This window comes from Miniopterus natalensis, chromosome 2, assembly GCF_054644295.1.
Source record: "Miniopterus natalensis isolate mMinNat1 chromosome 2, mMinNat1.hap1, whole genome shotgun sequence".
Classification (NCBI taxonomy): Eukaryota; Metazoa; Chordata; class Mammalia; order Chiroptera; family Miniopteridae; genus Miniopterus; species Miniopterus natalensis.
Genome location: NC_142082.1, coordinates 47424077 through 47496165, shown reverse-complemented (window position 1 = coordinate 47496165; position 72089 = coordinate 47424077).

The following is a 72089-nucleotide window of genomic DNA, read 5'->3' as shown; positions in this document are numbered from 1 at the left end:
TGATGTGTGTTATCTTTAAAACCATAGAAGTTAACTCTAGTGATCTTAAAGAAATACAGTAGATAATAAGTATTTAATTGCTGCATGAATGTTTTATTTTTTTTAAACTCTTGGTGTTTATTTTTATTTTTTTATTTTTTTAATATATCTTTATTGATTTCAGAGAGAGGAAAGGAGAGGGAGAGAGAGAGATAGAAACATCAATGATGAGAGAGTCATTGATCGAGCCCGCAACCCAGGCCTGTGCCCTGACCGGGAATCGAACCCTGATCTCCTGGATCCCAGGTTGACCAACTCGATCACTGAGCCACGCCGGGCCGGGCGGCATGAATGTTTAAATCAAGTCTTTTTCCAGCCAAGAAAAAGGTCAGAGGGATAGAGAAGGATTCCAAATGCCAGTTTAAATACTCTTCCTTGTCTAGGACATTATGTATACATTGCTGTCTTATCAAATCAATGATGAAAATGCTTTTTATAAACATTCCCAGATATTTTTTAAACAATTGAGAGATTAGTCTCCCAACTGGATTTTACAGACTGTTTTACAGCTTGTGTTAATTGAATCTGTCAGAGTATATATGTATGTCTAATGATAAAAATCTTTTTAATTCTGAAACACAATAAAATGCATTGCAACTATTGCTCTTCCGTAATACATGTTAAAATGTATGAGTTGTATATGAGATTGTTACTTAATACATTAAATCATGTTAGTTTTAAGAGAGAGACTTTCGTGTAGCATGTTTTATATTTTTTCTTGTACATGAGCTTTGTTTAATAGCATAAGAAATAAAATTAATCCAGAATTAGATTTATTATTCTATGTTTTTCATCTTGCTCCCTAAAGTTAAATAAGATAAGTGCTTGACTTTAAAAAGTACACATCACAACCCAATGATGACGAAATTTTTTAGGGGATAACTTTATAGATTCTGAACCAGTTTACATTACCACCAGTTAATTAAAGATAATCAGCCTTTGTTTTAACCATTCTTCTGAGTATGTAAATGGCATTCACTGAGGATTGGATTTGCAAATCACTGATTATTAACAAGGTTGTGTTAATTTTGTCATTTGAACATCTCTGAGCTCTTCAAATTTTCATCTGAGTTATTTTTTCCCTTTGATTTATGGAATTCTTTGTCAACTATGCTTTTGCAAACAACTTCTAACTGTGCTCTGTGACTTCACTCTTTTGGTGGTGTCTTTTCAAGTTTCCAATGTTAAGGTTACATTTAGAAATGTTTCCTGTAGTTTAAAGCCAAATGCCACCTATTATGATTTTCTCCATAAAGGACATAAAGTATTTTTTTGAATTGTAAATTCTAAGATATGTATTTATTTAATTTTGTTTGTTTTTTCATATTTATCTTTCACAAATAAATCCACAGTTATTCTGGACTGATCGCTTTGTATGGTGAAAAGATATAGTTATCCAATCATTATATTTTTAACATGGTTATCCAATTAGCACAGCAGCATTTATTTAAAAAACTCTCTTTTCCCCAGAATTACTCTTTTTATTAACCAAGTATTCACACATCTGTAGATTGTTTCCGGACTCTGTCTTTTACCCATTGATCGATTTGCCTATTCTTGAACGAACATCATATAACCTTAAGTACTGTAACTTTTTAAAATTGTGACCTTTGATGATGTTTTATTCTACTTTTTCAAAGACCTTTTTCTATAAATGGCCTTTAGTAACTTCACATGAATTTTATGAATATGTTTTTAATTTCTAAATATAAAAAAAATTAAGCTGGGGTCTTTTTCTTCAATGACATTGAATCTTTAGAACAATTTAACCTATTTTCATGAGTCTTCTGTAGCATGGCTAAGGTATATAATCATTTATTTAGGTCTTTTAAAATGTATCTCAATAATGGGTTATAGTTTTCCAATTAGAGGCTTTGTAGATCTTTTGTTAGATTTAATTTTATGTAGTTGTTATTATTGGGGCCCAACAAAGCTACCTCAAACTATCTCATGATGGCATATTATAGGATACTTTGTTAAAGTTACTTGACCAGCAGCCAGTGACAAAAGAGCAATGGACCCTCCCTTGTCTCCTTGAATGTAAGAAGTAAAACCCCCATGTGGAAGTTTTCCTTTCCAAGTCTGAAGACACCCTTTTAGGACTAGAGTTAAACTACTCAGAGAGGAAAGGTCTGTGTAATGAAATAATTTTTCTTTTTTTTTAATTTATTGGGGTGACATTGGTTAATCAAATTATATAGGTTTCAAGTATGCAGTTCTATGATGTATCACCTTTGTATTGCATTGTGTTTATCACCCAAATTTTATTGCCTTTTATCTAATTTCTTACTTTGTTTAAATTCCTCATTCATTAATGTCCAAAGCACTAACTTTCTTTTCTGTTAATTTCTCACAAATGCACTGTGCTTTTGTGTGTGTTTTCCTGTAAGTATAAAAAGGTTTGATCATTTCTTTGAGTCTCATTTTGTGATTTGAGCATAGTATTGTGGTTCTCCCAAGGGAATGTATTAAATTGGATTTTCACCTGTAAATCTAGTCTTGTGTCAATTTTATTATTTTATTATTAGTTTAGCTGTAAGAACTGAAGAAAGTTAGAGGCGAGGAATTCTCACCCTCTCTGACAGTTTATTAAAAATATATTTTGACTACATTAAATTATATCTTTTTAAAAAATAAATAAAATGCTATTGTCTAACTAAAGTATATATATAGAAAGATGGTTATCTTGACCTTATATCAAGTAAACTTACAGATCTCACTTATTAACTTTTAGAATTTATTTACAACTAATTTTGGATATTACTTCTATAAAAACATTTTGCATAAAATAATGATAATTTTATATTTCTCTTCCAAAACTATAAATTTTATTTAATTTTAATGCTTTAATGCACTACTTAATCCCACCAACGCAATGCTGAATTAAAGTAACTATAATAGGCATTCTGATCTTGTATTGATAAAGGAATATTTTCAATAAATCTCCATTAAACATGGTTTTGCAAATGACACTGTAAATACCATTTATCGTATTAAAGATCATTTTCCTGCTTTTAACTTGTCAAGAGCAGTTTATCACAGATTTTGGAGTTTTTCAAATGTCTTTTCATTTATTGAGACAATCAGATACTTTTCTCATTTTTATTGTGTGAGTGAGATTTAATAATGATTTTCAAATAAAGCTCAGGTCTTACCTTCCTACAGGGTCATTTGCATTTTTGTATGATTTTATATGTGTTCTATGAAATTTTCAAGTTTTGTTTGTTCATTTGTTTGACTTTTAGTTTTTTGCACCAATATAAATAAGAATAGCCTTTAATTTTGGGGTCTTATGTCTGTCAGTTACTTATGTCATGAAGGATATGGTGGTCTCATGAAATGTGTAGGAAAATAGCCCATTTTCTTCTATCTTCTGCTTACACTGGTAAAGTGAAGATCTTTCTGTCTTAAATTTTTGGTAAAGTTTACAAACGATCCTCTCTGATCATGTACTTTACTTTGTGGAAAGAATTTAAAATTCAAACTCAGTTTTTCTAATTTTAATTAAAAAATAATTTATCTTTATTTTCACTTCAGTTCTATAAGCTGTATTCTAAGAGTTTTCTAAAATTTTTACAAGTATTTGTAAAGCTGTTCATAATATACATTTATTGTGACTTACAATCTAAAAGATCTCTTTCTGATTTGATTGTCTATACCTGTCTTTTTTCTTATAGTCTCACTAAGAGTTCATCAATTTTTTAACAATATTAAAGAATTAACTTTTGTCTGTGCTTGTCATCTATTATATGCTATTCTTACATCTCATTGTTATTTTCTGTCTTTTCTTATCTTTTGTATTTCATTTGCTGTTCTTTTCCTAATACTATGAGATGAATTCTTAGGTAGTTTTTCAGTTTTTCTCCTTTTAACATACATATATAACACAATAAAACTGACCTCATCTTAAATTACCTTCATTAACATTTATTTTAAAATATTTTCTATGTTTCTAATTTTTCATTGATATGAATTATTTAAAAATATATAGCTTCATTTTCAAACATGTAGAGCTTTTTAAAATATTATTTTATTAGTAATAATTTATAATTTTATAATTAATTGTATTGTGGCCAGAAAACACAATAATTATGAAATCAACCCTTTAAGATTTGATGAAACTTGATTTGTAGCACCAATTCAGGGGAGAAAAAGAATATATATATTCTTTTAGTCTGTAGTTGTAAGTAATGTTCTGTACATCTAATTATGTGAGACAGAATAAAATTTTGAACCTTGCTATGGGTGGGCAGACAATAAAGGGGATCATGTCATAATGGGAGGCAAAATATGCCTTCATTTCTAGAGACTCCCCAGTGGTGAGGATCATTAAGAGTTACCCCTCATATTTACAGAGTCTAAAGAGAGGCACAAATGGAATTGTAATGAGTGAAAGTTGACCAAAGAAAGGAGACTGAATTTTATTTTTGTTGGTTATGTCTATTTGTTGTGCTAATGATTGATTAATAAAATAAGCTGACATAATTTTTGAATATTGCTGTTACTATGTTTTGTTCCTTGGAGCCCGAGGAAATAATTGCTGTTATGCAACATGAGAGTTTGGCAAATTAGCCTGTTTGCTACAATAGGAATATTGTTTCTTCATTTCTACCCTCCAACTTTTGAACTGCATTTTATTTCAGATTAATTTGCACAAATTAATTTACATTTAAAATTATGGCTGCAAAAAAGACCTGTAAATGCTGTGTTAGCCATGTAGGCTCTGAGTTAGAAGCAGAGCCTACACTCTCAAAGACGAGTGAAGTTGATGCTTATTACCAGTTTACCTTTTTCACTCCAGTGTAGGGTAAATTAAAAAGGTCAATGAAATGGGGGGCCGCAGTGATTTAAAAGAAAAACAAAACCAATTTTCTGCTCTCTACATTTCAGAACATCAAGTTTGAAGAGTAAATACCAAAATCTTCTGTGGCTGTGGCAGTCAAGGCTGGGGCAAAGTAATAGAAATATTCATATACAACACCAAAAACAGCTGCATTGCAGTAAGTCAAACCAACAGACAATTTCTTATTTGCAACCACCCAGTCAAGGAGACCATGAAGCAATTCCTCACTATTTTGAAGTAAAATGACTTTGAGCTATACCATTGAGCATCTATTTCCACCTCTCTACATATTGAAAAGTTTAGCAAATTAACTTACATACCTAAAAACTCTAATGGCAAATATCTTGGAATTTAGTTAGACACACTCAGAATTGAACTAAAAGGCAATAAAAATCTTTATCTACCAACATCCAGTCTTCAGCTTTCTGGGGATCAAAATTATAAAATATATGATTGTCTAACCACTAGGCTATATACCTGAAACTGGTACAAAATAATATTAAATGTAAACTGTAACTGAAAAATTTGTTAAAAAAGAAAGTTGTTTATGTCATTTTTAAAAAAGCAATTAATTGTGGGTTCAAGTTCACAAAAAACTCTCTGAGACTAAGATCCATACTTTTAGTGCCTATGTTTCATTCTATGCATTTTCTTGTTTCAGGTTTTATATTCGACACTTTAATCCTTTTTGAGTTAATTTTTGTATGTGGTTTAAACAAACCCATAGACAGACAACAGCATGGTGGTACTAAAGGGGAAGGAGGGAGGGAAGGCTGGAGGAGGAAGAGGGCGTCACATACATGGGGACAGAAGGAGACTAGACTTCTGGTGGGGAGCACATAATGGAACATGCAGATGATGTATTACAAAATTGTGCACTTGAGACATATAATGTTTTTAACCAGTGTGTTAGTGCAATAATTTTAACAAATGAATAAAAAAAAATCCATGGATCTTGTGGACACCTGAATTGCAAAAACAAAAACAATGATGGAGGGGGGGAGATACAGAATTAGTGCTTATTTACCAGTTATGTAGGTGAAAATAGTAGTGATGCCAGTTTCTTGGGCTTAGTTTACTGATTCAAGGGTAGTCAACTCATTGTTCTGAGTGTGGCATGAGTTATAGATCCCTAATGTGTTAGTTTGCTATTATGCAATAAGTCATTCTAAGAAGTGATGCAAAACTCTGCTATCCAAGTATTTTCAATAAATTTTAAGAACTACACTTTCTTTATTAAATCTCTTTCAAATTAAAGTGGAAAACATTATTTTCTTAAGAGTGAATCTAGAATCCTCAATCCTCAATGAATCTCCTTTAACAGATTTATTTATTTATTTATTTATTTTAAATGAATGTCATACGTTTGGAGATATAGAATGCAAATTACAAGATGCACAGCTCTGAGAAAACCCATAATGTTAAAAGTGTACATTTTTGTTAAATCTAAGTTGTACTGTGTTAACATTCTCTAGAACCAGTGTTTTGGAAACACACTATAAGAAAGGCAACATTAAGCGGTTTATTTTATGAAAAAAGCACTTAAGGGATTCATGAACATCCAGCAGAATAAATCATGTGTTCCTTTCATTAAAACTTTAGAAGTGGGATTTTATTTTCATATAGATGAAAGTTATTGGAATATTAAAATACCACCACCTGATTTAAGTGCATGCTTTCCCTCAGGCTCCTCCTATTAATTTTTTATTGGTTTCTAACTATCAAGAAATTGGGATACAGTTAATATCTGACCTGAGGAAACAATAAGCCCACACAAAATGAAATAAAATATTAATAAATTGAAATTAAAAACAACATAAAAATTTAGGTTTTATATCAGTATCTCCACAACTCCACCGAGAAAAACAAATCATTATAGGCAATCAAACTTGTCCCATTATGTAAGAATATTTAACAATATTTTCCTATAGACAATAGGATTCCTCCTCAAGGTCTTAATAGTATATCAATTTTCTAAATGTTGCTCTGGAAAACTAGATAATATGGGGTAATTTAGGAATACTTTTATCAGGTACTTAGAATCATATCAGCTACTTATGGTGCCAGAGATATATATATTTTTTACTTCTATAGTTTTATTTCATTAAAAACAATAACATTATAGTTTTATTTTTGCAAGTTTTAATACAACAAAGGAAAAATGCAATATAAGGGAAAAAATCTATTTCAAAACCAAAATTTTATTGCCTTTATAGAACATTTGATATAATTATCTCCTGAGGTGGATAAAGGATGGCTGTAAATTAGTTGACATATCTCCCATCAAGATATGAATTTGTGACCTTACTCCTTGAAATCTGGGTGGTCATGGTAACTACTCTTACCAATAGAATATGGCAAAAGTGATGCCATGACACTTTTCTGTCCCAAGTCTTAGAACTAGCCGCTTTCATCTACTCCCTGTTTTAAAATCTACTCTTAGAACCAAGTTACCACGCTGTGAGAAATTACAAGGACGCTGGAGACACCTACATAGAGAAAAACAGAAGCACCTCCCCAAGAGACTTGTGTAATCCCTGGCCAAGGCCATCACTATCTTGCCAGCCATGTGAGTATGCCAGTTTGGAAGTGGATCCACAGTGGGGCTGATCTAGTTGACATATGTAGAGTAGATTTGAGACTTTCCCACTAAGTCAGACCTAACCTGAAGATTTATGAGTAGGTACAAATTTGTTGTTTTAAGCCACAATATTTTGGGGTAATCTCATGTGCAGGAGAAAGCCAAAACAAAATCTTGTGCCTGCAAATAGAAAATTGCTATAATAAAACAAAACACATGTCATTGTTGCAAGTTGAACCTGCATGTTTAACTAGAAAACTATTAAAAATTGGAAGGAATTCTTGGTGAAGACTTGAAAGACGTTGAGTAAATATAAGAAAGGCTGGATTAAATAAAGTATGTGAAGAAAAAAATGAGCTAAATATGGAACTGTTAAATTCTTGCACAGGCTATATGTGATATTCAAAAGAGCCTTAATTTGCCACTAATGAAAATAAAGCTACATTTGTTTCAGTCTCTCCAGTAAGTTAAGAAACAGCTTCAAGGTAATGATGAAATAAAGAAACCTGCAAGGAAAATATCCCTTAAAATTAGCATGCTAGACATGGCTATCAGTCTTATAAATAATTCAGAACTTAAGGATATATCTGATATGATTTCTAAGAATCCTATTACACCTTTCCAGTTTAAAGATGGAGCTTTTAAAAATCTTAAAATTCAAACATGGGAGACTTACAGAGAAAAATGTAGAGAAGGGTCTTTTTGCAAAACTACTTTGTGGAAAAAGAATGATTACTCAGAGGAAGAAATCTAAAGAAGAATATGTGACAGAAAAACATGTTTAGCCCAGAAAGCCTAAAATATTTGTCATCTGGCACTTTGTTAAAAATGTTTGCTGATGTCTGAATTAGATTTTTTAAAAATATTACATTTACTCATCAGGTTAGAATAAATTATGGTGAAATAATAAACAACCTTTAACCTTAACCTTAGTAGTTTAGTGAAGTTTAGATGGAAAAAATGTCCTAGTCAAGATTTGAGGACTGTAGCCTTGGCAGGAGAAGTGAGACTTAATAAATACATAAAAAATGCATGTTCTACACAAGACCAAAGGGAACTAGGAATACATGTCCAGTGGGATTTCAGAAATGCTCTGTACCAGGACTTCCCATTTTTTAGATGTGTGCGGCTTTTCCCCGTTTAAACAGGTCTATTGTGACATATCTATGGCTGAGCTATATTTGATATGTGGGAATAGGAAGAAAATAACCTTTCTCCTTAATTTATAGTTGATACATTTGAGGAGTATCCTAGAATAACCATGTACAGAATAGCCTGGATCTGATTAGGTAACAACATACTGGACCTTGAACCTAAGCCTGATGCTATTAATGGAAAGGTCTAAGGATCTTGAGAGGAGGTGAGTGTATGTCGTATATTGTAGAATGTAAGAAGAGAGAGAGTCCAGAGGGCCAATTTTGGAAGCATGATAGTCACAAGTTCACTGACACTCCAGCCATCAAGGTGTAAGCCACCACTACGTGTCCCCAGATCTGCCTGGGCTCTGTAACTGCTATGACCAATAAAATATAGTGGAAATAATGTATCAGTTCCTCACCCAAACCTTGAGTCTTCTCCTTTCTGTGTCTTTGAATATTTACCCTTAGAGCACAATTTCCAAGCTGTGTAAAACTGAAACAGCCTTGTGGACAATACCTTGTGGAGATACTCTGAGGCCTCTGGATGACAGCCTGGATAAGTGTTCACCATCAGTCAATTCTAACTTGTCAGCCACATGAGTAATCCCTATTGTGGTATATCATCCGGGCTTACCTTTGAATTGTCTATATCAAATCACCATTGCACCACATTCCTCAAACTGTATTAACAGAATGCTACCTTCCAATTACTTGTATTTATAGCATTCCTTCTTTGCCAATGTAATTAGTGTTAACAAGAATTAACTATGAAGCATATTTTAATTTGTAAATGTTTTTCAAATAAAATGAGTTTTATGTATTTTTATGCAGAAAATACTTGTTTCACAGAAACATTTATATGTAGATATATTTATCATTTGTTGGCATTATTTTTTATTTTGAAGGCCTGGATATGCTCACAATTTTTCTAGCATTATTATATAACATACACACACACACATATATATAACATGTTATTATATAATGTCTACTGTAGGAAACCAAAGAATTTGGCATCTTAAGCACACATGAAAAGAGATATATCTTTATATCCTTTAAAGAGATAAAGCACATATGAAAATATATCTTATAGCTTTCTATCTTATAAAGAGATAAGTTATGAGCTCTCTTAAAACCCATTCAGTTTTGGTTATAAGATAAATATGTTTTAGAGTCTCCTCTACAACACTGTGCTTATATTGAACAATATTGTATTCTGCACTTAAAAATTTGTGAAGAGGATTTTTCTCATGTAAGTATCTTTACCACAAAAGAAATCTAATTCAACTCTTACCTATTGCAAGGAATCTTTCTTTACTAATTTAGTACAATTTCTGAGATTATGTAATACTTATATGTTACTCAAATGGTTTAATTTGATACATTAGTAGAAATTTGCTTGTTAAGGAACTTATTTCATATTTCTACTTTTTATATTCTTCAGATTTTTAACCTTGAAGATATGGCAATATTGTCTTTTTTACTTCATTTATAAGTAAATATATATTAATCAAAATTTAATAATCACAAAGAGAAAAATACATTTGAAATATTAAAAAGCCACTTTATTTTTTGGAAAACTTCAGTTAAGGAAATATATTCAAAGACTCAATGAAGAAGTTTATCAATGTTGGGGCGACAAAATGTTCTAAAATTTATTAAGATGATGCACAACTCTATAGATATACTAAAAATCATCTAGTTTTGCACTGTAAATATGTCCATTGTATAATATGTGTTATTTTTAAAAATGCATGTATGTTTCTCTGGCAGGTGGCAGAAGAGAAAGTAAGAGACAATGTAGCATGAGGGGGATTTGACAGACTACCCCTGGCTGGAAGATGGTACATGAGAATGAATGTAAGTAGCCTCTAGGAGCAAAGAATGGACTCTGATTGGGAGCCAGGAAAGAAATAAGGACCTGAATTTAACCACCTTGCTCTGACACAACTGACGATGACTGTGTCAATCACTTGAATGAGCTTAAAAAGAGGATTCTTTCCTATACCCTCCAGATAAGACCCCATCCTGTCCAAAACCTTGATTTTGGACTTGAGACACCCTCATCAGAGACCCATTTGAGGTTGCTTTAATTTGTAAATTACAGAACTGTGAGACTAAAACAAATTGCTGAAGTGTGGGAATTTGTTATGTAGCAAAAGAATATTGTCTAAACAAAAAACATTGTCTGATCCCAGATTATAGTAATTATTTGCATAATCATCTAAGTTTAAGAGCCAACATACTAAGGGATGTTAATATTATTGGATTGCACAAATCAGGAAGAAAATTAAACATCTAAGCTAATTCCCAAACATAATTGTTACCAATGTTTTGTATGTACCATAGGAAGAATCCATTATGATAATCTTTTGGTCTTTTTCCTCTGAAAATAAAAGGAAGGCTTCAATTTTGAAAGGGTAAAGCTAACATTACTAATAGAGAATCAAAAGCAAGATGTGATGAGGAAATATAGTATATCCAACTGCTTCATATTAGTTAAAAGGGTTTTGCTTGGGTAAATCATGAACTAAAAATTCTGAGAAAATATAAAACTGAGATTGTTGAACTTTATCAAGAACCTGAATCAAAAAAATCAGGACATTGCTTGGAAATGAAAAGAAAAACACATTTTATGTGCTTAAATTAGTTCCTGGAAACATTGATAAATCCTTGAAATCAACCCTGGAGAGATTTTAGAACAAAAAGATAAAAAGGTGTCACTAGAGTTATTAAAGAGACTGAGGCCTTTATATTCTGTTAATAACTAGTTGTTTCATATAAAATATCTAGGATATTATTGCTTTGTTAAGTGGAGATTATGTTGTTTGTCTCAAATATCTATTGTGAGGTTAAAGCTAAATGTATATTTTTATAAAATTTCTCTAATTATACAACATATAAAAGCAATTAATGTGAATATTATATAATAACTGGAAAACAAAATGAACACAAGACTTCAAAGTCAGTTAAATAGGAGAAAATGATGTATTCAAGATATCTGATTAGCTTATTTACCAGACTATGGTAAATGCACTGTGTCTGGACATTAAGGCCTTCAGTAGACAATACAGAGAAAATGGACCAAATGCATAAATAATATTTGGACTTCTATATCAGACAAGGGAAAAAAAGTATTAATTTTAGCTGTTATTTCCAAAAACTAAGGTAGATAGAATGGAGATGATTCACAGAAGCTATTTAGAAACATGCTGCATAATATTTAAAACTTCTGCACAGCAAAAGAAACAATCAACATAATGAAAAAGCAAACTATGAAATGGGAGAAAATATTTGCAAGTTATATATTTGATGAGGGGTTAATATCCAGGATATATAAAGAAATCATACAACTGAAAAAAAGCAAGCAACAACAAACAAGCCAATTAAAAAGTGGGCAGAGGAACTGAATAAACATTTGAGTAATGGAACATCCAAATAGCCAGTGGGTACATGAAAAGGTGCTTGATATCACTAATCATCAGAGAAATGCAAATCAAAGCCACAGGAGATAACACTTTATACCTGTTAAAATGGTTATCATCAGAAAGGCAAGAGATAAGTGTTGGCAGGGATGGTTAAAAATTGAAGCCTTGTGCACTGTTGGAAGAATGTAATGTGCATGGCCACTCATAGATGCAGAAAACAGACTGACAGCTCTTAGAGGGGAAGGGTATTGAGGGGATGGGTGAAAAAAGTAAGGAATTAACAAAGAAAAAACACTCATAGACAGACAACAGTTTGATGATTGCCAGAGGGAAAGGGGAGTGGAGGGAAGTAGAAAAGGGTATAAATGGGATAAATGGTGATGGAAGGAGACATGATTTGGGGTGGTGAACATACAACACAACATACAGATGATATAGAATTGCACACTTGAAACCTATATAATTTTATTAACCAATGCTACCCCAATAAATTCCATAAAACCTTTTTAAAAACAGTATGGAGGTCCTCAAAAAATTAAAAATAGAACTACAATATAATCCAGCTATCTCATTTTTGATTATATATCAAAGGGAAATAAAATCATGGTTTCAAAGAGATATCTGCACTCCCATGTTCATTGCAGTATTATTCATAATAGCCAAGATATGGAAATAACCTAAGTGTCCAGCATTGGATAAATAGATAAAACACACACACACAATGGGTTATCATTCAGCCTGAAGAAAGAAGGAAATCATGTCATTTGCAACAATATGCATGGACCTTGAGGGTATTATGTTAAGTGAAATTAGACAGGTAGAGGAAGACAAATTCTTGCTGATATCACTTTTATGTGGAATCTAAAAAAGCCAAACTCAGAAAAGAGAGTAGAATGGTGATTACCGGGGGTTGGGGGGTGGGAGGCATGGAGAGATGCTGGTGAAAGGGTACAAACTTTCAGTAATAAAATGAATTAAGTACTGAGGATATAATGTATAGCATAATGATTATAGTTAATGATACTGTATCATAAACCTGAAAGTTGCTGAGAGAGTAGATCTTAAATGTTCTTACTACACATACACATGAAAGGTAATTATGTGAGATGGTTGAGGAGTTAAGTAACTCTATACTACTCATTTTGCAATATTTGAGTATCAAATCAATATATTGTACACCTAAACTTACACTATGTTATATGCCAATTGTATCTCAAAAAATCTGAAATAAAAGTGCAAAGATCTCAAAGACACTTTTGCAGAACAAATGTGCAATCAATAATCAAACACAATTCAATCCAAACAGTGATATTAATTGGCTAGGCAGCTATGCAAACAGAAAAAAAGCACATATAAAATGTCAATGATGGTAGAAAAGGCAACTAGATTAGCAAAAGAAGATAAAAAGCAACTTCATTTGGAAGAGATTTTCTGAATTGCAGGAGAGTGGACCCTAATCATGCTTGATGGGATGCTGTGTGGTAGGCCTAATATTAATATGCTCTTTGGGGCTGAGAAACTGTGCCCTGGCCTGTGTGGCTCAATTGCTTGGAGAGTCATCCCGGACACTGAAGGTGGCAGGTTTGAATTTGTTTTTTTAAAACCTCACGGGAGGAGTGAGGATATTTTTCCCACTGATTTTTAGAGAGTGGAAGGGAGGAGGGAGGGGGAGAGAGAGAGGAACATCAGTGTGACAGAGACACATGAGATCTGCAACCCAGGTACATGACCTTGACCAGAATCCAACTTTGACCCTCTGGTGTGCAGACTGATGCTCTAACCACTGAGGACACCAGCCAGGGCAGGTAGTGGGCTTGATTTTTGATCAGGGCACATACCTAGGTTGTAGGTTTGATCTCCGTTGGGGGCAGCCGATCGACGTTTCTGTCTCACATCTATTTCTCTCTCTCTCTCCTCCCACCCCACTTCTTCTAGTCTCTCTAAAAAATCAGTAAAACATATCCTCGGGTGAGGATTTAAAAAAACAACTAACTGTGGCTATCTAGGATAAACCAAGTTTTTGTTGATTCTAAAGCCAATATTACTTTGGGAGTCCTTTGTTAATAAGAAGAATACTGAAATTTTGAATGTAAAATGAGATATAGCCTGATCTTCTCTTGGCAGTGAATCACTTTTGCAAGGACACTTTCTTTATCGGTATTGTATCAAAGAGAATGGGATGGAAAAAAACTAACCATTTACCTAATATTGCGAGAGGCCATGGAAAAGTAATCATTAATCTATGTGACTGTCATATTGTCTCAGAATGTATTTCTTCACTAAAAAACATTGTATGTATATTGTTAGTGCCTTCTAAACTTTGTATATATTCAATATGACTGAATTTTTAAGGTTGGTGGATTTCAAGGCTTTACAGTGCTTTCCATTATATGACAGGCCTTGTCAATTTCCACAAAGGGTTTAAGAGAGCAGAACTTATTCCTAAAAAATTGATGGAACTAACTGTGCAAGAAGAAAAATTGGCTATTCTGAGCTAAAGCAACAAACGAAATCTTTTATGCCCGCATTTTAAAATTCTGTCAAATAAGTTCACAAAAGATAAAATGAAAGAAAAAGAGGTAATTTTCAGATAACTTCAGGCTGTGAAAGCAATCAAAATAATTGTCATCCTGTCAAGACCATGTATTACATCTTGCACTAGGAACTGTGGGATTAAATACTCTAAATTACTAATCTTATATAGTCACTAAAAAAGTAGCAGATATTTATTATATTGAGCACTTATTCTTTAACACATACTTTTCCAAGGGTTGCAGGAGAAAAAAAGAAAGAAAAGGAAAGACCTTGTATTTATTTATGACACTAACAAGTGGAGACAGACAATAAATAAATTAATAAGGTAAATATCTATGAAGGCCAATGGTTAGTTTCACTTGAGAAAAACAGCACAGAAGAGAACAGAGGGATCTGGAGAAGGTAACAGATGTGCTACATTTTCAACAATGTGGTCAGAAAAACTTAACTGAGGGCATCGAATGTGCACAAAACTTAAAGAAACAGAGGGAATGGGTCTTGCAGAAATTGAATTTCTGACTATGGAAAGCAAGGACCACAGACAGCAAGGACCAAATATTAAGTTTATCATGTCAGTAACAGCATTGGTAAATCTTACCTTTAACAGGCTGCTTTGTAGATGGCAAGAGCTGAGCTTGCATTATTCATCAGGATTTATAATTGTTCATTTATTTGCATGCATTTTCTAAACTTCTTAAGGCCAGGAGATGTTTTGAATCTCCCTATCTTCACCATCTTTCACAGTTCATCTTGGGTTCTCTATAAATAATTGGTAGATGCTGTAGATGTTTCTGCAGGTCCTATAAATGTAGGTCCTTGCCTTTCCATCTATCCTCTCCAGTCAGTTTTTACTCAATCACTTTGCTCAGAATATTAAGTTGTGTACTATAAATTGATCTCTAAACACCACCCACTCTGCTTATCCCACGTAGCTAAATCAATCATGAACACTTGCACTTGAGGCTTAAAATTTGTGATATCTAGGAATGTGTTAGGAATTAGAAAAATTAGTAGGTGTCTTTATGGTTTAAATATTAACCTATTTGGACAGCAATCCTATTCTTATCCTGCTTAAAATTATTCAAAAATCAAATCACAAGTAATTGGGTCTTCTCAAATATGTTACGGGAAATATGTGTATATTATGCATATTTTATATTGATAAATTTCTATAAACTTGAATTACTAATTTATCATTTATATAATATCAATAGTAGTAAGCATTTAATTAATCTTCCTAAACACCAAGCTTCAGAATGTCCCTGTTCAGAGTAACATGTTTGATGCTTTCCTAGTATATAAGATCATGCCCAGGGGTCTGTATAAATTGAATATAAGGTGTTTAGGAAAACTTGAAAATAAACAACTGAAAAAACAAAAATAACCATCGCGATCAATAAATATCTTTAGAAAAATTTGAAGAATAAACTAAGTTGTAAGAGGTATTTCATTATCTCTGAAGTTTGGACCCCCTGACTTTTCCTCCCTAGAGATAACATCTAGACCTGGTTGTATTTCAGCTCCAGGCCCAGAAAAGCAGCAAAACCAGAAAAATGACCCCACAGCTGACCTCAGGACCAGTTGCATTGAATAATGACCCCCTGCTTTGCCCCAATCAATCAATCAGTGGAGACCTAGACCCTGAAAGGACACACCAGGAAAGCTCCTGAATATTCTATTAAGATCTTCCCCTGAGACCTCCCTTAAAACCCTTAACTGAGGACCGGGCATGTCCCTGGAGCATGCCCATGTTTTTACTTCCCCCCTCGCCCTCCCCACAGGCATATCACCATTACCTTCCTCACCCCCAAGTTCCAAGGGCCCTTCCTTTCTCCCTATAACTTGTTTCCTAAGCCCATTTCTTCTAAGAATTACTTCTACCTCTGTGATTTTATAAATAAATGTTCTTTTACAGTTTGAGTCTTCGCTCTGGATGCTTTTCTAGCCAGAAGTCGCGTATGGAGGTTGCTGAGCCCTGGTCCAGTGCAATTCCACCAGCCTAACACCTGGTGTCATTCCTGCTACCTACACTTACAGTGATAAAAATGGAGCTAACCTGAATGAGAAAATGTGCTCTAAGGGGAATCATTAGGAACAAACCTTCATTAAAGTAGATATATATTAGGTGAGAAGTAAGGAAAAATATACAATGCAGAGATAAGAGAAAAGGGATGCTAATTAACAGGAAATGTGAGTGAGAGTACTGTGACTGGAAAATTAAGACTGTTCTCAGAAAGGCACTACTAGCCAATTTTTGGCCACAGCACTGTGTGTTTTCAGGAACAAGACAGGGGAACAAGGGAACCATTAAATGTAAGGGACTTACCTGTATTTTAGTATAAATAGGAGATATATCGGTAGTAGCTATCTTTGATTGAAGACTACTTTTATAAGAAATGAAGTTCTAAATTGTTTGCCTATTATGTGTTTAAACTTCCTAACAGCATGAGGTGGGCATTATCTTCATTTTCCACATGTGGTAAATATGTTATCATGAACAAAAACTACTTTTTTAATCTGTTAAGAAAAACAATGTATTAAAGTCAATGTACTGCTGAAGAAAATGGTTAAAGTGTTTTAGAATGTATAATAATTATAGAAGCAAATATAAGACAAACGAGCATAAAGAACATAAAGAGTGAATGGGATGAACTGTTGTAAAGTTGTCACATGACGGTCACGTCTGTTGTTTGAATTGTTTATTTATTACATGAAGTAACATAATATTAATTTAATATATATTTTGATAATTTAAGAATATGTACTGTAATCCTTAAAGAAACCACCAAAAATAAGAAAAAGCACTAAATGTTTTAAAAACAACAGTTCTAGTGGTAAAAAATAATAATAATAAAATTATTTGTTAATGCAAAAGGAACATGACACAAAAGATAAACCATGGATAAAAGAACAGAGAAAACAAGTAAGAACAGACATTAACATAATAGACTTAAAAAATATCAATAATTACATTAAATTTTAATGGATGGCATTCTCCAATTTTAAGGCAATGACTTTTAGAGGATTTCTGATTGAGTAAAAAAGATCTAAAAATATTAAATACAGAGCTATTTAAGGTGAAAGAATGAAAAATTATGTTACATATAAATATTAAGTATAAGACAGCTTGTGAAGTTCCATTGTTAGCAGAAAATTACTCAAGAAAGAATATAATTAGAAAATGTGAAGCTTATTTTCTAACAATTAAAATGGTTGATTTATGTCTTTTAGAGTATAGAAACAGAAAGAATACTTGCTAACTCATTCTATGAGGCCAACATTATCCTAAAACCAAAACAAGACTAAAACATTACAAATAAATAAAACTAGAGATCAATATCTCTAATAAACATAGATGCAAAAATTCTGAAGAAAATATTAACACATCTAATCAAGAATATATAAAAAGTAATTTTACAACACAACAAAGATATATTCCATATATGCGAAGCTAGTTTGACATTTGAAAAGCAATTAATGTAATTATCACATCAACAGAATAAAACAGAAAAGTCACATAATCATAACAAATTCTGTGAAAGCATTTGACAAAAACCAATACTCATTCATTATAAAATAGGGACGTCTCAGTGAACTTGGAATAGAGGGTAATTTTCTTAATTTGAAAAAAATAAATCTACAAATAAAAAATCCTACAGCTAATATACTTAATGGTGAGAAACTCAAAGCTTTCTCACAAAGACCACAAGGCAAGGATTACCTCTCACTGCTTCTTTTTAATGTTGTATTGGAAGTCTTTCCTAATGAAATAAGGCACAAAAAGGAAATAAAAGATATATAGATTGGGAGGAAAGACATAAAACTGTCTTCACAGATAACATCATTTTCTATGAAAAAATAATTTGAAATAATTAATGAAAAAACTGGAACTAATAAGTGTCTATCACAAGAGAGAAGGCAAGATTAACATAATCTATTGCTTTTCCATATACCAGCAATAAACAAGTAAAATTTGAAATGAAAACACAATGTCATTTATATTAGAAACCCCAAAGTGAAGTAATTAGGGGTAAATTTAAGAAAGCATGTTCAAGATCTATATGAGGAAAACTATAAAACTCTGATGAACAATATCAAATAACTAAATAAATGGAGGGTGATATCACATCTTTGGATAGGAAAACTCAATATTTTCAAGATGTTATCTCTTCCCAATTTGCTCTATAGATTCAATACAATACCAATGAAAATCCCAGCAAGTTATTTTATGTATATTAAAAAACTAATTTTTAAATTTATATGCAGAAGCAAAAGACCCAGAATGACTAACACAGTACTAAAGAACAATGTCAGAGGACTGAAGCTATGCAACTTCAAGATTTTAAAGACTTACTTGAAAGTTACACTAATCAAGACTGTAATATTAGTGAAAGAAAAGTCAAATAGATCAGTGAAATAGAATAGAGAGCTCAGAAATAGACCCACAGAAATGTGGTCAACTAATAATTAACAAAGGAGCAAAGACAATACAATGGAGCAAAGATAGTCTCTTCAACAAATGGTACTAGAACAACTGGACAACCACCCGCAAAAAAAATGTATTTGGACACAGAATTTACACTCTTCACAAAAGTTAACTCAAAATGGATCAGAAACCTAAATGTAAAACACAAGCTATAAAACTACTAGAAGGTAACATATGAGAAACCTAGGTAATCTTGGATGTGGCACTTTTTAGATACATCAATGGCCAGATTAATGAAAAAAAAAAAAAAATTAAAAGATATGTTAAAAAATATTAGCAATCTCTGCCACAAACTCAGAAGTTTTGTAACAAATATATGAATCAACTTTTGGTGGGGAGGTGGTAACTCAGATAAATATTAAAAAACAAACATGATTTCAAAAGGAGTTGAAAATATTTAAAATAAAGCATTATTTATGGTTACTAAAATGAGGATTAATTTCTAACTAATATTTTTGTATAGTATATCAATACAATTTTGAAACTAAAAACATAAAAATTAAGACCAATTACAGCTGAATGATAGCTACATGTTATAGTTATAAAAATTAATCTAATTTTAAAATACACACTAATATATACATAAATGTACATATGCACATTAATGAAAAATGCTAGATTTCCTATCTCATTTCTATAAAACTTTAAAGAACATTCATTGATATCTACATTTGTTTTTGTAACAAATATTATAGATTATTATTGAGCTATATTATTGTTTTTACTACATTATGTGCTATTTATTAAAAATAATTGTAGACTCTAATGCTCAAAGCCTATATTTTTTTATTGTATGATTCATGTTTTCATGTAATTCAAAATGATAACATGCATGCTGAATGTGTAACTCTTCAGGTAAATATATTTACAAACTGTTTTCTAAATCAATTCCTGCTTAGGTAATTTATAGTTGCAGTTATTTTCAGCTATTTGTGTGATAAACTAGCACCTTTTAATTAAAATTCTCATCTCAGCAAAACCCTGCATATAAAACTATATTTTAAGAACTAAAATAAATGAATAGGCATGATTTTTTAATGCATATTTCAAGGGAGGAGATGAGAATTATACTGTTAAAATAAGACTGTCATAATTTATATTACAATCCTGTTATATATAATTTATGAATATATTTACATATTTAAATATTTTACATATATAAATCTTAATATGTAGGATTTATAAGGTTATAAATAATGGTATGAGTAAATAATAAGGGCATATATCAATAAAAACTCCTACTCTTGGATTATCAACCAATGCTTTAGATTTTCAACTAATAAAAATGATGGCAATTTAATGAATAGCATAGGTTAAATTCTACAATAAAATATTTTTTCAGTGAATCAATATAGCACATGTATCTTTCAACTATCATCTATCATCTATCTATTTATCTATCATCTATCTATCTATCATCTATCTATCTATCTATCTATCTATCTGTCTGTCTGTCTGTCTGTCTGTCTATCTATCTATCATCTATCTATCTATCTATCTATCATCTATCTATCTATCTATCTATCTATCTATCTATCTATCTATCTATCTATCTATATCTATCATCTATCTATTTATCTATCTATCTATCATCTATCTATCTATCTATCTATCTATCTATCTATCTATCTATCATCATCTATCTATCTATATCTATCATCTATCTATCATCTATCATCTATCATCTATCATCATCTATCATCATCTATCATCTATCTATATCTGTCATCTGTCTATCATCTATTATCTACCTGTGGTTGATTTTTCCCCCCATTTTAGTCAAAGTTATAAAATTCCCTGAGTTCTCAAGAGAATTACAGCTATATCCCAGTAGAAATTACGATCCAAGAGAAATAATAATATGTAAGGAGTGTGCAAGGAATTTGCATACCATGAAAATAATAATATTTCTCTACAAGGTTGTAATGAATTTGCCTTCCTTGCACATATGTATGTTTTTGTGCAATATTTCATCTTTGTGAATCAAACTACAAACTGTAAATTTCACTGTTTTCAGTGTTTGCACAACATAAAATTTCTTAAGGCATAACCTTATAATTATATGTTTTGAACTATAGCTATAGAGCTACCTGTTTCATATGTATTGAACACATTTTAATAGTTATTGAAGGGTTTCAATTAAAACAGTAAAATGATCACCCAGATTTTATTTTATTTTCATACCACATGTATTTAAATCAATATTAATTGTAGGTTATAGGAGAAGCATCAATTGATGATCAAAATTTTTAACTACTTTCTCAGATAACAGGAAATAGATGACATCAAGTATATGGTAAAATGAAGAAGATTTTATATATATAAATACATATGTATATATATATATATATAATATATATATATGGTCATATATATGTGTGTGTATATATATATGTGTGTGTGTTATGATAAGAATGAGGGTCCTTCCTTTTTTTAGTGGATCTGTAAACATTTTGGAGTCCTCCCCGCCAACTAACATGTGTGGCCTACCACCTATGGCCATATCCAATGTACATATTTAAGAGTACTTTAAGTGTATCCATTTGGGCTCCGTATGGTTCAACCCAAGCTGGAGAAAAAGATTTCACCAACAGTTCAGCTCCCCTGAATATCTTTCTGCAATTTATTTGCAATGATAAATGTAAGTTTCCCACATATACTTTTAGTCTGTTGGCTTTGAGTTAGAACCTCTCTGCTGTTTTATCTACTTGAATAATAGCATCCTGTTCTGACTACATTTGGGGCAGAAATTTTCTTGAATTATTATTTTTAAAAAAATTTTTATACTAAAGTCAATTTGATCTCAAGATATTCCTTCAAATTTTCCACTGTGCTAATATATTCTTTCTTCCTCTGTTGGATTTTTATGGAGTCATATTGAAGTTTCATTGTTGTTATGGGCTTGGAGCAGAAGAGCAGGCAAATACGAACAATGGATCATCTTGATCCAATACCAAATACATATGTTTAAAAAGATAAATGTAAGTTAAAAAGAATGATATGCAGTATATGTTTTTTATTATAGTTTCATAGGCAAATTTTGGAGATCTATTTTATTTTCATAAAGTATTATGATGTGACTAAATTATTTGCCTCAGCAATTTAAAATGTCATCTATACTTTATTCTTTATGTCATTTATTTCCAAACCAAAGTCGTTATCAACACCATTTCCAAGTGGGATTGTATTAGCTGTCATGAAACAAATTGGCAGTTCAGCTTCAGCTGATTTTTACTGCTTGATCAGACCTAGTACTGTACTACATACATGGAAAGTGAATACTTGATTTATTACCTATGTGGAAACTCCAGCCTCATGCCTCATTATTCGTAACTAAGTTCTTGTGTTATGTAGGCCTCCTCTGCAATGTGCTTGGATTCCCTGCAAGGACTTCCACTCTAAGTGTATTTCCCATTGTTTTAGTACCAGGATGCCCTTTGCTAGTGTTTGAAACTCTAACTGTTGTCTCTTCTTCAATTTCACCTATTTAAAAATTTCACTCTCTTGCAGAGTTCATGATAGTTTTTTACTAATCAGTGACACAATGCTAACTACTGTTCCATGTTTACTTTGTTGTATTACTTGCTGTTATGTTCCCCAATAACTGATATTCCCCTGTGTACTTTGATTCACAAATTATAGAAAAACTTATTCTGGGACATATCCCTGATTATTCAGCATTATGATACCATATTCTAAATATTGAATGTTATCCAAGAGTGAAACATTTATATTATTAAATATTCTAATGCTTTCCAAAAATCAAATAATAGAAAACATCTTGCTAACATGTATATACATTATATTCCATGCATATGAAAATAATTCTGATGTTTTATAATAAGATGTATGGAGGGACCTGGGGAGTATTATGCTAAGCAAAATGAGCCAGTCAGAGAATGACAAGTATCACTTGATCTCAGTAATATATGGAATCTAAAGAAGAAAATAAACTGATGAGCAAAATAGATCCAGAGACACAGAAGTATGGAACAGACTGAAGAATCTCAGAGGGAAGGCGGGAGTGGGTGGGTGGGAAGAGATTAACCAAAGAATTTACATGCATATATGCATAACCCATGGACACAGACAATAGTGTGGTGAAGATCTGAAATGGGGGGCAGGTGTGGGGTAGAAGAGGTCAATGGGGGGGAAAAAGGGGACATTTGTAATACTTTCAACAATAAAGATTAAAAAATGTGTTTATAAAATTATACAGTGCTTCTTGAAATAATAATTTATGAGATTTTTATAAGCTTTCTGTTAATTAAGCACATTAAAAACAATCATGTAAACAAGATTCCATTCAAAATGCTGTATTATATAAACTGGGAATTTTTCTCTTTTTCAGTCTAATTCTGCTGTTAACTTTCAGACAAAGACAGTGCCTTCTTTTAGTAATAATTGATTTGATCTGGCTTAGCGGGACTGTTCTTTTTTTCTTTCATCCTTTCTTGAAAAATAACACAAATTATCTCTCTGAAGATAAAATTCTCTTGTTATTTGAATCAATGACCTCATTTTTTCTCATTGACAAGGTGACTGTTCTACTCTGAACATATTCTACTGCAATATTACCTGATCAGAAAATGTATTTTTATTTAGTCAAAAATCCAAAGCATTTTTATTGTGGTAAGAACACTTAGCATGAGTTCTACCTTCTTACCAATGTTTTAAGTGAACACTAAATACATCATTGTTAAATACAGGCACTATTCTCTAGAACTTATGCATCTTGCATAACTGAAACTTTGTACTTCTACAACATATCACTTATTTGATATATACCAAGTTATAGAACTCTTCTTAGTAACAGCTTATTGTTCCTCTGTAATTAATCCTTAAAGATCAGTAAAACTCTACTTCTTAAAGGAAGTTCCAGGTGCTCTATGTGAAATAGTTCAAATCTAGGGTGATATTCACACAATGACTTTAAATATCAACCAAGGCAGAGCGGCTAGTGAACCAGGAGGTCACTGGTTGGATTTCCAGTCAGGGCTGCGGGCCCTGGTGAGGGGCTTGCAGGAGGCAGACAATCAATGTTTCTCCCTCATCAGTGTTTCTCTCTCTCTATCCCTCTCCCTTCCTCTCTCTAAAATCAATTTTAAAAAAATAGAAAATAAATAATGAGGAAGGAATATTGTGAATGTTGCAAATTATAAAGAGTCTGATATTTTGTGCTACATATTAGCCAGTCAGTTCCATGAATGAGGACAGAAGACACAAAACACCTGGGTCAGAGATAAAGGACTTTATTACTCATTGTATAATAAACACCATGAGCTCTATGATTGTACCAGCTCCCTTGGGTTTCAAGTCTCTAAGCCTGGAGGTGAGGGTAAGAGATCCAGAATAACCAAGGTCAGTGCTGTGCATGCTGTAGCTTTGCATCACAGCTGAAGAACCGCAAACCAAGAGTTTCAAATCTTTTATGATGGGCTGTAAACAAACCTGTTTGACACTTGCACCAGAGGGAGCCATTGTCTTTATATTGAAGGCTAAATAATTATTCTCTTTGCTCCAGTGGAAACATTATTTTACAGTCCATAAGTATTCACTGTGCACACATTCCTGGAAAGACAGAAAGACAATCTGGAAAAAAAGAAAAAGAAAAAAGAAGATGGGTAGTGCCATGCTTGCATAAATTGAAAAAAAACACACGTGAGAGACTCAAGAGGAACTGCCTTCCAACAGTGTGTACATTTTCTATGCTTCTATTGTAGCATATATAATCTCTCTTGTTAAGTGTAATGACTCTCTACTCCTTTATTGATTTTGAATCCTGAGCATCTAGAACTAATTTCTTTAAAGTAAGTGATCAATATTACTAAATAATAAGTGCAATTTTATCTAGTAAAATTAAAATGAGGAGAAAGAATATAATAATTTCAGAATTCTAGTGCTTGATTCACCTGACTCTCCTCAACTAGAAAATGAAAATAAAAAGAAATAGAAAATAATTTAGCTTGTTATATCAAAAGTTGTGATATGAGCAAACATATTTAGATACAAGAAAAGGTCATGTAGTTCTGGAAGTATGGAAGAGTTGTACATCCTGTGACTGTTTTAGTTCTGAAGAAAGTGGTTTCTTGAGGAAGGGATTCGTAGGTGGTTGAGAGCTCTAATGACAATGAGATATCAACAGTTCATTTCCCGCATTTCAAGAACAAGAGAGAGCTTACAAGTATTATAAATACCTAAGCGGTATCCTCTCAAATAGGGAAAGAGCCCTTCACAGTCTTATCTTAACCTGTCTTTGTAGGCTTGTCTTCCATTACTTCCCTCCATCTAATTACCAAAGTGTACTACATGCATTACAAATATAATATCCTCATTCTATGGCCTGACTCAGAATTCTCTCTTCCCTCAACAAACTAGCCCTTCTATTTCAAAAGTCTAAATACTCCTGAAGGGTTAGTCAGATGTAATATTTTTTTCATTCTAACTTCTCTAGAATTAGTATATGAACCTCTTATGTAGTACATTATTACTGTCTTGAATTATTAATATGTGTGTCATATTCTTATACATTAGGTTGCACATAGTAATGTTTCAAAAAATGCATGGTGAAAACTCCAGTAAAGTTATGTTCCACTTTAAAGCTTATTCTTCTTTCTTCCACCTGAAACAATACTAGGAAATGTATTTCAAGGATGTTTCAAGGAAATGTAAAGAATCTTCAATTCCCACCAATCCTATATTTAAAAAAAAAAATGAATAAGTAGAAAAACATACCAGATTTGTGGGAAGTTAAAGTTATAAAAATTATAAATATAAACACTCTTAATTCAGCTAAATTATTCTATAACATTTTTTGTGAATCCATTTAAAAACAACATTTTCTAGCATTGTATCTAGAAGAAACAAGTTTAATGACTTTTAGAAAATAATAGTCATTTAAGAAATGTCACCTATTCATATAAACAATGAAAGACTATGAATTAGCCCTACCAGATATTTGAGTATATTTATAAAGTACAAACATTTAAAATATTAAATATTTAACATTTTTGGTATCAATATGTTATTCAACAATCCAATAGATATATGATATATATTACATACTATTCAAATAAATAAAAATATTTATAGATAATGAAGTATATTTTGAGTTGATTAATATTACATAGATTGTAAATATTTGGGACTAACAGAAAAAAATGTTAAAAAATTATCAACTTATCAAATTCTTTACTACAAAATAAATCCCTGATGGATAGTAGATTTAAATATAAAAAGAAAAATATTTTTAAAGCAACTCACATAATTTATAATTCAAATGAAGAAAAAATGTATGCGTGTGGTGCACACAAGTGCATGTACACACACACACACACACACACACACACACACACATACACTGTCTCTCATTCTCTCTCTCTCACATACACACCAAAAAACCTGTATAGAGAAAATACAATAAATTCAGAAATGATTGGATACAGTGACAACATATTTAAAGATAAATGCTAAAGGAATAATTTCTCTTTTTGTGAAGATAAGACAAATAATAAAACATTAAAATGAACTGGACATATACAATTATAAAATATCCAAAGCATATTAAAATATATATAACACATTATTTGGCAAAAAATATAAAAAAATTGGGCAATACATAGAACAACTGACATTATAAGAAAAATATACACATGGTGCTGGGTAAAAATGGTACAGTTCTGGAGAGAGATTAGAATTATTAAAAAATAATGAAGATGCACATTATATTTGAATTTGAAACTCTACTTCTATAAATTTATTTTCTAAATTGATAAGTACTTTTGGAAATTGTCAGGAGTTCACAGATTTGTAAATAATTACATAATTATATATCAACTATTATATATATTGTAGTTTTCATCAATAAGCAACTAGTATTCATAAAACTAATATTTTTAACAATTTCTAGATACTTAGATGTTTTTCTAAGCTCTTTATTTTTATTATCATTTTATTTATTTTCACAACTACCATTCTGACTCATTTTAGCAGGATTCCAAATAAATTACAGAGTAGAAGACCAAGAGGTTAAATAGCTGCTGAATTCCTGCTCCCTGTGGTACATTAAAACAATATAGTAATATTATTAAAAATAATAAAGTAGATTTCTGAGTTAATTAATCATACACACATGCCCCTCCCCACCCACACACCTGAAAAACGAGGCACAAGACCTTTGTTTTCAAAGGGCATTTGGGAATGGTTGGGTGTATTTTCTCTAGAAGGATCCACAATCATTTTCATTTTTTGTAACTCTGAAGAAACCCAGATGACTGGGCACCAGAGGAGAATGAAGAAGAAAAGATTATTGAATACAGTGTTACAGGGTATTTATTTTTAATGAAGTGATTATTTGATACTTTCCAAAAAATGTGCACACTATATACATATGAAATTAAAAAGCCTACTCAAAGAACACAGTTTTAATAAAATACCCTATATTTCAATGACAATTGTTATGATTGATCACTATTTAAGCAAAATTGGGAATATTGACTATTTTCATTTAATTTTTAAATAATATTCCTTTGTTTAAGCTATTTTTAAAGTGCAAAGCTTTAATATTTTTAAAATCATTAACAATAAAAGAAAATATGCTGAATAATGAATAATGCACTCAGCAGTTATGCTATAGGAATGGGTGGTGAAATACAATCCTTTTTTTTAAATTTATTTTTATTGTTAACCCCATTAACCCCTTCCACCCTGCACCCACTCCCTGCCCATCTGTGTCCGTGGGTTATACTTATAAACATATAAATTCTTTGGTTAATCTCTCCCCACCCCTCACCCCCACCTTCCCTCTGAGATTCATCAGTCTGATCCATGCTTCTATGTCACTTGAGTCTATCATGTTCATCAGTTTATTAGGTTCTTTAGATTCGAGAAACTGCATCAATGTACTGGCTGCCTATGATATCAGAAATGGAGAAAATACTGTAGAGTTCTTATGTAAGTGGTATCAGGTAGTATGTGTTTTGTGTCTGGCTTATTTTGCAAAGCATATTTTCCTCCATGTTATTTCATATGGCAAAATTTCCTTCTTTTTAAAGGCAGAATAATATTCCATTGTATGTATGTACCGTAGTTTCTTCATACAAAATAGTCAAACTAACAGAAGCAGAGAGCAGAATGATGGTTGTCAGTAGCTGGGAAGAGGGGAAAACAGAAAGGTATTAGTCAAAGTATGCAACAAGACTCAGTTCTAGAGATCTAGTGTAGAGCATAGTGCCCGTAGTCAATAATACTGTATTGTATACTTAAAAATTTGCTAAAAGAATATGTCTAATATTAAATATTCTTATTAACAATAATAATAATAACAAAAACCAGAGGGCAGCAGAAAAGTTTTAGAGGTGGCATAGATTGTGGCGATGGTTTCCAGAATGCATACTTATCTTCAAACTCATCATGTTGTATATATTGAATATGTATGTCAATCATAACTCAAAAAAATATTTTAATGGAGAAAAAATAAGTATTTAATAGTGCAAATTTGAGTTTCAAGAAGAGTTAGAAGTCAGGACTTAAGTTTATAGGACATAGCATACCCCAGATCTCAACCCAGCAGGAGAGCTGCGTGTCTGTTTGAGTGTGATACATTCAGAAGGACTCAGATGTGTGACTAAACACATCCTACAAGTCCTACATCCTCAGAAGTTGAGTAGTGCAACTATGACGTCCAGGATCAATAAGAATGTGTTTTATCCACTGTCTTATGCTGCAGCTCTAGCTTACTCTCCTATAATCCCTGCCCTGCCATGCTGGGGAGAAAGCCAAGAGATAAGGCTGTGTGTTAATAAGCGTGAGAGTACTTAAAGTTTGCAGTGGCATTGATTTCATGTTCACTAATCCAATATAAATACCTAATTGAGCTTCTAACATTCACAGGATGCTCACTTTGGTTCGATATGGCAGTGGCCAAAGCCACTTACTCTGACCCCTCCTTAACAACTTAAGAGGGTGTGCAAAATATATTGACAAGGGAGGGAATCAGCGCTGCTTCAAGTTATGGCTTCTAAAGAATGCTAAAATGTATGGGTAACAGAGAATCACAAAATTAGCCCTGTTTTCCTATAAATGAAAGACCTCACATTCAAATGTAGATAATATACAAGGCAGGTAGCAAAAATTTATTCAGCCAATGATTTCTTGTTTTTTTTTAAAAACTACTAGGTTTAATAAATGAATTCAGCAAAGTAGCAAGATACAAAATTAACATTCAGAAATTGATGGCATTTTTATAAACAGATAATGAACTTTCAGAGAAACTAAAAAATAATCCCATTTACCATTGCAAACAATAACAAAATGAGATACCTAAGAATAAACTTAACCAAGAAGGTAAAAGACCTGTACTTGGAAGACTATAGGACATTGAAAAAAGAAACAGAGAGAAATACAAATAAGTGGAAACATATACTGTGTTCATAGATTGGAAGAATTGGCATCATTAAAATGTCCATACTACCCAAAGCAATCCCTATTAAAATACCATAGACATATTTCACAGATCTAGAACAAATATTCCAAAAATTTATATGGAACCAAAAAATATCCGAACAGCTTCAGCAATCTTGAGAAAGAAGAACAAAGTCAGAGTGATCATAATGCAGGATACCAATCTTTACTACAAAGCCATTGTAATCAGCAGATGATACTTTATCTAAAGGGAGCCAGCACTGTTCTTTTCCAGCCAAATGTAGCCAGGAAACAAATACAGGTCCAAAGTCCCAAGATTGTCTTTTGTTTCTTTGATTGCTTTGTTTTGATTTTTTTTTTTTTTTTTTTTTATTCTTTGTGGAGAGGGTGTTTTGCTGTTTTTGCGTTGTTTTGTTTTTTGAGACCCTTGATTAGCTCCACCAACCATAAAAATGTTAGCAGTGATCCTCAATCCTCACATGTCTGCTAGAATAGTGCTTATAAAACTTCAGTGAATACATAAATTACCTAATAACTTTGTTAAAATGGAGACACTAATTCAGTAGACCTGGGGTGGCACTTAAGAGTCTGCATTTCTAACAAGTTCCAACATGGTACCACTGTTGCTTGTCCTTGGATTACCTTTACAGTAGCAAGGTATTAGCTCATCTAGAATTAATAAAATTACATTTTAACCTCCAGTTTTTAAATTTAAGCTGCTAAATGACTAAAGGGATGTTTATTTGTTTAAAGATAAAAAGCAGAAAGGAAAATGTTTTCTAGTAACTTGGTCAAGTGTCTTATAATCTACTTGTATATCTATTTGCAAAACATATACTTAAAGCAATATATTTTCCTTCTGATGTGTCAATATTATTGTATGGCCAAAATTTAACTTTAAGTTTATATAGACTGTAAAAAGACAACACTCATATTGCTCAATACATAACCAAATAATAAAAAAAATAAGAATAATATTTGGAGTGAAGTTTGGTAAGTAAGCCACATAACCCTGAGTAATGTGTTAAACTGGAGTCTGTTTCAGAATCATTAATCACACAAACAATTGTTGATGACGGAGGGGATATTGTTTCCAGTGTTTGGATAGTTATTTCCCAAAAGAGTTATTTGTAGGATAGTTGAGCATCAAAGGCTGCAATGAGACCAGAATCATTAAAATTCCTTGTTGCAAATAAAAATGGCTTGTGAACACAGCACATTCTTTTAACATTTAACTTGCCTTCATGCTCAAGAGGCTCCGTTACAATGTAATTGGGAGTCTCAGCTGTCCTGTTTAGGATGTCCACTGTTGGGTTCAGTAAATCAATGCCTTTTCCTAAAATGGTGATTGCAATATGCTAGGTTAGCATATGACTACAAAATGATGGTTTCTACATTTTTTATTTCTAAAGTAAATGAAACCACTTGTTTCTCTTTTTATTTATTTCTAAGCCCCCCTCCCTTATTGATTGTATGAATGCCCATCTGGCTAGGCAAATTTGGAAAGAAAGCATTTTTGCTTGAGTGACTACTAAATTCCACTTTGATGACATGTTCATTTCTTAGGAATCACATTCATCGTAAATACTCTATCTAACTATCAACTCTTAAAAAATTAACAAAGTATGCATACATAATGATAGAGCCCCAAGAACACTTACTTGGGAATAGTCTTTGAAGACTGAAAAACTTTCAAGACCAAGGGATTCATTTGTTGTTGATGTTATTGTTTGGTCAATCCTCACCAGTTATTTTTCCATTGATTTTTAGAGAGTGGAAGGGAGGGAAGAGGAGAGAACTGGAGAAAGAGAGAGAGAAAGACACATCAGTGTGAGAGAGACACATAGATTGACTGCCTCCTGGCTCGCACCCTGACTGGGTCAAGGACTGAACCTGCAACCCAGGTATGTGCCCTTGACCGGAAATCGAACCCTTGACCAGAAATCGAACCCTTGACCCTTCAGTGAGTGGGTGGATGCTCTCCTACTGAACCACACTGGTCAGGGCCAAGGGATTAAATCTTAATGTTTGTTGTCATTTTGGGTGCTTGATATGCCTAAAATGAGTTAAGGATATCAGGAGAGGATTTATGAAGTGGATACATACTTAAGACCAGAAAGAGTTTGCCTTGAGAAAACTGCTGCAAGAATTCTCCATCTCTGCCAGGCATAGCAGTGTCAACTCAGTTCATTTGTGTTTTGCTGTGTGAAACTAGTTAGATTTTGAAAACAAAGCTAGGAATGAAAATTAACATACTGATAATATGTTTACATTTATCACATAAATTTAACCAAAGTGCCAGCTCAAATTGATGGCTTTAGTTGCCTCATGGTGAAAATCTTTGGAGTACTACTTATGAGAAATAAAAACTTAAAATGTGGATACAGTTGAAAATTTAAAAATAGTACTAATTGGTAGTTACAAAATAGGCAGGGGTTTGCAAGGGAAAGTATAGGGAATATAGTCAACAATATTGTAACAACTATCTACAATGCCAGGTGGGCACTTGAACTATCAAAGGGAACACTTTGAGACATATATGAATGAATATCTGCTGTATTGTACACCTGAAACTAATATAAAATAAGGTTGAATGAAACCTGTAATCAAAAAGTTTTTTTAATGTAAAAAATTGAAACTTAAAATAGATAATTTTTATTGTGTAATAAACATCGTTTTTTGTTTGTTTTTGTTAATTTTTCCCTTGAGTTTTAGAAAGAGTGGAAGGGAGGGAGAGAGGGAAGGAGGGGGGGAGAGAGAGAGGGAAACAGCCATGTGAGAGAGACAATCCATCAGTTGCCGTCTGTACTCACACAGGCCAGGGCAGGGGGAACCTGCAACCCAGGTACGTGCCCTTGATTGGGAATCCAACCCTTGACCCTTCTGTGTGTAGGCTCTAACCACTGAGAACATAGGCCAGGGCATCCTTTATATTTTTAACTAAAACATATTGAATTCATTGCAATATTTTTTTCCACTGGCTATAAATAAGTCCTTATTCATATATTAAAATTTTAATGTGTATTAGTTACTAAATCTGATCTATTCCATTAATACTGTTGGAATACATTTTTTAATCCCTTAAATGTGAGTTTCTACTGACAATTACTTCTAAAGCATATCTCCCTTTTAATTTTATTTATATAACCACAAATATTGATGTATGTATAACTTGAAAAGAAAAATATAAAAAATAATGCCACATCCAACAGTTGGAAGCACAAATATGTAAACTTAATCATTTGTAATAACCTAAAATGTATTTACAATAATAAAATCACCTTAAACTTTATATTAATGTATTATTTAATTAACATTTTTCTCTGGATATCTCTTACATTAGAGTAACTTATATAAGAGAAACAAATTATACTTTGAAGTAATGTCAGAAAGATTATCATTTGTTATGTTTTTGCAGGATTTCATCTCATTGTGAAGATAAATTACTCTACTGTAGCAAGAAACCATAATGTGCTGGCTATCCTTCAAAGAAAATAACAAATTTGTATTTGTTTCTACCATCAAATAAGAAATATAACAAGAGTAAACTGGGGGGAAAAATGAACAGGACAGTTATATCTAAGCCATGGCTGTCAGAATTCCAATTTTACTTCCTAATCTACTTGATGCTGTGTGTAGAGCTAATGTTCAGTTCTAATCATAATAGTGACAGCCATCCAGACTTGAAAGGTTGCAAACATAAAAGATAAAGGGTAAATCAATCTCCAGATAATTTCTGTTCTAAGATAGTCTTGGGTGAGATAACAAAACATGCTTCTGTCTTGTCTTCATTTTTAGTTTTTATTTTGTTTTTCTTCTGAAATTATAAACTGTAATTATCAAATACTTTGACATATTATTAACATGAATAAAATGTTCATTTTTATATTGATTTGGGGCATGCCATGGGTTTCCATTCAAATAATTATGCAATTAAAACCTCATTTATATATTTGATAACACAATTAGTATTTTCAAATGGAATTTAAAATATTTATTACTGTGTAATCCATAATGGTAGCATTTATTATTAAATATGCTTCTAGGCACTGTTTCTAAATAATTATAGCTAAATGCATTTTAATTTTTATTTGTACACTGTCCATTATTTGTGAAACGATTCTTCAAATTAATTGAGACACATGGCATTTTCTTGGACAGCATTGCTTTCAAATCAATATCTACAGTTATACTTAAAATAATAATGAATCTCATGAATTAAGAAATTTTAAAAATGAAGTGAGAAAGTTTTCAGAAAAAATAGTTTACAAAAATATATATATCTAATTAGCAAAATAAGTTAGGTGAAGTATGAGTGGAGAATGTAGAAATAAAGATAGAAAGATAAGCACCTCTTTTGGTGCATCATGAAAAGAAGAGGAAAGGAAAGGAGGAAGGATACAAAGGTGTTGGAAACCATAGTGGCAGCTGAGTAGGGTTTTTGTTTGTATGCACATCTGCTGCAAGAAGCCGGATGGGAAAAAACATGTATATAGAGAACGGTTGGAAAATATAGATAGAAAGGAAAATAAATTCAGTATAGATTTTTGAGTGAACGAGATGAATATAAGAAAGTGGAAGACCTCTCCAGTATAAAAGAAGTAAAAAAACACACACAAAAAAACATAATGGACATGGGCACCGGGCATTTGGCAGAAGAAACTGAGTAGTCTGTCATTCCAGTCTTTTCTATTTGGTTGTGTAATAGGAGGCAATGTCTTCTGTTGTGAATAAGGCTGAAAGTAGGGTTGCCAAGTTTTGCAGAGACTGGAATTGATTTCAAAAGCTATTTAGAAAGATGAGTGTCATAGGGAAGTGTTGCAGTGATTCAGGGCATTTTCCAGTGACCGTTAATGGTCAATGTCTGTGAATTTATGATGGAACCAATCCATATAGATAGTGCTCAAAAGCTTGCATGGTTAGAGAAGGCAAGTCATTTTATAAAGATTTCTGGCTTGCACAGATATAGGTTCTAAATAAATAAGAATACAGCAAGTTTTAGGATCCTGTGATAAGTAATGAAATCACAAATATTTGGAATCTAAACTAAGAAGAAACACAAAAAGTACAGGAATATAACAGATAAAAACATATAAGGGGTGATCATTCTGTGGTGTTTGTTTGTTTGCTTGTTTTTTGTATAAAATGACTGAGAAAATGAAGGGACTCTTCCTAACATCAAAGATAGTCTAGGAAAATTGGGATTTTTATAATAGTATATATGTATCAATTCACAGGAATCTCTAGGTAGATGTTGAGAACATGTTTTTCAAATTAATTCAGTAGTGACCTACAAGTTAAGGGTTAATTTTGACAGTGGTCTATTGCTCACCCAATCGATATTTTAACTGGAGTATTAAATTTAACTGGACTACATTATTGCATATATTCAAAGTCTAGATTTATATTATTTATGGTAGAATTCCCAGAATACATTACATAGCAAATCATTTGGCTAATTTTCTCACTAAAATAGTATTCACATCACCATTGCTTGTGTTAGGATTAGGGCATAAACTTCTGAGGTGGCCCTGGTAGAAGAATTCTGGGAACTGTTTTCCACTTTATGTTTTTTGTGTTTTTTTCTTGGTGGTGGTTGTGATTTTTTAAGCAAATAAACAGAGAAATAAAATAGTCCATCTCCTTAGCTGTAACTGGTATACTTGTACATCAAAGCTAACAATGCTGGAGCCACCCTGTTACAATTCAGAATGTCAAGATGACAGTGGTTAAAATAGGGTCCTTGAGAATATCAGTAATGTTCTGCTTGGAAATCTGATATAAGATTCAATTTTTGTGAGCCATATGGTTTAAAGGTATTTATGCTAATTTAAATACAAATACACACTCATGTGAATTTTATATATTTTTATATTTTCTTGTTTGCTGTCAATGCATCCTAACTGCAATGCTTATTAGAAAACATTATTAAAGGTAATTCTCAGGAACAGTCTCTGGAGTCAATTTACCTGAGGTCAGACCCTTCCAAATCGTATCAAGCTATGGGACAATTATCAAGTTGTCAGTCTCTCTGAACCTAAAATTCAATACCTGTACAATGAAACATTATGAAAATTAAATAAGAATTACTGTAAAGCACTTTAAAAATTGCTCCAAATATTGTAGGGAGAGAATGCATCTTAATTAATAATGTCACTGTTGCAGATGGGTATGACTCAGGCATGTGTTGGTAACAGAGCCTATCTACAAGGATTACCTAAAGGTTTTCCACAATATACTTACAGGAAATTAAAATTTATCAAATATAATTTCTAAAACCTTGGTTTTTTAAGATAATACTAAACATATTCACTGAAATTTTTGTGCTTATACATCTTATCACTGGACTTGGTAGAGTTATATACAAAGGATTTAAAAAAAATTCCTGGGGAAAATTGTTCTTTAAACACTTTAATTCTCCAATAATAATAAAAAAGGAATAGTTGTTTCTAGAATTAAGATAGAGAAAGTAGAAGGTGAGACAGGAACAACTTGTGGTGCTAGAAAATAAAGAAAATATCTAAATAATGAATATACATTTGAAAGAAAGGTCATCCAGCTTGACTGAGATCTCAATGGTCAAATCTGGGATAATTTGAGCACTATCTATACATACATATATATATATAAATATATATAAAGATAATAATAGATTATAATACATGGACTTAAATAAATATTTTGAGTCCATACAGAAGTAAACAAACAACTAAGTAAACAAATAGGGGAGATGAAATAGCTCTTCCTCATAGTAGAAATCCAATAAATAAATGTAGAAGAAATAATAAAAATAGAAATCAACATTAATTAAAAACCACAATAATAATTGTTGCAGGCAAGGTTTAACACTACTTGATAGTACATGCTCCTCAAAGTAATACGTATAGAAAAGCATGTTACTTTGATCACTGTATTAGTTTCCTAGGGTTTCCATACCAAAGTGCCACAACCAGGTTGATTAAAACAATAGAACTTTATTACTCATAGTTATGGAGATTAGAAGTCTGAAACTAAGGTTTCAGCAGAGCCATTCCCATCCTGAAACTTGTAGAAGAAAATCCTTTCTTTCCTGTTCCTAGCTTCTGGTGGTGGCCATCAATCTTTGGCATTCCTTAGCTTGCAACTACCCTACTCCAACCTCTGCCTCCATCATCACAGGCCATTCTTCCTATAAATCTACATATTCTCATAGCCTTCTTTCTCTCTAATAAGGACATCAGCAGTGCTGGATTAAGGGCCTCAGCCTAATAACCTCATCTTACCTTGATTACATCTGCAAAGCCCCTATTTTCAATTACGGTTATAGTCACAGGAAGCAGGAATTAGGACTTCAACATATAATTGGGGGAGGGGTAACATTTCAATTTATAAAAGTTGTATCCTTGACAAAAATACATATATTGATTGAAACTAGGAAGATATGACTAATACATGTCATGAGGAAACATGAATTGAATATTGAACCAGAAAAAAGATGTTAGTGGAAAACTAATCATATTTGAATAGTGTCTGAAGTTTAGTTAATAGTACTACATGTCTCTTAATTTCTGCATGTCTGTAATTTTTATTATGCTTATGTAAGAGGCTAGCATTAGGAGAAGCTGGGTGAAGAGTGCAAGCAAACTCTAAAATTTTCAAACTTATATAAATCTTAATTATCAGAAAGTAAACATTTAAAAATATCTTTATTCAATGACTATTTCCTTGAAACACAAATGATCATCATCTAAACTTTTAAATCACCTAAAACTAGTGGAAAGTGGTGTCATACAGAAGGAAAAAAATGTCACCACTGTAAAAATAATTATTTTACTTTGAAGCCCCTTAGCAGATGAAGATAAAATAAAGTCATAAGAAAACAGTGCTTTATGACCCCCGTGCTGTAGAGTTTTACTGCTGTAAAAGTTGTATCTGTTTGTTCAAAGATGTACAAAGGAAAAGAAAAAATTGGTAGTGTAGATAAGGGTATATATAAAAGTCCTTGCATTGTTCAACTGACATGGAAAATAATTGTGTGCTAAACAGTTGTCCTTACCCAAGATCACACCCTTGTCCTTGGCTCCAGGGAGATAATCTCTAAACCCTTGAAAGGGCCTGACTGATAAGAGTATTTTTTGTTTTCTTTGGAGTCTTGAACCACCTCAGTTAGTCTACTCTTACAGAAAATTGTTGTGAAGGTTTGTATAACACAGTATCAGCTCAAGCATCAAAGGGCTGGAGGCAGAGTTTAGCCAGACAGGAAAGCAGGGGCTTTGAAAAAGTCTAACATTTTCCTGAAAATTTAGAAAGCCATGCATATATGTGTAGGGCTTTAAGAGTAAGGCAGAGCTTTAAATTGCCAGAGTATTGCAACCGGCCCCAAATATGCACATGGGACATCTTCGTCAAGGTGGGGAGACACCTTTGTTAAAGGAATTAAGAAAATCTCTAATCTCTATAAATATACTAAAAACAACTGAATCATAAACTTTAAAGGTTGAATTTTATGGCATGTATGCAAATTACATCTGGATAAATCTGCTATTTAAATAACAAGAAAATTCTTTGAACATCAGCATGTATTATAAATAGAAATACATCAGAATAACTTTATATAGAAAAATAATATAGTTTAACTTGTAGTCATTTTCCAGTGCTTAAATTTGTACCCAGTCTTTTCCAACTGTGGATTATAATATATATTTATGCTTCTAAAATTTATATTCAATGAATGAGCCATTTTATTTTATATATTTACTTTGAAAAGGATTTGTTTCCTCTAGAAATTGCTGTTTATTGTGAAATTGTATTAGTTATATACACAGCCAGCTTTAAAAAATATGTCCCTTCGTCTTCAAAATTTCTGTTGCATGACTTACCGCATTATCCACTTAAAGGGAGAACAAGAATCTTGAATTAAAATGAAGCTGAGTGTTGAGAGCTTTGGGAAATGTCAAGTTGTTTTGAAGTAATATGCTTCTCACTAATGTTCTATTCCCTACACTGCTGTAGAACACGGCAAAGTCACTGATGCTTTGCAAGGTTAAATCAATAAGCAAATAAATAAATAAATAATTGGCTTCATCTTTGTTATATAGTTTTTAAAAATTCTAAATCTCTTATTGCTATCTGTACACAAGAACACACATATATAAATTGTCGACTTGTTAATTACAAAGACTTGCGTCTTATTCGTTCTAAATTCTCTATAAACTATAAAAGGAAACAGGATAATGCAAGTAAGAATGATTACTATTCATGAAAAATCCCAAACATCTGTCAAATAGAACAAAAGTGGACTTAGGTAAGCAGAGACTTCATTCAAAATTGTAATAGGGCAGGTATTCAGACCTCAGTGTTTGCAAGCTACTCTAAACCAAACAGAAAATGGCTTTCTTTAAGAAGGAGAGGAAAGCAGGACCTGCAGGGCCATTATGGGGAGTAGGGCGAGCAAGTGGGCGGAGCTGGTGGAGCAAAACAGAACTTTTCTACAGGAGATTTTTTTTCTGAGATCAGCCAATTCTCAGAATACACTGTTAAGATGGGCTGTTTTGCACCTTAGTGTTTTTTTAATTTTTATTTTGGGGGGGGGCCTGTGAAGCAGATAGAAGCCTTACTAAATTTCATCAAGCCCAATCAGTGGGTAAGTAGTGAATGATTGCAATCACTTGTCCACTTTCAATTACGTTTGAGAATTAATTGTGAAATACAAACAGACAGAAAAATAACAGTAGAAATCAACTATTCCTGTAAGGCAATCTCCACATTTATGTAATTGCACACACACACACACACACACACACACACACACACACACACACAGATCTACATCTCCCTATTAAATTATGCAAAATACATTAGATTTTCTATGGCTAATCTCCTTAAGCTAATTTTCAAATTATCAATCTCTGTTTCATCATTGAAGTATACTATGTATTTATCTAGTACTAACCATCATTGTAGTCCTAAAAATTTGAATTTGGAATTGGAAAGTCCATTTCTGTTCCGTTCAGTAAGTATAGTGAGAACTTTAGATGAATTGACTCAGTCTCAGACACTAATTTTATAATCTTAAAATGATGTAAAACATCCTTCCTGTAGCATGAAAAGGCTAATTTTGAAAAACAATATAGTGGGTTTAAGAGAGAGAAAGACAAAAGGTGAGACAGAAAGAAATTATACCTTACCCTGATTTATTTCAAACTTCATTAATGGAAAAATTAGTCTTTATTAAAGCAAACGTTGCATTTACTTTGAATGTCATAGTAAAATAAGGAATTGTCTCAGTATGAAACAAGTACATATTTGAAGTGCTTATAATTTTTTAATTTCTTTTAAAAGCATATTTATAATCTTTAAGGATTTTGAAAAATGTCCCAATACTTTAATAAATTTTCTGCAAAACATGGGTAAGCTTAATATTGCTTCAAAATTAACAATTAATATTTTGGTGTAAAATGCTTGTATTTAATATTCATAAGGTGAACAATCCTTGAAAATAAAATGTCTTCCTTCAAAACAGAGGGCAGATTAGCTAACTGCCTTTAAAAATTAAAAATGATCATTTTTTTTCTAGAGCAAAAGGCTGACACACTCACTTTCCGTAATATTTGGGTTCCCATAATATTTGCATAAGCATAGGGTTCTTCTCCTGTCATACAAACTGTGCATGTGCAGGCATCCATTTGGCTCACATTTGTAGCCCTCACTGGACTTCCATGTAGGAGGAATTGAAGAAGATATGTTGAATTTTATATATTTTTTTTCTGCCCTAGTAAAATCCTTTGTTTCTATCCCAGGAGTTTAATATCTTCTAGCAGCATCTATAAAATTGTGTTAGACTTACTCATTAGCTTTTAAGTAAAAGGGTAAAATCTTGGAGGCTTCACAGTTCTTGGCATTTAATAGCTCTATGACTTTTGAAAGTGTACTAACTTCCTAGGGGTGTTATAACAAATTACCATAAAGTGGCGACTTAAATAACAGAAATTTATTCTCTCATTGTTCCAGAGACTAGAAGTCCAAAATCAAACTTTCCATAGGCCATGCCTCATGCTCCGTCTTCCACTCCAGGCAGAATCCTTCCTAGCCGACTTTGTATCTTTCAGTGGTTGCTGTTCATCCTTTGCTTTCCTTGGCTTTTGGTTGTATCACTTCAGTTTCTGCTTCTACCATCACATGGCACTGTCTGTGTGTGACTCTGGGCCTGTGTCCAAATTTCTCCCCTCAATCAAGACACCAGTCACATTGGACTAAAGCCCACATGAATCTAATGTGACCTCATTTTAACTTAATTACATCTAAAGTTACCTAATATCCAAGTAAGTTCACATTCTTATGTATTGGGGTTTAGGTCTTCAACATATCTTTTTGAATTATGGAGATAATTCAACCTATTATAGATATGTTGTAGAACCTCTTAGTACTTCAACTGCCTCATCTGTAAGGCAGAAATAATTATTATCAATATGATGGGATTAAGTGAGTTATTGTAAGTAAAATACTTGGATGAGTACCTATGTTAGCTGTTACAATTGTTATTATAATCATCACACACACACATATATATATAATTAAAAGAAACATTATCATTTCATCATTTGGGAGGACAGAGATAGTGAATGCTCTAAATAATTAAAATTTGAATAAATATTAATATATATATAACAGCAATCAACAGTATATTATCAATGTCATAACTTTGCATTGTGTCAATATTCTTGTTTTCACTTAGTTTTGTTAAAACTATGCATGTTCAAGGTAAAACCCCAGTATTTAACAACCTGAAGAGAGAATAAGATTTTTTAAATACATTACCCATATGGGTGGGAATTGAAAGTTTGAGAAAATGTCTAGTTGTTACATATTGATTAAAAATTATTGATGTAGCTCTTGACAAAATAAGTATAGTAGCACTTGTCAAAACTCATAAAATGTGTGATAAAACTAACAGTTACATAGATATAATCTGATGTCAATATTATTCAAGAACATTGTAAAGACATTATCTAGTATCTCTGAATTTCATATAATGCTTGTTTCTAATCAATTAGTACTGTTTTATCCCTGGGTCTCCTATCCTAGGCCTCACTTTTTTTTTTTTAACCAATTTTACCCATTTAAACCTGGCTGCTACTCCAGAAAGAAGAACCCCTACTCTCCATAAAGAGAACCCTTCTGAACACAATGTATATGTTGCCCTAGAACTCAGAAAAACATTTATCCTTAAGCACTATTATGTTTCAAGATTTCACTTTGGTTTTCAATATTATTGTTTAATACATTGAAGTATTGTCCACTATATTTAAGGTGGTTATGATTTACATATGACTTAAGTTTGAACTATCAAATATCTAAAAATACAATCATTCATTCACATTCCCAAGAGAAATCATTATGAATATCAAGATGTAATTTATAACCTGTATATTTTGAAAGGTTGCAATTGAAATTCAAATAATTTTACATGATTCAAATTAAAGAAAAAAAAAATGATTTCTGACTACAATATGATTTTGTCAAATGAATTGTGTAGAGAAAATGTTTACCTGAAATAGATAGCATCTTTCATCAATATTTGGACAATTACTGACAATCTGGTCCAATTTGTTCAGGTGCCTTTCTTTATTAGCACTGGAAAGTCTATTTTAACAAATGGATTAGAAAATAAGAATCAAGCCTATCCTGGGGAATAAATCAATATTCTATTTATTCAAAAGTTATTTAAATATTAATGCATATATCACAGTACAGTATGTATATATATATATATATACTTATGTATATATGTGTATTTACATATAATTGTATACCGCTCCAAAAAATAAAAATACAATGAGAAAATAAGATAGAAACTGGATACAGGTGATGTATTACAGAATTCTACACTTGAAAGTTATATTATATTATTAACAAATGTTACCCCATAAATTTAATTAAAAAGAAATTGGAGTAAAATCTCAAAGAATCTTATCTACATTATCAAACAAGTGAATAAAATCCCTTTTTAACAGAATTTCTTATATCACATTCTGAAATTGACCCTATACACAGCAACAACACCAATTACAGTATAATTATTCATTTAAATGTTTTTGTATACTTCTATTTCCATTGTGTGCTTTTGTTTAATATTTATAAACAAGCTTACTTTTAGAACCCTTTATTAAAAGTATATTCTCGTCCTGGCCAAGGTGGCTCAGTTGGTGGGGCATCATCTAGTGCATCTAAAAGTTGCTGGTTGATTCCCAGTCAGGGCACATGCCCCATTGCTGCCTCGATATCCAGTAGGGGCTGTGCACGAGGCAGTTGATGGACGTTACCCTCTCACATCTATGTTTCTCTCTTCTCCCTTCCTCTCTCTCTAAAAATCAATAAACTATTTTTTTCAATTATATCCTTAAAATTGGAACTGTAGTGTCACTTGTTTAAAAAAATGTATTTCCAAGAAATGAAAAATATAAGCAGACTGTCAGTGTCTCACTTGAATTGTATAAGCAAAAATAAAATAAACAAAATCAAATCATCAGGTATAGATTTAAAAAAAAATGTTTATGGTGTAACACATGCTTTTTTTCTTGTTAAATTGATGCTGAGACTTGTATCTGGTGATAAAGACTTACATAACATATGAAATGTCACCAAGTCCTCTACTGTGATCAAGAATCAGAAGGTGACTGTGATCATGTAAGGTGGCCTGGCCATTAGAGGGTAATACATGGATAATTTCAAAGTTCATTAGGATTCCACTAAGTCTGCTAGGAGAAAAGAAATAACCCTAGGTAGACATAAAAACAAATGTAGAATTATTAAACAATGTTGGTATTTTTATAATTGCTTTAGGCGTAACCATAGTAAAAATTTACATAGTTTTCACTATTTGTCTTGTTTATTATACAGATTAAGGATTTAGAGAAATCATTAAGATATATGCTATAATATGACTTAATTTTAATCTAAGAAGATTATATTGATATTTTTCAAATGTATTTTACTAGATATTTGAATTGAATAAAATGATCATTGAAACACCTGTCAATGATCCTTCCCATGAACAAAAAACATGTACAATCAGAATACATATCTCCTCTGAAGCTTCCGTTAGTATTTGTCTAGAGGGAATGCATCTACTCCTCCTTGCCGCTGTGTGTGGAGGGAATGGAATACAGAAACCCCATGGACTGCTGCAGAGTGCAGTTAAGCTAATGATTTCTGGATATTTCAAGCACAATAACAATCTCTCATTCAAAAATAGATGAGATGCAGAAGATACAGAACCACATGGGAACATAAATTCTGATTAAATTTCTCTTTAGTTTCTATCAGATACATCCCCAAAATGATTTGAGGTTATTTCTCAAGAATTTGATTTAATATTTGCCTTATATATGTTTAACAACAGAGCTAACGCTCACATTGGTTAGAAGTATTCAAAAGCAGTACTGAATCCCTGGAGAAACCTCATTAACCAGCACCACCATCAAACGTAAGTGAGATTTGTGTGGATCATTCCTCCTCCATCTCCTTTCAATTACCAGTTTGGCAACTGTGAAAAGTGGATGGGTTTTAGAGGATGACTTAGGATGATAGTAACTTAACCAAGTGGAGACTCCAATGTTGATTGATCTTTCAGAAGTTATTTTTCCTTTAGAGTAAAAAATACCCCAGGAATTTAGTATCTGTAAAGCTAAAAAAAAGTTTCCACAAAATTCTTCCCTTTTATCCTGAGAAAATTATAAAGATATTTTTGCAGAATACTTTATTAATCTACACTAATTTTGGTATAGTCTATAGCATGAGATAGTAAAAATGTGAATCGCATCATTTAAAATAAAGAGAACCATTCACTGTACTGCAGTTTTCTCAATATAAAATTCTCTTCAAAAAAATTCAGGTTACATTGATATATAGTATTATGGCACAATGTTTTCAAATTTGAGTATCTGTAGTTTTTACATTTTAGTCTTTTGTTTATATTATCCTTTTTAATAATATATACATATATATTTGAATATTTTGTTAATCGTATTTAATGAAACTGGATTATTTATTTAGGTTCATCTAAAATATATTTGCTGATTACCAAGTATGTGTGAGTCACTACTTTTATTGCTGAGGTTACATGGGCCTGACCTATGGAACTTAAATTCTTGTTCTAACATAATTAAATAAAGAGGGAAAATAAAGAATACAATTTCATTAAAGGGTCAGTGCTGTGAAATAAAACTAATTAGAATAAATAATTAAGGATGTGTGGAGAAGGCCAGGTGTTTCTGATAGAAATCACTAATGTCTTCTCAGAGGAGGTAACATTCAAACAAAAACTTAATTTACGAATATAATAGTGAAAGCATTTCCTGCTAGAAGGCAGCAAGTATAAAGGCTCAGATGGAAGTAAGCTTGGCATTTTCAAGGAAGAAATAGAAGCAGTGTGGCTGTAGCTAATAGCATGTAGGAGATCCTTCGGAAGGGTAAGGTAAAGAATTTCCTAGTAATAATTTTAGGGAACTTTGTAAAGGTGTGTGCATGCGTGTGTCTGTGTGGTTTGCAAGACATTAATCTAATGTGGCATGAAGGCATTGGAGGATTTTGATCAAGAGAGTGATATGATCTGCACAACACAATAATCGCACTAGTTGTTTGAGAACAGACTATAAGGAAGGTAAAGTGACTCCAGGGAAATAAATGATAACAGGGAATTGGAATAAAAGGTAAACAGACTGATCCAGGTCAAGGATGCTGATGTCCTGGGATTGATTTTGGTATTGCAGGTGGTGATAAATTGTTAAATTGGGGAAATGATTTTTAATAAAACTGACAGAACTAACTGATGAGCTGTGAGGTAAAAAAAAAAAAAAAAAAATCAAGGATGCCTTCAAGGTTTAAAATTGCGCATCACAGTGAATGATGATATGGTTAAGAAGGGAGATGCCAGAGAAAAGTTTGGGAGTAGAAGTATCATACATTCTTTCCTGTGTTAAATTTATGATGTCTGTTTAATAGCTAACTGGAGTGTTCATCAGTAGGTAATTAGATAAATCGTTTAGAATTCAAGTGTATGTTAGTAGCTAGTTATGTAGATTTGAAAGTCACTTGTACTTAGATGCTATTGAATGAGATCAAGTTATGGGATTGAATGAGGTCACACAGAGCAGCATCTCGAAAGACAGGCAACCATGTCAACACTTTCCTTTGGGCATTGCCCATTATTTCCTGTCATCAATTAACTCTACAATACCTTATATTCTTGCTGTCCACTTTCTTTTTTCATTCTCTTTCTTAATTCATTTAGCAGTGGTTGCTTTTTCTCATATACCATGTTACGTTTATGCATAAAAATAAACTTTAGTTTGTCCGTGATAAATGTAAAAGAGGGTAATTACTGGGTGTTATGACAACTCTCCTTTTAGTTTTCAAAGGAACTGCCAAACTATTTTTTAAAGTGGTTAATTTTGTTACATTCTAATGAGCAATGCTTGAGAAATCCAGTTTCTCTGATTTCTTACTAGCATTTAGTATTATCACTAGTTTTTTTTAAATCATCCTAATAAGTGTGTAGTGGCATCTCATTGTGATTTTGTTTATGTTACTTTAATGGATAATAATGTTCAACATTTTTTTCTTTTCATGTTGGCAAAACATATATACCCTTCTGTGAAATGCTTGTGTGTGTCTTCTATCCACATTCTGATGAAATTGTTATTCTTTTCATGCTAAGATGTCAGAGATTTTTACATATTCTAGATACTGCTATGGTCTGAATGTTTGTGTCCTCTCAAAATTCATACCTTGAATTCTAATCCCCAGGTGATGGAATTAGAAGGAGAGGCAACTTGCAAGTGACTAGGTTTTGTGGGCCTAACTGCAGAAATACTTAATAACACAATCTAGTTCTGATAGAGAGAGATTTTCTCCTCTGGGACCAAGTCAATGCTAACAGCCTTCCAGTCATGTCACTTGGTAAATTAATCAGAGTGCTCTTCCCAAGTGTTGAATATGCTGCTTCCAGAATCTAAGAGGCTCACAAAAAAAGTGCCTCTTCTTTATTAGTAAAGGTTGAAATTATAATAACTTGTCCCATACTTTGAAAGGATTAGTTTCATGCTCCAAATCATGGTGCCTCTGAAAACACCACTGATGTTAAATTTATTAGGGCTTATATCCCACCTTCTGGGGCCATGTGTCAGACTAGCCCCTTCCATTATACTAGACACTACTTTCTTGTCCAGACAAATTGATATTATATTATCAACTTAATGGAGCAATGTGGTGTTCTGGAGGTTGTACAGAAATTCCAGATTCTTTTGTACTAGGCTGTTTCAGAAAGCAGAAGAATTAACATTTCCCTAGGGCAAATGTGTCAATCTATACTCTTTTTGTTTTGTTGTTGTTGTTGTTGTTCTTTAATCCCAAATGAATTTGAAATGTTTCTGGTACTCCTTTCTAATAGCAATGAAAAATAACACATTGCCCTGCCCAGTGGCCTCATACCATGTCTCTAACATCATGTCTTCATGTTAATCTGCTACAGAAGCAAGTGAGCCATCACCTGAACATTAGATGAGCCACTGGATGTTACAGTGAATAGTGAATCTTCCTAGAGGATATATCCCACCTTCTGGTTCTGTAGGCATGAGGACTGTGAATTAAATAGGGATATAATAATATAGCTTTCCATATCTCTGAACAATGTGTTTCCTTCTCCCATCTTTTGCCATGAAAGTACTAGTGTTTCTACTTTATTTGGTGCTGGCCATCTCTTTCACAAAGCTTATAGGTGCCATTTTAAGTGTGAGTCAGCTCTATCTCCTGAGTTTTGTGTATGTGTGTTGATAATTATTTAATGGTAGAATTCATGCACATTTATAAGTTCTTTTTTATCTAATGTTATGATTCACCCACACTTGCCCTCAAGTTCAAGTGCTACACGTGATCTCCCATATCCTGAGAGCACGCTGGCTAAGCCTTTCAGCTTCATTAGGGGGTGGTCCTTTTCCTCCTTTGCTAGGCCCAGTGGTTCTGCAATCTTGTTTTAGTGTGACCTAACCACTTGCTCCTCTGAGTTAGGATATTTTAATGATTCACCTACTACAGTGAACTACAGTGCTAGGTATGGAGGGAGCGTGCAAGGCCAGACATTTGTGGGGGAAAGTGCAATAACCTTTAACATGGAGGAGTGGGTCACTTGTGTGAGGATAGATAGTTTGAAAAGATCTTGTTTCAAGGTTTTAAAGTGTATCAACATAGATTTCTTTTTCTTTTTAAAATATGTCTTTATTGATTTAAGAGAGAGGAAGGGAGAGGGAGAGGGAGAGAGAGATAGAAACATCAATAATGAGAGAGAGTCATTGATCAGCTGCCTCCTGCAGGTCCACAGTGGGGATCGAGCCCACAACCCGGGCATGTGCCCTGACTGCTCAAACACTGAGCCACACCTACTGGGCAACGTAGATTTCTTAATTCAATGTCTCATAGACTCATTCCATCCCAACTAGGGTCAAAAACAGCTAAGCCAAGACCTTGGTATAATTGGCTTGAATTGGCTGAGAATTTATCTTTCACTGGAGCTATGCTACTCCTGTTAATAACACTTCAGCCTATACTCCAATATTTCTGTGCTGCAGCTCTTCATAAGCTGCCAGAGTTTTCTCACCTTTACACTTAATCTTCCATTAGTAAATATTCATCCTTGACTTTCCCTGTCTTTTCCATGCATTAATGGCACTCAGCGGCAGGCATATAAGTACATTGAAGTGCAAATCATTAGTACACCTAGCATAATGTATTTTCTTCCACTTTCCTTTAGTATCTCATACCAGTTTACCATATGTGAATTTTCGAACGACTGCATTTCTCCTCTGTGTTAGGATATTTTAATGATTCACCTACCACAATGAAAAGGATCCACGTTGCTACCAGATCCAGACCAAATTTTCATCTGACAATCTGCTCTTTTCAGATGCTACTGGAAACACACTAGAATAGAGGTTTTTAAGAAAAAATTTTATTGGAGAGTGCCCTCAGGATCAAGACATGTGTACAAGTGGAACAAAAAAGTACAGGGCAAATGAAAGGTAGAATTGCAATGCAATTACAGCAAAGGCCTCAACTAATCCTACTGGAAGTTCTGGAGTAGGATGAACTCCTGGATTGTCCTTCCTAAAGGCAAGGAGACCGCATCTACACCCACATGAATATCAGTTATTGGTTAGGACTGCCCCAATAGGGACTTTGATTGTGGATGAGGCAGCTTTCTTAGGCTACGACCATTTCCTAAGGGAAACTGTCTGAGAGTCCTCAAATTCCAATATTCCCACCAACTAAGAGAAAATGTGTCTCAGGCCTAAAGTGCCAGTCTTGCAGATGAACCATTGAGTTCACTATCCCTGTTAATGTACAGGTCACTTGCACCTGTTCATGAAGGACTTAGCCTCTTTCCATTCTTAGGACAGGCATTATTCTTGGTTATTTCAGCATCTACATCAATCCACTTGTCACGCAGGATGGTTTATGCTACACAGCAATATAACCTCAATCTCAGTACTTAAACAATTAGGGTATATTCCTAATTTGTTATACATGTCCAGAATGGGTTGTTAGAGGGCTTTTCTCATCTTAATTATTCAAGGGTCCAAACTGAAGAAGAATGGTTTGCTTAGGATTAGGCTATTGTAGCAGGAAGAGACGGAGAGTGGTGAATTGTGCATTGATTTTTAAAACTTTGAAATACAATGTGTTATTTTTGTTGTTTCTTTTTCATTGAACAAAGCAACTTTTGCAACCACTTAAATCTTCACAGGGTGCAGAAATGATGTTCTATATACCAAGAAATCATGATAACCAGTTGATCCATGAATATAGTCCTAATAACTAAAATGACATTTAACATCACTGAGACTAGGGGCTAGTCTCTTAGTTTCTTTATCTTCTAATATGCAATAATCTTTTCATCTTTCCTAGTTTAGCAGCTATCTTACATGGTAAATATACAAGATGTTTTTTGTCACTGATAGCTGCATTGTTTCCAAAATCTTGGTTTTAACTCTTCCTTTTTTATTCTACAACATTTTATCTTTAAAGTTCACATATTCTAGCAGATGCATCTCAGCATTCGTTTATCTTGTTAGGAGGTCCAACTAATTCACTCTTACCCAATTTATATTCCATGAAGTAAGGCAAAATTGCTTACCACCCATGTATTTTGCTGCTCAGTCTTTTCACTAACATCTTCTAGGAAAATTCCACCTACATTGGTTTTGTGAAAGGGAAGCTAAAGTTATTGTGTAAAAACAACAACAACAACTAAAGACATTCAGAGTGTTTTTTTTAATTTTAAAATATGACCATAAATTTCAAGTGCTTACTAATAAACAAAACTATAAATCAGATACTTTTCTAAACACTTTAAATATATAACAAATTTAATCATCACAAAAGCACTACTATGTAGTTACTTTTATTATCATACATTTAGAGAGAGGAAAATAAGATACAGAACTATGAAGCAACTTGCTTCAGATAATAGTGAATGGAAAAGCCAAGAAAACCCACGACCAACTTCCCTCCAAAGTGAACGCTTTAATCTTTAATTCTCTATTAATTATACATTGCTTTAATAAATTCACTCTCATTTCTACATTCTACTAGTTCTTTATATTTGCTGCCTTCTCTCAATTTATATTAATTGTTGCTTTCTTCTCCAAATGTGAAGAAAAAAACTCAAATAATCAAATTTATACAATTTACATATACTTTTACTTCTGCACTTATAATGTGTCTCCTATATTGCTAATTATACAAGCCGTTTTACTGATCTATATCTAATCCTTTCATCAGCGAAATACCCGTCTCAATGCACAACTCAAGGGGTTTATTGCAGCGTTTCAATTCCTGTTCTTTATCATGAAATTGTTTTTCACTTTACTGGATTATTCCCTTTAAGCTTAAAAGTGAGCCCTAATATATCACATTAAAAGAAAAAGACACAAACATTTATCTTGATGATACATTCTTAAACAGCAACCATATTATTTCCTTGCTCTGATTTTCAGCAAAAATATTAAAACAGTTCTCTAAACATACTACTTCATAGTCTCAAAATTCCAGCAAGAGCTGAGATGATTGTTCCCTTCATATTTTGATAAAGAAAAGAGCCTTTGTTTTCAAAACTGAAAAAAACAGTTTAAAGCCAACTTACATTAAAAACATTTCCATACAATAATTATAAAATTATCCGCATTATCCTAAGTACAACTATAACATCTTTCTATGATCAACAAAAATATTCAATAACATTATTATGGAGGGCGTTCATTAAGTTAAGATAATATAAATTAAAAATGCCATTTTGATCTCTAATCAAGGTGCTTTTTACATGTTTTCTTTGGGAGGAAGGTTGTTATATCTTCAACATATTGGTGTTATGGATTTGTAAATTTAAAATTTGTTGAGTGAAGCACATGTTGACAGAATGTGAGTAGAGGTTCACAAAAGCCACAAAAGAAATAGAAATAGAGACAACTATTGCTCATAGGCCCCAGAGGAAGTATATGTCATGCTTGCAAGGGCCACACAGGGAGGTCAAGGCAAGGTGCAGAGAGAAGGGCAAGACCTAGACCACATGTCTTTATTAAGTTCCATGGATGTTCTACTTTGGAGTTCCTGAGCTTGAGCGAGATTGGTCACTTCAAACCAAAACAGCAGTGTTTTAGTAAGCTCCACAGGGGTCTTATATAAGGGAGGCACAAGGGGAACACTCTAGAAGACAGGGGACTCTGTTGATCACAAAGCTTTGGGGAAGTCCTATCAAGAACTTATATCTGCTTGTGACTCTGTGTGCTGCTGTCTAAAGCATCTATTTTCAGGAGGAGTCTAGTGTCAGTTTAAGGTCTATGCAGTCACTTGGCCCAATGAAATGGATGCCTAGACAGCAATACCATGGAATAGCTTAGCTAAGTTTTTGACAACTGGAAAGACAGGTAAAGCTACCTTTTAGAGAAACATTAATTGTGGCAGATTTAATGAACACAGAATGAGCCCACATTTTCAAAAGAGAGTGTACAATTTTCTAGATTTATGCATAAGTAAGCAGTCAGCAGTCACAAAGCTCATTAGGATAAAGGCAAATCTTGATTAAAATCAACCAGAGAAGACTGTTCACAAAATAATTTCAGGTGTTTTTGTATGCACAGACACTAAAGTTAATAAGACCATCAATCTTAGAAATAATATATTATCACCTTAGAATGATTGACAATACCAGTATTCAAACAAGGGGAAGATGAATCCAAGGTGGCTAAGAGAAAAGACAATTATTTTTTCATACCAACTTACTTTTCAAGCCATTTATGTGTTGAGCAAGAACCACAAGATGGAAAATCTTTTTGTATAGCATTGTTTAAATTAATGTATAGAAATATTGACCCAGTTTATATTTCTGAACATGTTGAGCATAGTAATTCCCAATTTAAGAACACATATGGGTATATTCATATATATATAACTGGAGTAAATCAACCCTATTTTTAAATTCAGTCCAGATTATGATCAACAGAATAGAATATAGGCTATACTATTAAAGAAACATACCCACATGTTACAAATGATAGGATTTAAAATCAGACACAACTTAATCCAATATTTAAAATGAACAATTATTTTAAGCCTCAAATGTTGAACTAAAAAAGGGTGCAGTATTTTTAGCCAATTGGAGTCAATCCCACATTAAAAAATAAATGAAGCATTGAAAATAGAACAGTGCTACACTACACTGTGAACACTGAAGCACATGCCTGACCTGTTTTTTAACAGGTTTATTTTCATATTTCTAGCGAATCAGTTTAAACTTTTAATGCATTGATTATCTGACTCTTGTTAGGAAGACTGCCAAAACTTCAATTTTATGTAATTACATATTTTTTTTATAACTAAAAAATTATATCTATAAATGTTATAAAAACAATTCTATCCACTCAGCTCTTTTTGTTAAATGCTACTTATTGAGCACTTTGTCTATACTGCCTTGGATTGCTTCAAGCAGGTGATAGTTATCTTTCCAACTAAATCCTAAGTTTTTTGAGAATGAAAATCTAATCATCATTTAATCATAAGCCTACAACAAATAAATATGTTTTCAGCACAAGCCTGAAGTCAGGCTCTGAATTAGTTGCTGGGAGCACAAGCTGAGAAGGAGATATAAACTCTGCCTTTATGGGGACAACATAGAAGATACAGGCACATAAACAAACAAGTATAATACAATATGAGTATTACTGTGGAGCTGTGTTGGTGTGGAAAGGGAATCAGAAAAAGTAAGAATGGATATCATATTTTGGAAGGACCCTAGAGGGTACATTGGGATGTATCAGTTAAACAATAAAAGTCTGAAACTTTTTGTTTTCCTTTATATTATTCAGCATAGAATTTTTCATTAGTCCTCACAAAACAGATACCAACGGGCAAAATATCTTTGTTATAAAGTCATGGAGAGGAGGCAGACTTAGAGATTTCCAAAATTCTTGCCTGTTTATCAACATCTTTATAACATTAACAAACCTATAAATCACTCATGTGCATGTACACAATCATGGCAACTTATATATTTGCCTAAACATATATTACCTTTACTACAATTCCTTTCTATGACAATAGTGTAGGGTTAAATTGTAAAGTAGAATAAAATGCAAACAAGAGGTAATTTTACAAGTTATTCTAAGAAATTTTAAAAGTCTTTTTTTTTATGAGAATTTATTATTGGCTAAATACCCACGGAGTGTGTAAAGATTTATGTTGACCAAAGAAGATAAACTTATTTTCTTTTTTCATAAAATGCAATTCATCATACATTTGTCAAATGCATTTCCTCATCTATTTGTCAAATGCATTAACTATACAATGTATAAAAACAAAACAATTGAACAAACAAAGCCTACACAGCAATTTTAAATGACAAGGTTTGGAAATAGCTCTCAAGTGTTTCCAGCTGTAATTATTTAACTTTTAAAAAGCTGACATATTCTTATTTTATTATGTCTTTAATTTAAGGCATTCAATATAAGTTTTATCTGTGAATGGTTATCATAAATTTTGTATCTTTATTGCTCCTAAAAAATGTAATACTATACATGATTATGTTTTTTTCAATCTCAAATAAATGTGAATTGAGTTAAATGCCTGGCTGAAAATCTGATGATATTATTTGGTCTGTCATTTATTTATGCTACCAAAGTAAATGGTTTCTTGATATACATTGTGCTCCTTTAGTGAATATTAAACCATTTATATTTTAACTGATTGTAAAAATAGCTTCTTGACATAATCAAGTAAATTATGTGATAATTACTCTATCTTATTTTTTTTTTTTTTGTATGTATCATTAGGGGACAAATTTGTGTGCATTGTGTGAAAGTGATCAAAAATATACTAAATACTGGCATCACCTAGACCTCACTAGTCTAGTGACTATCAAGATGATTATCCACAAATATGTTTGTGATCATTGTTATCTAAATCAAAGCATATTTGAGCTTGTAAGTCTAATAAATATAGTAAGTATGGAAGCATCTAAGCAAGAGTTTTAAATAATCAGGAGATGTCTTCTAGTGCAGGGAATTGTATAACCATTTCTGAGGACATAATGCTGCTATTCCAGTGAAAGACAATGACAGCCTCAACTAAGAAACTGGCAATGGAGAGATGTTAAGTGTTTAAGAATGTTTATAGCTGTGATAGTTAGAGTAAATATCATAAGGAGAAATTATTTCAAAAGTTAAGCTAATAAATTCTTTCCTGTGCAAAGCAAAATTCTTCAATGAGAATTGTCTTCCTGATTTCTTCCCAAACATGTTTTGGATGAAAAGTTAGTAAACTCAAATTCTTTTAGTTAGTTGTATCTAACCTCTGTACTAAATGTAGGAAAGTATAAAAGACTATATTTTTACACCAGATTTTTACCTATGTGCAAATACTTTAATCTCACAAATATAAAAAATTGATGATGGCCTGATTGGGCTATGAAAAACACTAAATTGCCAGATAACAATGTACTCATGATAGGACAAAAGGTTGTGATCTAAAACAGAATAATGGGTTGATCAGGGCCATATATTGAGATATTTCTAAGAAAGAAATACAGGTACTAGTCATTAAAGAATATTTAAAAGCTCACAAAGCAAACTGTAATCTCTGGGTAGTTTTGGGAGGGAGAATATTTATCAAGGCCAATATATTTTTCCCCAGTTGCAATATAATAATCTCATTTGGACTGACTGATAATTTATACAACTCAGTATGATGACTTTGTAAAATGATCATTATTTCATATTATCTGTGAATTTAAAAATGTGCTAAAAGGCAATCTTTTGTTTTTTTGTTTTGTTTTGTTTTTTTAATATATCTTTATTGATTTCAGAGAGAGGAAAGGAGAGGGAGAGAGAGAGATAGAAACATAAATGATGAGAGTCATTGATCAAGCCCCCAACCGGGCATGTGCCCTCACAGGGAATCGAACCCCTATCGCCTGGATCCTAGGTCGACACTCAACTGTTGAGCCACACCAGGCAGGGCTAAAAGACAATCTTTTGAAGAGTGTTATGACTGAAAATTATGTGTAGTGTTGACTTACAGACAGCTATGGATTCAAATATATTTAAGATGAAACCACATTCCCCATAAAGTAATGGGTAATATCGCTAATTAAGTGACAATTCAAAATGTTTTACTATTCTTAACTATCATTCACTGAAGAATTTTGGTAGATGGCTCTTACAGCCCATCAATTTGATTATCACATATTGATCAAGTCAGTCTTGACCATTAGAAGTTAAAAATCTATTTTATTTATTTATTTATTTATTTATTTATTTATTTATTTATTTATTTATTTATTATTTTTATTTATTTATTTTAATCTTCACCTGAAGATATTTTTCCATTGCTTTTCAGAGAGATTGGAAGAGGGCAAGAGAAACATCAATGTGAGAGAGACACATAGATTGGTTGCCTCCCACACCCGATCAGGGCAGGGGATCAAGCCTGCAACTGAGGTACATGCCCTTGGCCAGAATCAAACCAGGGACCCTTCAGTCCCTGGGCAGATGCTCTAACCACTGAGAAAAACTGGCTAGGGCTAAAAATCTATTTTATGTGCCAAAAACTCATAATATAAAAACATGTTATAAGTGCTGCCTCAATGGAACAACACCTAAAGGCTCATATTAGGACCCTGTTAAATATTTGCTTGACTTATTGTTTCAAAATATGACAGAAGGTTATGAAATGTCACAAAATATTTTGAAAAGTCTAAAAGACAAAGTCTTTGGAAAATATATATTTTTAAAGATTAGATTTAAATTTCAAGGATTAGTGGGATTACTACTAGAAAATAATATAGGAGAAAATCCAGAAGATAACCTTTAGTCTGGTGATGACTTGTCAAGCAGAAAACCAAGGACATATCCAGGAAAGTAATAATGAATAATCTGGGCTTCATTAAAATTAAAAACTTCCCCTCTTCAAAAGACAATGTCAAAAGAATTAGACTAGTCACACTGGGAGAAAATCTTGCTAAAGACACATCTCATAAAAAACTGTTCTCGAGTACATACAAAGAACACTAACAACTCACCAATGACCAACTTCATTAAAATTCAGACAAAGACTTTAACAGACACTTCAAAAAAGATTTACATAATGACAAATTAGAATATGAAAAGATGCTCAACATCCTAAGCCATTCGGGAAATGTACATTAAAACAACAAGGAGGTGCCATTACACACCTATTGAAATGGACAAATTCTGAAAGATGACAACACCAAGTGCTGGTAAGGATGTGGAGCAATGGAAACCTTCATTCATGGCTCCTGGGACAGCCATTCTGGAGGATTATGGCAGTTTCTTACAAAGCTAAACATTGCAGTCTGTTGTATTAACTCAAAGCAGTTATAACTTATGTCCATGGATGTTTGCACATGGATGTTTGTAGAAGTTTTTTTCTCATAAATGGCCAACTTGTAAGCAACGAACAAGTTCTTTAGGGGGAGAACAGGTAAATAAACTGTGGTACATCCAGATAATGGACTGTTAAAAAGAAATGAGCTATGAAGCCGTGAATAACTTAGAGGAACTTTAAATGCTCAATACTAACTGAAATAATAAAATCTCAAAATCAGGCTACATTCTGTGTGATTCCAACTATTTGATATTCTGCAAAAGGCAAAACTGTGGAGAAAGTAAGAAAATCAGTGGTGGCCAGGGTTTAGGGAGGAGTGAGGGATGAGTAGGCAGAGCACAGATAATTTTTAGGTCCGTGAAGATAACTCTGTATGCTACCATAATGATGGACCCATGAAATTGTATATTTGTTCAAACCCATACAATGTACAACATCAAGAGTGAAATGTAAACTATGGACTTTGGGAGATAATTATGAGACAATGTACATTCACCAATTGTAACAAATATACTACTGTAGTGGGGGATATAGAACATGGGAGAGGAAATGCATGTGTGGGGGCAGGGAGTATATGAGAAATTTCTGTATGTTACACTCAATTTTGCTGTGAACCTAAAACTTCACTAATAAAATAGTGTTATTTTTAAAAAGTGGCCTAATATCAAAGCTCCATTTCATTACTCATTTCTCAAATACCTTTACTAAATATTCAGTCATTTTTGTATTCATGTAATTATTGTCAGGGTCCTCAGGGCAAGACACAGTGTTTAAATTGCTTTCAGTTTATTAAGGCCAATTAATGAACACAGAAGGAAAGCAATTAATCATAATTGGGCTATTAGCAATTGTGACAAACAGTGCAGTTTACCTCAGATTATAAAATGGAGGCAAAAGGGGAAAAAGAAAATAATCTAGGCTTAATTGATGATCAGGATGACTTTTGTTAGTATAGTGTTGTATTTGGATATAATTTCAGTACACAACAGAGGAAAAAATTGACATTGGCTTAAACAGAATTAAACTTTATTTTCTCTAATGTTATTTTCTGGATTTAACCAGTACAACCTTCTTAGGGTTTGTGAGAGATCTCTGTACCAAAATGTAATTTGAACACCCTGTCTCCTTCTATCTTATCACTGCTTTGTTTTTAGTGTGAGAGCCACATCTGTATTTCACAAAATAGGACTATGTAGACCACATTCCAGGAACCTGGATTTCAAAAACGAGAGAGTAAAGGAGTTCCATTACTTTGACGGAAACAGCAAGTGATTGTATATATTATTTCTGGTCACATATTGGGTGCCATGTTAAGTAAAATAAAATTAATATATAATATAATAATATAATATAATAATATATAATAAATATACATGTAAAATTTTGTAATATGTATGTATAATATAAAAAATTATCTGAAATTCTTATATTTTATCTGGCCACTCTACTCACATTCCATTAACCAGAATTTAGTAAAAAATCACTTAGTTTTAGGGAAAACTAAGAAACGTAAGGTTATTTCAAATGGTCTTTCAGTTACCTAATAATGAAAGGTTCTGTGATTATAACTACAGTCTATACACATAGTATCTATTAGGTTTGATATGGCCAACGGTAAATTCAGTCTTTCTGTTGCAAAATGAAGGAACCAGGGATAAATGAAAGACTACTCCCAAATATACCCATACTTATAATGGGTTTCCTGTTTAAAAATCTCACTTTTCTCAAAATTTAAAGGTTTACTCTCCATCTAGATCTGTATCATGAGGTCCTTAAGGCTGACAGTCAGTGATGCTGGAGTCATTTATTCCTGGGGCTTTAAAGGTTTACCTACTCTTCTCATGATCACACTGGGCTAGTCTGGAACACAAAAGTTGGATTAGGTATTTGAGATTCCCATCATGCTTCCTAAAATTTGTTTGTAATTCAGTTTTGATAGATACTAGCTGAAGAACTACAAGGACATTCACTCAAACAAAGGTCAGAATGTTACCTTTAGCCATGCCTGTCAGAGGCTTAGACAGAGAGAGATGGGCACTGAAGCCCTTGTTCTCCCCCAGGTCAGCCATGAAAGCCCAGCTCCTTCTTAAAACTCAAAACTTTACTTTTCCAACTCCTTTCCTCCTCCTATGCCAATCCTTGCTTCTGCTCCTCCTTATAGTTGTTGAAGTTATTGTTATTAATATTTTTTGAAGGCATGACTACAGATCTACATAAATGTTTTGTTATTAAATCTGTATTATTTATTTCTGGCAACAAATATTGTGTATTCTAGCTCTGTCATTTAATGCATTTATTAATTCTCTCAGGTACTTGTATTAATACATGTCTTTTATTAGTTTTAAGAGAGGACTTTATTTTAAGAATATTGAATTTTACAAAGTTAAGGAAACAGTACTGGATAACACCAAAATAAGTCTTCCTTCTTATCATTCTTTTGATCACCACTCTAGGTATAGGTCATTTAGTTATCTGTTAAGTAGCTCTGTCTTTTTCCATGTATCAAATTACTTGAAATATCTATGAGACTCTTTCTATTTTGTTTTTTTTTGTTCATTTTGTTCATTAGATTCCCCATATGAGTAAAATCATATGTTGTCTTACTCTGACTGGTTTGTTTCACTAAGCCTAATATCCTCTAAGTCAGTGATTTTCAACTGGTGTGCCACAAGAGGCACAATGGCATGCTGTAAAATTTTTAAAACATGCAATGCTTAAATATTTAATCAGGGGCACTGACAATCTCTTAGACTCTCAAAAAATCAACAACAAAAAACCCCACATGACAACAACCAGGGCAACAATAGCATTTGGGTGTGAATTTATCAAAATTATACCTATATTTTTTTGTCAGATTGGGAAAAATATATTTCTTTGTGTGTTGCAAAATTTTAGTAATTTCTTTATGTGTGCTATGAGAGAAAAAAAGGTTGGAAATCACTGCTATAGGTTCATCCATTCTGTTGCAAGAAAGATATCTTTCTTTTTTACAACTGAGCAGTATTCAATTGTGTAAATGTACCACAGCTTTTATATTCATTCATCTACTGATGGGCACTTGAGGTGTTTTCCAATCTTTACTATTGTAAAGAATTCTGCAATGAACAAAGGAGTGCATATATTCTTTAGGATAAAGATGTAAGCCAAGTATTTTATATCCAGCAAAACTGATTATCAAATATAATGTGCATAGACAGAATGTAACCTGTAAATATTTTCCCATGTGTCATTTCTGAAGAATTTACCAGAGAATGAGTTCATATAACCAAAATTATCCAAGAGGCACCTAAATAAGAATTGATGGTGACCATTAAATTTCATTTTCTATAGAACCAAAATAGTGTATTAAGAGGGAGATGGTATAGCATGTAATGGCTGTGTATTTTGCAAGTGACGATACAGTACAACTATATCAAATGGATGAAGTAATTGGCAGAACAGATTCAACATAGAAAGTATAACTAAAATATAATATTTTAATAATTATATTGCTAGTGATATTAACATTATTTGTACATATATTTTTAGCTCTTAGTTTCTCTATGTATACACTAATAAATTCCCTTATATGTACTATATTATATATTTAAAAAGGTCTAGAAATAGTGATTAAATCAGCAATAATGATCAACACCTAGATTATAGACTTGAAATACTATTTCTCATTTTCAGAAATCAGAGACTTTTGTAAGAATGCCTGATTGTATGTAGGGTGCCCCCCCCCCAAAATGTATACACACACTTTGAATAATTACAAAATCAGTGCTTATTAAAATACACTTTATTTTCAAAATTGAGCTATCAGTTGTTAAAATGTATATACCTTGTTTGGGACACCTTGTGTATGAGACACAAAATATGTATAATGAGCCTGAAATATCTTTCTTACTAAATAGCATAAAAACTAAGACTTCTAGGTTCATGGACCAAAGATTCAATTTAAACAGACTTCCACTGATGTAGGATGAAATGATTGAGCTTCAAAAAACTAATTTTTATCCCAATGAAACCAATAAAATACGGTTATACTTATGAGTCTCTAATGATAAAATAGAAAATAATGTCATTTTCAGAGAATGATAGGAAACCATTCATTCTGTGGTAAACAAAGCCAAAAAACTGAGAATTTTATTCAGATTTTTATAGTTGTTCTCAAACCCAGAATTACAAAATAGTAGGTGAGAAAAGCGTCCTTTTTTAAAAGCATTTCAAACAATAAATGAAAAATAATGATAGAACTAGAATATCACCATTATTGCAAACCTCAGGAAATAGCTTATAAGCAATGAACTCAATGACTGCTGAAGTCAAAATGGGAGAGACAACCAGACATATGTGCCTTATATGTACTTGCCAACACCCTTGATAGTCTTGCCAAAGAGACTGAACCTGAGTCTGATCTGGTTTTTCTGTACAGCTGCCAAATTGCAGAAAATCCAGAACTCAGAAAAACACATAAAATTTTACCAAAATTATCCAATCAGTAAAATCTAGAGTTTGGAAAAGTTTACAGGTCAAATAAAATGTCTGAATCTCTCCAAAGATAAAATATTTTAAAAAATGAGGGTTAAAAGAAGAACTTACATATCAAAAGAGATGTAAAGTTATATTAATATTTTAAAAATGAGTAATGACTAAACTCTTGAGTCAAGAGAAGCACATTTATGTGATAATGTTATTTAAAATGCAAAGAAGTGAGAACTATAAATCCAGATAATGCTTATTTACTAGAGGAGAGGGAGGCCTGTGATTGGCATGGCTCATAGACAAGGGCCTCTAAAGTGGCTACCAAAGTTCTTTTCCTTTACCTAGTAATAGTGGCTTAATAGTAGTTGTTTAAGCTATAAGTTTGAATGGCGTGGTCTTATTTTCCTGTGTTTTATTTTACAATAAATATATTTTTTAAAGTTGTTTTGGAACTGACTTTTGAAAAAGAAAAACTAAGTGTACTTCTCTAGTTTTTAAAGAGATTTATGTTACAAATGGAAATCTAGGGAAAATTAAAAGCAGACTTCTGAACTATAATTGGTGAGAAAAGGAATCCGCGAAAAATCTCAGATAAAGTTCTCAGAAAAAGTGATATAAGGCATTAATATACACAATTTTCAAGTTTATGAACACATAAATGTATTTTTATACTTAAAGTGGGCCAGAGGAAAAATGTGTCATGAATATGAAGATGCACCTGGAATTAGAACTTTTTCTCATTTACAGCATCTTTCACTTGTAAAGAAAAAATAACACTTCACGGATATGATTCATGAGAATTATCTGAGTATTGACTTTTCTGAACATGCTGAAGCAAATGTGGGTGAGATAATTTTGTTTCAAATACATATACATATATATGGATCAAAGTTAAATCTTTCAAATGCTACAATATGGATTCCATGATTCCCATAAGATATCCGCTTAGTTTTCTTTTGTATACCAAATAGTTCACGCTGAATTCAAACTCCAAGTAGGGATTTATGAATTTTCAAATAAATTATGCTTCCAAATTTTCTCGTTAACAAGGTTCTGAATTCTGTTTTATTAGATTCATATTATTTGTGATCCATTTATTTTTCTCAAGAATATTTTCAGTGTTTGTATTGTTATTTCTTATTAGATCTTTATTGATTTTGTACATTCAGCTTGAACACTGAATACAAAATAAATGTTTTTATTCAGAAAATGTCTAAAAGGAAAGATGAATGTGAGAAAATGTATATCTCACAATTTCACCCTGCGTTAAGGGCATTAAAGTGAGAAATACAGTACACAGGGAAAAATACATTTGACAATACAGAGAATATTAAGGGAAGATGAAGGTACTTACTGATAAAATGCCCCAAAGTGACTCTGAGATGTTGAAGAAATTGAGAAACCTTGTTAAACTATAAATCTTTGATCCTAAGATAATTTTGATATTGGTGTGTAAATATTAATCATTATCAAAATGAATAAAGTATACTTTTCTTGTTCAGATATTATGATAACATAAAACATTCCAATTAGATATCTAAGAAATTCTTAAAACACAAGTGAAACATCTAATTTCCATATAAATATCTCGTGTCTAAGGTTATATCGGTCGGTGGGAGATTACTTCATCTGCATAACTTATTTCCACTGTTTACTTAAACCATTTTATTAGACCCAAATATTTCACAATTTTTAGTACAAGCCTTCAAAAAAGGAAGGCAAGAATTATACCAATAAATTTATTACGTGGACATTCTCTTGTTTACTTTTATTCAAGTAGGTCTGCACTGAAGTCTAGAAATGGTGGCTTTAGTTTTGAAGTTTTGTTTGCTTCCTTTAGCTGTAAATCTATCAGGAGGTTAAATCAAACTAAAATAATTTATTAATTGAAACATATAGAATAATCTCCCCATTTATTATACATCTATATTTTAATGGAAATATGTGTCCTAATATCATAGTTAGTCAAGTGATAAAATTTAATATCTTAATGTGCCCGTGAATCATTACATAAATTTATAATAAGAAGACTGTAATCAAAGAACTTATATGTTTATAAACATAACCCATGGACACAGACACTGGTCTGGGGAAGGCTGGGGGTAGGGTGGATGCATGGTGGAGGGGGTCAATGGGGGTAATAAGGAGACATCTGTAATATTTTCAACAATAAAGATAAAGACACTTAAAAATAAATAAATAAAAATCAAATCATACTGTTGATATAAGAAGAAGACTGTATAAATTTCTTAGTGCAGCTGTAACAAGTTTCCACAAATTTAGTATTTGATACAACACAAACTTATTTTCTTACAATTTTGGAGTTTGAAATTGTTCCTTCTAGAGACTCTGAGAATCAGTTTCTATATCAATTTTAGCTCTAGGAGCCACCTGCATTTCTTGGCTTCTGGTCTCATCCTCTATCTTTAAACCAGCAGTGTAACATCTTTTCATCTCTCTCATTCTCTCTGATTCCATTATCAAATCACCTTTTCTCTGACTTTCACATTCTTGCCACCTTCATAAATTACTCTTATGATTACATTGGTCCCACCCAAAATCCAGGGTAATTTTCCTCAAAGACCTTAACTTAATCACATCTACAAAGTCCTCTTGTCCCTGTAAGATAACATATTCACAAATTCTGAGATTAGGATTTGGACATTTTAAGGACATTATTTTGTCTACCATAAAGACTTTACTTCATTGAGTGTCCCTATAAAAGTTTACATAATACTTAATAGTCTGTGCAATAAAATATTTCATGTCATCAAACTGGAAATAGTTGAGCATTGCCTATAACGATGTAAAGACCATGAGCTTTAATCTATATTCAGGATGAAAGGAAAGTATTACCCTAAATGAGTGACCTTGAGTGAATAACTTAGCCATAAGCACCTGATTCCATATTTTTGAAACTGTCATAAGAATATTAAGTGAAACACATGAATTGCCAATATTAATAATTTTCCTTAGGAAATTACAATTTTATGGTTAAAAGTAATACATTGCTATTTTGTTTCGATAATCACATAAGAAAATATATAAATTGTATTAGCAACATGCCTGAAAATGGTAAATGTGCAATAGTAGTAGCTACTAAAATTTTATACAGAGCTGATATATTTATTACATACAGAAAGATTTCTAATTCTTGAGCCACAAAAGAGATGCTAAGGAGTCATATGAAAACACAGAATAGCTAGTCTGGAGAGCAAGAGGACACCAAGTGAATCCTAGGGCTGCCTTTAGATGACATAAAAAGGCCCCAAGGAAAAGGACAGTGGAGGGCGGCCATAGGTCATTTGCACATTAGTGCCACACTTTCTGAAAATGTTTCTCTTGTCTCAATGTTCTTTTACAATATAATTTTCATGCATCCAGATAGTTTAAACAATAGTTCTGAGATAATTATGACAGTATCGGCAACATAGTGCATGAAAGAAGTAGTATACACAGAATATATAAACTTTTGCTTTGTTTACTACTTTCCCAGAATCTTTGTAATGTGCCATAGACTGAGTTTAGTGCTGAAACATTTCCATGTTTTAACCTATTGGTAAGTGGAGCTCATTAATGCTTTCTATCCTTCCAGAAAGATTTTTAGTAGTCAAAATTGTGATGCTTTCTTATTTTGAATATATTCTAGTAAGGGTTCATATATATTGTTTCTCCCATACCTCAACTAAGAAGTTGAAATAGTTTTATTATTTCTAATGGCACATGTACTTTAAAATATAAAAATCAGTTTTAGGTAGCTATTGGTGGAAATTTGCAATGAAGTTCCATTGGTAATCATTTGCTTGGTCTGAAAACATTTAAATACTTAAGATTTTATTGAAATCTATTTTCAATAAAAAAAATTTTTTGAGTAATATTTACTCATAAAAGTATGTTTATTGATTTTATTTGAATAGAATTTAATACAGAGAATATTCAATTCTTTTCATTGGAAGGTTAAACTAAAGTAGAACATGGTAATAGTAATAGCTCTGATGTATTTCATCCTTGCCTTGTTCCTACATTTTTAAGGCCTCTACATAATTTACTCCAATTATTTTTATTTCAACATTATGAGGCAGGAGATGTTAATTTTCCCATTTTACAGCTAGAAATTGATGCATAGAGAAATATATTAACATACCCAAGAAAATACATGCTTTCCAACTTCAGACTCCAGTAGAGTGAAAACATGAAGTTTAGGAAAGTAGAGAAAAAAGTTATATCCAAGGAAGAAAATAGGTTGTTACTGATTGAATAAGGTCTAATATAGGTGAGCTGGGTGTTAAAAGAGTAATTTCAGCCTGGCCGGGCGTGACTCAGAGGTTGAGCATCAACCTAGGATCCAGGCAATCTGGGTTTGATTCCCGGTCAGGGCACATGCCCAGGTTGCCGGCTCGATCAATGACTCTCTCATCATCGATGTTTCTATTTCTCTCTCTCCCTCTCCTTTCCTCTCTCTGAAATCAATAAAGATATATTTTTTAAAAATTAAAAAAAGAGTAATTTCAGAAAAAATATCAATTATTATTATACTTATAGTATATTTATATTTACATAAACTTATAAATATATTTCATATTCACTATATAATATATTTCTTATTAGCATTTTTTATATTTTATTATTTAGAGACCTAAATACATGGTTAACATATTTTATTTTGCTATAGAAAATATTGTTATCATACGCAGTTTGGAGTATCTTAATGAAGTTGATATCAACCTACAAAGTGAGGGAGAAATGTAGGAAGCAAAACTAATAAAAATACTTCATCTAGACAATTTAGTTAATAAAAATATATTTGTACACAAAATATTCCATTAAACAAAACAAAAAATTGCCTAGTGTTGAATTAAAATGTCAAAAAAATATATCTTTTTAAAAGCTGTGGAAATAAAGTTCCATGTAATATAATCACCTTCAGCCTTAATCATATTTTAAAATGTCTTACCTTTGTGGATATGAATTATAAAATATACTATGAGGCTAAAGCTTCCTAAAATAACTTTTTTTAACATCAATATATAGATGAAAGGATATTTAGTCTAAAGCTTAAAACAAAAACCTACATGAGAGGTTAAAACCTTTTATTATTTCAATTGTGACATATTTTATTCCAAATATAAACAAAACTTTTCAAAATATTAAACCGTAAATTTTAAAAATTACTTGCACTGCTATCAGGTGACTATATTTACTTGGATGCACATTCCTCTCCCTAAACAAACCCACTGTGTAGCAGGAGGAAGAACACATCTAATAAGGAAATGTTGACTGATCCCATAATCCAACAGCACATCCTACATCACTTCATGTCTGCTTGTGTGATGGAGCTAAAACTAGTGTCTGCAGAGAGCTATCATCTCTCCCTGTTCCTCTCCAGGCTGAATATGGCATGAACTTGAGGTTCAGGAAACTGTGAGAGTGTTGGAAAATGGGAAGACCGATCGCTCGAATCCACTAGATGACCTTCCACTGTCTCTAAAATATGCTTTGGTGTGAATTATCTGCCTGTTGCACTTGGTGCTAATTGCTAAGGGTCAGTGACCAGAAGTAGTCTCAGGAATTTCAGGGCTGGCCATTTCCTGTCCGTTTCAAAGCTCCTGAGTGCTACAGCCACTTTTTCTCCATAGTCCACCTCTTCTGGTCCCTTGATGACCATGAAGGGGTATTTTTTAGCCCTCAAACAATCATCCAGGCTTACAGGAAACTTTGGGTCACGTGATCGCAGTGAGCAGCTCGTGGGAGATCAGGAGTTTCCCCTCCAGCTCTGTCTTTCTCTGGCCACTTCTGCTTATGCCACTGTACCAGTGCCCTGCACATTGGTAACAACAACAACAACAAAAATAGGTTTGTTCTGTAATAAAGAATAAAAAGTATTTATTTGAGCACAGAAGGGATTGCAAGCTGGGTTACAGATTCAGGCAGCAACCTAAATTGTGCTCCAAAGGAAACAAAGAAAGGTAGGGTTTGTAAAAAGCGAAACCATAAGTTAGTGATTCATAAGAGCTGTTCTTACTGCATCCTCCATGTAAGTGAAGTTCGTTTGCTAGGTCAGTTGGCATCCCTTAGGCCCATTTTGTAAATGAAGGGTGCTGGTCTTTGAAATGAATTGGTTCCTTTAAGGGGAAAAATGCAGATGGTATGTTCACCATGATGAGGAGGAATTAAAGTTCGTATATATCCATGTAGCAATCATGGATCCAGGATGTTTTCTGTTCAGCCCTGAACTCAGTTCAGCAACAGGCCAGCAGCTTAACCTTAACTCCCAAAACTGAGACGTGAGACATACATAGACCCCATTTCCTCAGTGGTCCCCAGGCTCTATTTTAAGTGACTGTCTTAACAATGCTTATTCCATTTTATTTTCTCCATTATCAACATGCTGGAGACGGTCACATGCAGGGCTACACCTAGAAGCGCCCCTCTCTCATTAATAAACCAGGGATGCAGATGCCTTAATATTGTATGTTTTAGATACAGTTCTTTTTAATGAACTTCATTTTCCTATAATTGCTCCTTTGGAAATAATTTTAAGTTAGTGATTCATTTTTGACATAATTATAAAGAAAAATAGTTGATAATTTTAATTTTGGATTTTTTTTCAATTCCCCATTTAGAGACAACCAAAAGATTAGCAGAAGCCCAAACCAGCTTTGATAATCAAGACAAGTAGGTTTGCAAGTAGATAAGAATTACTGTGATAAAATATGTCTTTTTGGAAGTAAAGAGGGAGACCAAGCAGAATGAGATAGTGAGGTTGTTGGTCAGAGCAACACTGGGGTATATGGAATTGTCAGAAAAGAATGAGAGAGAAGTAACACATTTAGTTTCTAGTTCACATGGAGTCGAACTACTTAGCAATGATTTAAAATTTCAGTGAGTTGCAATCTAACCTTTGGTTCAGAACAGTGGCACTGATTCCCTGACAAAAGCTTCTGCCATAAACTAGGGGAAAGGGAAGAGAGAGACCAAAGCCTTATTGGAAGAACCCATTTCTAGAAAGCACACAAAGATTGCTTGTTCCAGTGATGGTCATAGTCATAAAAAATGAAGGAAACAAAATAGAATCAGACATAGCTGTCACTGGAAGCCGGGGAGAGGTAGGAAGAGCAGCCTAGAGAAACGCTGACTGGGAGCAGGATGAAAGAAATGATTAAAACACAACCTACAATCAGGCAGCCATGAGAAGTTTTACAGGTATATATGAGAACTTTTAAAATAATAACAATAACAATGCCCATAAATAACTATAGGTGTGAAGCATATATCTGTGAAGAGATAAATAGAACTAAATTAACACAAATTGTGGCATCAACTTGCCAGTGTACCTAATAACTAAAATTTATGTCAGGTAAAACATGGGAAGTGGAAGCATGAGAAAACATTTTCAATACTGAAATGAATCAAAGTTCTCTTGCCTAACAAACCATTTCATAGTATTTCTAAATTGTTGTTTTCAATATTGAATTTTTTGTAAATAAAATATATACAAGTCATTGAGGGGTATGTCAAAAATGAGTAAGATAAGAGCACTTAATTTGAAGTCTACAATTTAATAAGATATATGAATAAATACAAATATCTATGTAATATTCATTATCTATGTATTATAAATCACCCTAAAGTAAGATGTAAATGAAGCTCCCTGAAAATTTCTAAAAGAAAAAAATTATTGTAACATATCTAAGCATTTATCATAGGAAGATTGCAACACATCTGACGTGGAGTCCTAGGGTCTCTGAGAGTTTGTATTAAAATTAAGTTAAACCTCCTAAAGGGAATCATACCTAAAAATCCTATATTATTAAACTGAATTTTGTCTCTTTTTAATTTATACTCACTGTGCTTAGTCTATTTCTCAGCCAAATAAAATGAATCTATTTTCATGCAAAATGCCCTCTTCTCAAAATAAAAAAATAAAAAATTGCCAGTTTTTTTTAAACACGTACCACATATTTTTCCTATAACAACCCTTTCAAGTAAACTGCTATGCCTGGCATTACAGTGCAGTTTGGGGATGTTTCTAGTCTCCTGTTTCAGGTTTCCATGTGAAGGGATTTGGGTAAAGTCGGTCCCTTGTCTTTTGCCCTGTGTATTCAGTGTTCCCCGCTGTGTGACCTGTCTGTGTGTGGCATGTGTTATGTCATGCTTCTCTGTATGGAACCAATCTATTAAATGGTCACAATCATTGGAGATCTTTTTCTTCTGTTTTTCCTCTACTTCACGTTACTGTGAGAAAGCAAACCTACTCAAATATATCCAGTCTTCTATGGCAATATTGTCCTAGAAGGGCTTATCCCAAGCTTCAGGATGAAAGTGGATATTTAGATCTTCAAATCTAGAGCCACTTTTCTCCAATTAGCCTATGAAGGTGACACAATGTGCCACTTCAAAATATGCCACTTTGGCATAAGAAATATTTTGAGCAAAAGGGACTTGAGATGCAAGAAAAACACTCTAATCTCTTTTTTTCTTCCTGAAAACAGGAAATAAATCTCCCATGCGAAAGTTACTCGCTTTGTATCAGGAGAAAAGAAACATTCTTTAGCAGGGAGTTACAGCCAAGAGAAAATTCTGTACAAACAGACCTTTTAAAAATAATTATGCTCCTTTAGCCTCTCCACAGTTAAGTTTTCTGCATATAGTTTTCTTTGTTCAATCTGGTATAAAAGCATTTAGCTTTTGTCATTTCTTGTATCATCATTTCCTTATGAGGGCTCTAGTGTCTTTTGTATCTTTTCTCCTGTTAACGTCTTATGCCAATTTAATTCTCAATGCCAGCCAAAAATTCAAAGAGGGTAAAAATAAAACTTTGTCTCTGCTACACCTATGGGTACAAAGCAGATATTTACATTTCTATTTACCCAACTCTCTCTCCAGCTACTGTTTACAACTAGGAAGGGAAGAAAGGATTGTCAATCATTGAATCTCTAGAATACAATATTGTTTGATGTGCTCATATAAATTACCCTTTGGAAACTTATGGGTGGAGGGGGCAAAAGGAGGGGTGGTAGGGATATCTGCAATAGTGTCAACAATAAAGATAAGGGAAAAAAGAAACTTATGGAAAGAGTACCCTTTATTAGAATTTTTAATATACGCTTTAAGTCCTATAGTTTTACTCCTTTAATTTTTTACCTTAAAAATCCTTAGACTGGATAATGAAATAGGTTAGCATATATTTATGCAGACACAATTCAACTAACTATATCCATTTTTCACCTTGATTTAGTATAGATGAGATAAAACTAGGTTGATAAGAAGTTCTGTCAAAATAAGAAACTGTATTTATATTTAAGAAGTGGCTTTCCAAAATATTTTATATTAGTGATACAAATATATAATTTTAGATCCAGACAAATCCCTGGTAAATATCCAGAAGTCATTCATAGTTTACTTTAACACCAATAGGAGTTGTGGCCAATCCTGACAAAAAGCAAAGGAAGACAGTAAATAATCAAACCATAGAAGCAGGTTGCTGCAGAACTGAGTAAGCGTAACAATCTGATGGAACGGTGCCAAACTATTCGAATCAAATAGAAAACTTTAAAATCTAACACTGAAAAATATAAAATTTGTCCTGATTATAAAGATTATTAGCTTATTTTAGCACATGTGTGCCTGTGCTAGGGAAATATTTAGACATGCTTATCTCCATACCTCAAACACAAGACTCAAAGACAGGCTTTGAAGGGTAAGAATACAGTTGTCCCAGCTAACTGACAATATATTCAATTATTCAAATAATTATTCAAACACTGGTCTCTGTGAGAGTATGTGTGTGTGTGTGTTTGTGTTAAAATTTTGTTCTGAACATATTCTCATTCTACCAAAAATTATGTTTTTTATAAGTAAACTTAGTAACCTGAGTTACTAATTTAAATTCACTTGAGGTAACTCCAGCTTACTTGGAATGTTGTAATATCCTCAAAGTTAAGTCTTTTAACCCTGTAGAGGTTTACATTAAAATATAGAGATGATGGAGTAAATTATACACACAAATAATATTTTTTTTGGTTAGGGATAATTTCTGCATTTGAAATTAAAATGCAATGATTAAGATAATTAGCTACATTAGAGACTAAAATTTTAGTCTGATAATTCTATTTAAAATGTGTAAATGAGTGATAGAATTCACACATTAGATTTAATTTAAAAGTTCTATGAAGATTTTACAGTCTGCCAACAACACTGGAATTTTAATACAACTTGAGATGCAATCTATTTATAAATTTACCTTATTAGATTTACTTTTATGGATTAAATAATTAGAATTAAAATACCAGTGATTGAGATTATATATATATATATATGTGTGTGTGTGTGTGTGTGTGTGTGTGTGTGTGTGTGTGTACATAGTGTTCATTTTAAAAATGCCCTGGTTTTGTACAGTAAATTGTAGTAGTTTCTTTACTCCTTTACAGAGTGTCATGTGATTCCTTCTTCCTCTCCCTGTGAACCCTATCCTCTCTTCCCTTCTCTATCTCAAAATAAAAACCAGCATATTTGAAATTATATTCTATTTTAGGCTAAGATGTTTGGCTGTGTCCACAGGGACATCACTAAAATTTTCTGAGCTCTAATTATATCATTTGTGAAATTAATTTTTTAAATCAAATTATTTTTAAGTGGCTCTGCACTAAGCATTAAAAACAAACAAACAAAATGTGAAGATTATATCAGAAAATCAAATTTGTTAAAGGTCAATTAAAAAAAAAGGTAAAGTCATATGTTCACATACAGCTAAAGAAAGATTTCTTCCTACAGAGACAAGAACTGAATGACAAACAGTTGTGTAATGCTCAGAGTCCTTGGAGCCCCCAAGTAACCAGACAGGAGAGAGCTCACCAAGCACATTAAGCATTCAATTGAGACCTCAACAAAGCTACACTTTACCTCATCTTTTTTGTAGTTTGAAATCATTTTTTGCAAGTGCCTGCTGAACATTTTGAAGATTTATTCAGACTGCTCTCTTTTCAGCTGGACTGTGATTGATTCACATCTCACTCAGTAAGATAGATAAAATGGTCAATTTCCCCAGACTTTAGAACATTTAAGTGCCCAAATCTGCAGCTGAGGTTCTCTTAACTTCATAAAAAATTCTCTCTCCGAATGTGAATATTGGTTTAGATATGTACATTATGTGTTCTGTTTGGGAGATGTTTTTAAATTTTTACAGATTTATTGTCATGGTTCTAAATATTTAAACTGAAGT